Below are 68,727 nucleotides of genomic sequence, written 5' to 3'. Positions count from 1 at the left end.
GACTTATTGCGTCCAGATCCAGCCTTTGATCTATTTGCCACTCACTATGCGGCCGCCTACGAACGATATACCGGACTAAGCTAAGACCAAATCAATAAAAAAGATGCTATTACCAAGAAAAAGTTATAAACGATCTCTCCTGAAAACAATCGAAACTTTTGGCAAAAGAAATTTTTTTAAATAAATAAAACTTGCGCCCCCTCCCAGGATTAAGATCTCTTTCATAAGTTTTCGTTTTTGGTCCGTTATTTGGACATGAGAATCATTTTCTTGCCCAACAATACCAAAACACGGTCGTCGGGTAAACGATTGATCGTGACTTACAAAGATCTAATAATTAAAAAAAAAATTAATGTCGAAATGGTTTTATGAAATCATAACATAAATTATACAATACACACAGTTAGTTAACACATACGCTTACGCATAAAGTTAATACATTCTCATACAAAACATTTCGTTACATTTTTAACGTAAAATTTAAGCGGAAAATACTGACAACGTTAAATTGTTAGTAGGGTAAACACCTTCATTTTCTCAACGTGGTCACCCCAAAAAACATTTGCAGAGTTACTGTGCGTATGTGTAAGGACTGCTCCTATGGATTTCACAATTCTATTTAACAAAATATATATTTTTAAAATTTTTATTGAAAATCCAAAGAAGGAAGAACACGTTACACAAAATTTGTCAAGTCACTTATTGCGACTTGAGGGGTTTCATTTGTCATCATAATGTAAAAAAAAGAATGGAAATTTAATTTTTATATAATTCTGAGAAAAATGAGAGTTATTTACCCGAGTTGCAAATACAGAAATAGGTCGTCGGCAAGGTTTTCAACTTCGTCCATTTTTTTTTTAAGCGGATCCTTTTTGTTCTTGAACCGCAATTTCCTCTTCTGTTAATTGCTGGGCCCAGCCTTTAGTTATTTTTCCTCTTCTTCTTTTTCTCCTTCTTCCTCTTGTTCTTGTTCTTCTTCGTTTTCTTCTGTTTCGTTCTCTTCTTCCTCACTGTTTTGCTATTTCCTTTTTCTCTACCTATTACAGGATATCCTAAAGGCACGGGCTTTTGTAATGAGTGAACCATGTAACAATTTTTGTATTATGATGTGGACATGTGTTCTAAATTTTTAATTTTCCGTGTTTATTTCTATTGGTTTGCAATGTATATTATATGGAATATTATGGACATAAGTAACCGAGTTACAACTCTGAGCAAAATCTTTGTCGCTATCATCTTTTGTTTTCATTTTTCTTTTACTGAGACTTCTTTTGTGAAGTGCCGAAACCGTTTTTGAACTTATAAGTTAAAAGAGTAGCAGAAATAAATTATCACTGGTTGGTAATTTAACCATAAAATTTTTAAATTCTTTTAATGCAAATCCAACGAAGTGAAGAACACATTAGCATGTTACACAAATAAATTTATCAAATCTCTTGAGGCTTGAGGGGTTTTCATTTCTCTTCATCTGAGAAAAAGAAAAGACACGTAGCTTTTAAATGTCGAGAAAATTATGACGAACTTACCCGAGTTGCAATAGAGAAACAAATCCTTGGCAAGATCGTCGACATCGTCCTTTTTCTGATTTTTGAACATTGCTTTCTTCACCTGGAAGCGCAATATTCTTTTTTGATTAATTTGATTAAATGATTAAATTTAATACAGGCTGTAGTAAAGATTCAAGATAGGTGGTGACTTACTACGTTTGTAGAAATTCCAATCTCTTTGATATCTCTTCCAATCTCTTTGATCGTTTTACCAGTCCGAGTGAAAGGAATCGACCCATCCTGGTTGGACACTGCCGCCTGAAGTGGAGGTAGACCAGATCATATTCCTCCGTTTCGGATGCTTCCTTCTTGTTCACCTGCTCAATCCCTCGGTCTGAAAATCACAAATTAAAGCAAAAATTTATTACTGCAATCCTTATTTAATGGTGATCAGAAATCAAAGGAACATACCATAGTAGGCCACTGTAGGCTTGGCCTTCGTGAGGAAACCCAATCCACCGGAGCTGACGTTTTCTCGGCTTCCCCCAAACTCTCCAGAAACTCACTGAACTCCTGACAGAATCATACGAGAGGGAAAGTTGTTACTTACGGCCAGAGGTTTACTTCATCAATTAATGACATAAATAAAGCCGAAAATAGGAATGGCAGAAGATGGCTTACTCCTTTTTGGAAAATCCAGTCTCCTAGAAAAATATATCCATTTTACATCCAAAGAGAAAGACAGTGGAATGGATCTATCCCTGACTGCACCACCGGGAGAGAAGGTAGACCAGATCATTCCTCTCTTCTCACATTTACGTGAGTAAAAAATCTCCAAATACGCCTGTGTTGTGTTTTTCGGAAAGCAAACCAACTTCACACGACGCATCAATTGAGAAACCCGTCGTCCGGCGTGTAAAAAAACGTAGTGTGAAGCCGAAAAATCCGATTATCGACACACCAGTGAGGGTTGTTCCTTCTGGCATCAACGCAACCTCTTCCTGTAAGGAGTCCATTATTGAAATCTCATCTAAACCAGATAAGAACACTACTGCTTCTGACAAGAATGAATGTGTTGTCATCGATGCCAAATCGGAGGGGCAGTCTTTGGCCGCATCTCTACCAAGACGATTTAAAAAAGCTATAGACCCTCGAGAGAACAGAGCTATTTGTAGCGCAGTTATAAAGAACATTAAGAAAACCAACTGGTAGTGTGACGACCATATAGACTATGCCTCTTTGTTACTTCGCAAGTTGAATCCTTTAATTGGTGGCTTGTTTAATATCTACCAAGGATTTAAAAAATACCCTAAAGCCGCTTGTGAAAAATGGGTACAGCTACTTCACAATGGGAGAGAACAAGGAGGGCACTGGGTTTGTGCAGCTTTTGGTTTTATTTCTTGCCTCATGGTCAGGTGTTTCTTTACGATATTCTCTCTAGTAGTCCAAATAGTTTTGTTGTTGGGTAAGTTGCTAGCCTTATTCAGACGCAAGAAACATTTTTCAGTTTACAATTCGCAACCACTTCACAACAAATAAATAATTATGGCTGTGGTGTTTATGCAATCGCTTTCGCCACTGCTGTTATGTTTGACACTGACCCATCTAAAATTACTTTTGACTCACAAAATATGAGGCAACATCTTATAGAGTGTTTTACCCAGCAAATTTTGACATATTATCCTTCTTTAAACCTACTTTCTCCTTTCCAAGAAAAACTACCAGCCCTGATCGTTCAAGTTTACTGTTTGTGCCGTCGGCCACTAAGATTCAGATTGGGCAAAAATGCAAAAAAAAGAAGAAAAACTGACACAGTGTGAATTATGCAATGATTGTTTTCATCGTTCTTGTTTGGCTTCTTGTGAAATATTTAAAGTTAAGAATTGGCGCTGTCAAAAATGCGTTAATTATTGAATAAGTTTAATTTTTTATGGATTCTTTTTTATTATGAACAATTATTTTTGTATCTTTTCTCAATTTCTTATCGTTGTGTTTCGACCATTAAACACAATTCAGGCAAGAGTACATACAAACACTGTCATTGATTTATAGTATGGTCCACTTTTTTGGTCCAACTTTAAGTTATCAAAAACTTACATTTGGACCGAAAAACTTGTGTCGAGTCCACTCATTCAAAGTCCACTATTTAGCCGTCCGCGGTCCACGGTCCACGTCCGCATTCAATTTTCGGTTATATGATTCTATGTGATTGACTGATTGTTGGTTAGGTCTATGATCATTTTGAGTGCAAAAGCGATCAGGTCCAATGTGTTTGAACCAAATCCGTTGCACAGATGAAAATAAAAGTTCAATGGCGTCCACAATATCTACTTCGAGCGCAAGGTTTCTAGCATTATTCCCCTGAAAAGTTTTTCGACCTAATAATATAGAACCTTAAAAAATTATGGCTTATATTATGCGTAATACGTTTACTGTTTTTTTATGATAATATTTGTAAGCCCTTAAAAAATCTGAATTACTTTTTCTTGCCCTTGATAGAAGTAGCACGCCCATACCTGAAGCAATTTGAAAACTGAGATGCCATTGCTGAAGGAATGGCTGCCTCGCAATCGGAAATCATCACATTGGATTCTAGCTTAACATAATTTCTTTTCACCGTAAGACGCAAGGCGTTATATTAATAAAAAGCTGTGACTAAAAAATAAATACATAACTTATATCTAAATGTTACCTACCAACCGGGGAATTGAGGCCTGGATAAATATGGTTTATTAAAGACCGATAAAAATATTAGATTAAAACTGGAGATCTAGGATTCAAATTGAAAAAATTAACAAAGAAGACAAAAATAGGGAATAAAAATTTTCGATTTTATCTTTGCAAATTTAGATTGGTTTTAAATTTTCTCTTCGTTTTCTAATTTTTCAGCTAGCAAACAAGTTTTTCAGTCGTTTTCAATCGTTTCATCCAAAAGATAGCGGTAACAAATGACATTTGCATTTTTAAAATGTATTCAATGTTTTCTGCTGGTAATTTTGAGCAATCGGTTAAAAATAAGACACAACTATTTATTCAAATATTCCAAACGCTTGGAACCCCATGTGGTACGCTATACTGTTCCCTTATCGTTTAGATGTCGTTTCTTGTGGGTGAAGTCGGAATTCAATTTCTACTCAAATCCGACATCGGAAACACGTTGTTGATTTGTCGTTAATTTATGTGTCGTCAGAATACATAGCTGTGACATGTAACCAATATGCGTGAACGATGAGAATTTTCATTATTCATTTAGATTTTCAACAATATACGATATAGTACCAACATATCGACGATATGATTTCTGATAGTAAATGAGGAGGAATTTTCCATAAATAAGAAACCAAATGCAATGTATTTGAACAATATATACACGATGTATTATAGATAAATTGGAACTACGTTGGTGAATACAATTGAGAGATTTTCTCTTATCCAAGCTGGATAGTGTCGGAATAATGCATGCATGCATGTTTTGATTATTTAAACTAGGATTGAAAGATATTTGGTATTAATTTCGTCCTCATGTGATATCCAATGGAAATCCCTTGAAGACGAAATCAGCACCAAATATTGCTCATTCATCTTTTCCTTGAAACGATGTTCTCTTTACATGGTTAGGACGGAGATTGTATTGTCTTTAATTAGCATCCCACGGATATCAAGTTGCTGCATTACAGACGTTCTTTGACTTACACATTAAAAATAATATCTGTATATGTCTATATCTATATGTTAAATTAGAAATTAAAAATTGTGTTCTATCATGTAACAATGATGATCAGGATATTTGGTAGGTAGACAAAGGAATTTGAAATCAAATTTTTTAAACAATTCCCCAAGGAGGTGATTAATAATATTAGGAGTTCATCAAAATATGTTTAAAGTTGCCTATGGAAAACTGCATCAAAAGTTTTGGTTTTACGTTGAAATTTTGACGGAATAAAGATTTTAAAATCCTTAGGAAAAATTTAAAAGTTAGTTTTATTTACAAGACTCAATCAAGTGCGGTTGAGGATTCAAGAAAACAAAGGTTTAGTATTTTGTTCTAGTATGAGATAGACCAGATGCATGTAATAAAGTGGCATGTTATTAACAAAATTCATTTTTAGCCTATAAATATCACATTTTTCTACTTTTAAGTTGAGGTACTCAAGAATCAGGAAGTGTCGGATGATTCGGACAGATAATTTGGAAAAATAAAAAACAGCATTCGGCCAGATCGCCAAATCGTTCAATTTTTGTTTATATTTCTGAGAATTCAACCAAGAAAATATTTCAAATTGTATGCTTATAAAATAAGTGTAAAAAATAACATTTTAAATTTTTGTTAAACAATTTGTTTAAATGTGTTTAAAATGTGTTGTGCATTTAAAAAAGACAGCTGTTTGACGTCAGTTAAAAAAAAAACATTTTTTAAAAACCCCAAACTGATGTTCTTACAGACTGCATTCCATTCGGAAAAAGTGATCTCCCCCCGGTTACCTACAACCGTGAATGAAAAAAATGCTCCTGTTACGCAGTTTTGGCAGCATTTATAGGCATTCTGTTCCTTAACACTGGTGACGAACTAGCAGGAGCGTCAGAAATCAGGGCATGGACCAATAAGGGATGGAGTTATTTTTAAACAACATTACCCACCGCTTTCAAATACAATCATTTTCAAAGTTAAATCATAAAGACAATTGTTGATAGCATCTGGGTTCTTAAATCCATGAAAAATTCCAACAACGAAAACGAAATCAGCATTATCATTCCAGCTTCAAAGAGATGGTGGTGTCCGTTACCAGTCAGAAACTGAAAAAAACGCAATAATAAGGGAATTTTATCGTTTAATTTAGAATTAATTGGCCAAACTATATCAAAAATAAGCATTGCAGGCATCCAGAATGGAGATAAGAATCGATGATATTATCGATGAAAAAATAAAAACATATGTAATAATCCACACAAACGCAGAGCGAATAATGATGCCACGAAGACGGTGGTACCAGGTACCCATTACAAAATTACCTGACCCTTCGATAGAGATACTTTTGGCTTACGAAAGTATGTTAATAAACGATGACATTCTGTTTAAATTGGTAATTTCTCTTTTTAAATTTTTATTTTACATTAAAATCATAAATATAATTTTGTATTTTAGAATCGGATTATGAAAGTAGGTGTTGGCATAATATTTGGCAAACACCGTGAAAAGAACATGGCTGAAGATTCTGAGTGTAAAAGTACGTGCAGATGAGCAGCTCCGGTCAGCAAATCAGGAGCCGGCGCAGCAACTGCCGAGGATGCCTAAGCCCTAGCGAGAGACAGTGGCATGGCGGAAGGAGGCCTTCCGTGCCCTGCACTGGGCTTGGGGGTATGCTCCTGGATTTTTCTATACCCGGAGCTCGCGTTACTGTACAGTCTGCACACTGCGAGTCTTGGACAGGTAGTGGAGGAAGGCGTTTCAGACGAGGCTAGACTGGGAGAGAGCCTGTAGTGGGGGGGGATATAGTTGTTTTGTATTATAGTTGTTGCTTTTGTGAACCAGCCGTTGACATTTTTTGGAGCACCTAGGTGGGACTGGATATACGATCTCGCTACGAAGGCTGTTTCATTGATGAAGATTTTGTCTTCAGCCTTTCCGTCAAATTCAAGAGCTACGGTGGAGAATGGGGCCAGGGGATCTTGTGCCCAACATAGATACACTAAGAACAGCTTTTGGGTCGTAATCGATGAAAACACTCGCTGTGTTATTCTTGACGGTTATGCGAAGATGATTCCAACGTTTCTCTGCAGTTTTTGCTCCAGCTTCGTACTGCCCAGGGAACTGCTCGCGCAGAGTATCGAAATGCCAGTTGGGAGGGGAAATGTATTGAATGGCTCGAACATTTCTAGGTTCTGGCGGCGGAGGATTACTTAATAACCCATTGGTCATTCTCAAGTAGACCAGGTCGTAAGTTTCCTTATTAATATCAGGTTGTAGGCGGAAAGCAACACCTGCAAAGGCGCGACTAAATTCATCGGCGTAGCTGTTACGTTCGGCTGCAATGTCAACTTCGATAGTGCCTTCGTAGAAATAGGTCAATGGGATTCTAACGTAGGCGTTGGCTTGTACCACCCCATTAATAGCATAGTTCTTTTGATATTCGTCAGTGAAAGCCACTTTTAGTGCTGGGCGACCCAAGTAATCGGCCCGACTGACGTTCACGTTAGTTGAAAAGAACTGCTGCATAATAAAGACGGTCAATGGTGGCGGCCCTGATAACGGACACACCTCTCTCAGATTGTCCATCATCGCCTCATTTTGCTGGAAAATGGCATAACAAACAAGAAATAAAAACACTTCCTTCAAAAGAAATAATATATTTAAAGTCAAGTTTACCATTCCGGCTGATGCGAATGCCACGCAGCAGGAAAAATAGAGAGATAAGAGTAAAGTCATTTCTATTGGTTAATATATTTATTGAAATATTTCGTGGAAGCGGGGTTTCGATAAATTCGGCTTGTTTCTTGCCTTTTATAGCCAGGGAAGACAACTACACGACAGATGGGCAAAAGTTTGCGTCAATAACTGAAATGGGGTTTCAATAGCTATGTTTATTCAACTATTATTTGTTGGATTTCTTTCACCTAACACAGCGCACATGAATGCATGATAAGAGAACATGTGGCTCCACGTATAATCTGTGTGTATTGTGGCTAAGAAATGACGTGTAGACTCGTGTTGATTTACCACCACACATTTTATAGCAGCTGTGTTGGCATTATAAATTATTATAATGCCAATATATATTTTATAGCAACTGCTATTAACCAAACCACAAGCCAAACTAAACTGAAAACGAAACATACTTTGGAGGTAGGGTGAGCAAGAGAAACGTAAACAATTTTGCGCTGGACATTCCCAGCAAGTTGGCATCTTGAAAAGTCTTTCAAGAGAAACGGCATCACGCCCCAGAATGTCATCTATTATTCGAAGATCTAAAAGACGAGAAACAGCACATCCACCACCACGATAACGTCTTTGATGAAACGGGAATTAATAATGATTCAACGAAATGCGATTCGCTCGCTGATAACGAGCGTTTGACAGACAATCGCTAAAAAAAGAAACGCTATATCTACGAAAATAGCGACCGAACACGGAGTATTTATTCAACTCTAGTTCTTGCTACAAGCGGGGGCCAATCACTTTTGTTTTGGTCGTCGCAAGATGAGGTCGACTATATCGCATCTGGCTTTATTATTCTGATTGCAATTTTATTAATGGACCAATGCCCGTGTGAACGGATCCACGGCCATCTTCGAATCACTTCGTATTACGTAAGTGGCAAGACTACGTTTGGTTCATTAAGGTTAACAACCAGTAACGATGTGTGCTCTCAGAATCCACTTGCTAATTTGCCCAATGTGCCCATCAATAAAATTGGCATGTTGGAGTCGAAATTGATTTACATCCTCGCGAAATTCCTTAACTTCACGTAAGGAGAAAACATGAATTTTATTACTCATACGTTTCATAGATGATTCGGTTTTGTTTGCGTTGATTTTTATTCATCCTGCAGATACGAAATTTACGTTCCCACGGACGTTCATCAGTTGGGCTCACATGACGAAACGAAAGGCAACGGTTCGTGGACTGGATTGCTGGGCCAATTTCTTCGCGATGTGCGAAATTCTTTTTTTTTTTTCCTCGTCACTAACTAACGATTTCTTCTTATTCTTCAAGGAAGTGGATATGTCAATTTCATTTGGTCCTTGGTTTCACTCGAGGCATTTGGTTTCGTGATTTCCATTCAATTCTGAATCAAAATCATGTATTGACAAAACGAATTACTTAATCAGAATCAGCGTTTAATTTTCATTATACCGTGTGATTTCTGTTGAATTTCATGAGATATTGGTTTTTGCAGATTTTGACAAAAGTTGGAAGGCTATATACCCTTCCCACTTTTTCAGTTTTGGCCAAATTTTAAATTTTCCTTTCAATACATCATTTCGATTCAGAATTGAATGGAAATCACGAAAATCAAGTTTATTTTTACGTTGGTGTTATAGTTTTTGAAAAAAAAGTAAAAATCCAAAAATGAAGTTGGTGCGCTAACAGCAATTTGTTTTCGTATAATTTTGAAATGGCTAGTTTGACGACCAAATGAATTTCTTAATCAGAATCAGCGTTCAATTTTTATTATACCGTGGGATTTTTGTCGAATTTCATGAGATGTCGATTTTTGCAGATTTTGACCAAAGTCGGAAGGCTATACCCTCCCCATAAAACAATAATTCACGCTGAAGTCTAGCGTGAGAAAGTAAGCTAGGGCAAACCATTTATAGAATTGTTCCAACATCTATTCATTCTTAGTCTACCCTATTATACTTCGAAAGTTTTAATGAACTCTGTGGTTGGTCTGGATTTTCTTTTATGGATATGAGTTATTTCCTGTAATAAGCCATTTGGAAAACGTGGAAACCATTTTCGTACAACCGAATGGCACCAGTTCCTTCCAAACAGTGTACGAACATGTCCAATAAAGTTTCTTTTTTCAAATAGGTTAAAACAATTGGTTTTTTACAACAATAGGTCAACAATTGTTTCACTGTATTGAATTTCAGGCAAGTTTCTGAAAGCCTTTGAATTGCTGAAGTCTTTTCCGTTCTATTATGGTGATACTGGCGCCGTTTACCGTAAACGATGGACCAATTTGCGCATTGTTCAATCGACGCGTGTCCAAACTGGAGTATTCCAAAAACGCGACTTTCTACGAGTGCTAATGTCGCATTTCAACTGTCTAACCTGACGTAACGGAACATAACACACTTAGTTATCCACTAAGAGAAGACTTTGTGGAGAGGGATGAAAAAACTTAAGTTTTTATAGTGTTTTGGTTGCTGCTTGACTGGCAAGGCCACTTTGTCGGTCCATGGCTGCTTCTCAGATAGTGCGGCGAGCTGCTGGTGCTGCTAGAACTGCTGGTGGTACTACAACTGGTACTGGACCTGCTTCTGGTGCTCCTTAACCTGCTGCTGTATCTTCTGCTGAACAACTTCTATTTCTGAAAGCAATATAATACGCATCAGGACATGATTATCAGAAAAAATAGCTTTCCAACTCTTCTAGAAATTTCAATTAATTGAGGACGAAAAACACAAAGAAGATCGAAGATTTACCACTAGACATGTCGACAAAAATAAGAAATTTGATTTTTTCAGTTTCATATTTTCAATCAATGTCGGAATGTTTCCACTCTAGTTCCCTTCTTTTACTGTATAGTTCTACTCTAATTCCTTTCTTCTTGGAAATCAGGCGAAAACGATAAACTGGGTCCTGAGTTGTTTTAAAAAATTCCTGCTTGCCATGAAACAGAGTGAGAGGAATTTTTTGTTTCTTTCGCAGTTATTCGTTGTGTGTGTCTACCGTTTCTCATTTCCGTGTGCCAGAAATCCAAACCGATATGGACAGCATAATTGTTCCTGATACTCCAAGGAAATACAAGTTGTCGGGAAGTTTGCAAGCGCATCCAACGCTCGTTTAGAAAAAGGACGTAGCGACATTATTTTGATTTCAAGATCATTCCACGCATCTTAGTTATTGCAATAGTCATATTTGTAGTCATGATGTGTAAGCTATCATTCTATCAACATGAAGATGGTATTGTAAAGTAACTCCGAAAAGCAACACTAGATAAAGCTTTTGACAATTCTCGTCGTCTGCCTTTTTGATTGTTTTGAAATCTGAATGTTCTCGTCGACATGGTCTTTTCTTCTCGTTCAGAAAAAGTAACTTTTTTACTTGTCAAGGTGCAGTTTTTACAGAAGCCACTCAACAAGCATTTGTATAGGAAGTGAGGACTTCGTGAAAAACTATTTTCTTTTTTGCATTCTTTTGGTCCTACTTATTTTTTCCATGCTTTGCACTGGAGCTGTTTGTACGTTAGTTGCTTGCAAGAATCCCCATGCAACATTATTTTATAACTACTGCTGATTCAACTTCTCGCACGTCCTGACAGGCATTTATGAAACCAACGTCAAGACCACCAGTATCCGCAATGCAATACTGAGCAACATACATAGTTATATGGCGTTTGACCAGTGGATGCTGCTTAACTGTACGCCACTGAGAAAGGTGAACCCAACTACGCCCCCCCCCCTATCCACCCAAACTAATTAAAAAAGAAGGGAAAAAACTTGATTAACAACCTATTGGTGAATAAGGGGGAGAAATTTGCTAACTGTCGATGACACACTTACTGCATCCCAGCAGTCAATTAAGGTTCCCCTAGGTGGTTAATTTTTATTAACTAAAAATTTTAATTTGTTTCCACATCTCAACGCGCAGTCATCACAGTTGATATGCCAGTTTCCGACGTGCAAATTCGTAATAGGATCGAGCTTTTTGGTACGATCTTTTGATTGAAAACTATATCTTTGCAATTTTAGAATTTAATTTTAGAATCACTAATCAAATATGCGTTTTCAATCAGTATTCAAAAGGTGGTAGCAAGAAGAATCAGAATTTTTATATTTTTAAGTTATATAACAACGTTATTCATATTTTCAAACAGAAAAATGGATACATAAATGACGTATTTCTCTCATTACATAGCCGTAATTGATTTTAATAGAGAAATACTCCAGGCAGGAACTATTCGACAGTCAGCTTAGTGTGTGTTTGGTACTAATTGTAGAAATTTTCTTTTGTCATAATCATCTTTGCCAAAGCAAAAGCCGTATTCTAGCGTTCTGTGCTGACTGGCGTTGTTTTAGGGTTTTGGAGTTCTTTTTTCAAGAATTTCATTTATATTGAATGGATAAAAGTCAAATGATTGGACAAGATGTTTCACCAGAGCCATGAACCAGAGAGACGTCTTACTCTGTAGTGTCCAGTCCAGCAGTCGACGTTTTCCCCTCCCCCCTCCACTCGTTTGCAGTGCTCCTTTCGGTGAGCTCCTGTAACTTTGCTTTACATGGAGAGTGTGTCCCCTTGAATAGCTCCGCCCCTTACGTCAGAACTATACCACCAGGAAAAGCGAGATTTACGGAGTTAGGCAATAGAGGCACAACAGGAATTTATCTGCTAGGAATGGGAAGGGGGAAACCTCGAACACTGGACTAAACGCAACGAGTCAGATTTTAATTTGGGGCTAATTCAATTCTAGAAAAGTGAGTTTCGTTTATCGAGTAATACGATTTCATCCATCGAAGACGTTTTAACATTTCTCGTATAGTCAAATAGTTATTATTTAATTTTGCACATTTCGCCTGCATCAGTCTCGTGGCAGTAGAGACAAATTTAATTTGTCGTTGGTATACAATTATTTCAAAATCGTTCAACAATTAAATTACAAAAATCAAATAACATTTACCATTTTAACTGAAATTTGATATAACATTTAAATTTTTTTTTTTAATTTTAATTGGGCAGAGACTCGGAGGCCGAGTGTTGCCCAAGTTTATTACGTCCAAATTTAACAGTTACATATGTACAAGGGGGTAGGAAGAGACACAAATTAGCAAAAATACGATAAGATAGGGGAGCTCGGCCTGACAGCAACACTAGTGCGGACATGTGGTGGGGTTTGCTCTGACAGGGGAAGAACGGATGTGCATATAAACAGAGCGACCAGAGGGAACATTGGCGTAACGGACGGAAACTTTGGCATCGACTCTCATAGACTTCAGGTATTGGCAAAGATCCGACCGGCCTCTCCTCTTGCCCTCCCCGCCAGCGCAGAGCCGCATGTTGTGGTGCGGCCATCCGAAATGGCGAAGAAGACCCTTCGAGACATACCACCGTTTATAGGTGCAGACTCAAAGGTAGAGAGGAGGCGGGGAGTGGCATCACAGAAACAGAACGAGCCTTCCCTCTTGCTGTCCCCACCGTCACAGAGCCGCATATGTTGGTGCGGCCGCCCGAGGTGGCGGGAAACAGCCCCTCAAGACATAACACCGTTTATAGATGTAGAATTGAGGGTAGAGAGGAGGCGGGATTAAATGTAAAGACGAGTTTGCGAGAGAAGATGATGAATGATGAACGGGTGGATGAACAAGCCAAGAAGTTAAAATCCGAAGAAAACGAACACTCGGACAAACGGAGGAAAATGGAGAATGATAGGCTAAAACGGACTGAGAGAAAATAAAATTCCGCCCACGAAGTTGCCGGCAACAGCATCCCGTTGGCACAGAACCAGTCTGTGAAGGGAGCCGATCCGCAACAGTGGCGAAGACTTAGAGTTGGCCCGTTGGCGGACTGAGGTCACCAGTGACAGGAGTCAGTGGGCCCAAGCCACAACAAACCGGGCAGATAAAAAACTGGGAAGGGCAGGTGGCCTATAGGGAAAAAAAAAAAACAAAAAAAAACAAACAAACAAACATAGACGGCGCTCACCACTCGCGTTTTTTGCGGGTGAGGCGTTTGGAGCGAGAAACAAAAACGGCAAGGGCATTCCATAGAAGGTTGCACTGGGGAAAGATATGAAGAGGAGGTGGCCAGGGATGACCACTGGAAGAGACGACATCGACTAGGATAGATCTGAGAGATGAAAAGATAGGGCAGTGAAGAATGAAATGTGGAATAGTCTCGGAGGGGGCATCACATAGGCAGGAAGTGGAAGGAGAGAGGCCGAAACGGTGTAGATATGAATTAACGAAGCAGTGTCCGGTGAAGAGCTGGGTAGAAGTGGCATTAGATCTTCGTTCTAGCAGCACATTGGCAGACCGCACAGCTGGGAAGAAGGCTTTGGCACTTAAATTGTATTAACAAATTTAACGGTTTACAGGATATTGATGATATCTTTGAAGCCACATATGTTACTGTATCCACAGTTGGACGAATCTCACTGATCACTGAAATCTTATTAATGTATACTCATGATGAGTAGTGAAAACTGCCTTTAGTTAAACGAAAAGTATACTACTGTTTGCAGTACTTTTTTTGTTAAATTACAAATAAAATTAATATTTGGTGTTATAATTGCAATTATATAATTCATGGTTATGCGATGTTTTTGTAAAATTATATCCTATTTATAAAAAAATAAAGTTTTAACACGACATGTTACACACAATTTTTAAAAATTATACCATATACTTTGAGATGACAAGAAAATACAACATTCACATAGTTTATGATCATGTAGTGTGATGTTCCCAAATGTTCTATGAGAAACACAAATAATTTTTGTTTCTCAATTTTATCAAGCAACGGATTAATTTTAAAATCTAAGTATAAAACAAACAAACTATGTGGATGTTAATGCCCCGGGCAGCTCATTATCTCTGCCCTTTCAGCGATGGTCACCACCACCGTAACATGTCACGGCTATGACGTCGGCACCAGCGGCATACGTCACACCCATAACGTTACGCCGTTTGAGCACGCCGATCCAGAGAACGATCCAGCTCAACCAACTCGCCTGTCCAGCTCAACCTACATGAAAATCAAGCCATATCACATTATCCAGCCAAATAACCCTCCATTTTAGGTTTTATCTTATATGTGTTTTCTCTCTTTTCTTGTACTCCCCTCCTATTGACTAGACGTCAATACATGAGTCTACTGCTCCAAACCCGTCATGTCTAATCACTGTGAGCAGTGCCTTACATAGACATCCTATTGTATAAAATACCGCTCTTCTTTAGTGACTTCCAGGCTATCGATATCGATATTCAATGCACCACATATGTGCAGTTATGAACTGCAGCCAACATAAACATAAAAATAAAAACCAATATAGCTGTCAATACAGTTTATTGGACGTGGCAGCAGTGAGTAGCAAAGACCTCACAACCACAAACTATGAGAACTTTAATCTTATTCGTTGACGTCTACGTCGTTCGTCGTAAGTCGTTCTTTTGCCTTTAAAAAATGTCTCTAAGGCAGCTTTTTTATGGCAGTAAGTTTTTTTCCTTTTAGCGACCCCACCGTCCTCATCCGCTGCATTAGCGAAAGCAGCTAGCCCCATTTCCTTAAGAATGTGTCGTTTGTCAACTCTTGGCTGGTCTGGCTGCGACGCTAAATTATGTCTACATCAAAAAGAAAAAAAAAACGATTAAAGCAGATAGATACAAAAATTAATTTCTTTAAAATTTACCCACAACAAAGGGGGAAATAGTTTTCATATCAGTAAAAACGTATTTGTCTTTAGTTGCCTTATGGGCAACGTCCAGATCAGCAGCTGCACTTCAATTTTTAGTTGAACAAGAATTTTCCCCACGTCGACCTGTACCTACATTGATTTTTCTGCTTGCTGGATTGCTAAAACTAAAAACAGTAAGCAAACGAAAACTTTCTTTCGTTTTCACTAAGGTATAGCAATAAATACATTTCCGTTACCCTATTTGTCCTCATCTGTTGCAGGAAAAACCTCCAATATAACGTCACCATAATACACCACAACTTCTCTGGTCTTCTAGATTGGGCGTCAAACACACCCTCTTCTGCCACTTGAGTAGCTGTTTCATCTGTAGGCCTATTGATGTCATTAAAGATCTTTCTTCCGCCTCGTGTTCTGACGTAGATTCTTCAGACTTACTGTCATGTAAAGCTAATGCAGTTTTTTTACAGGGACTGAAGGGTGAACTTGATAGGGAACTGTAACTACCTTCTTCTTCTGCCTTATCAGACTCTGACTTTCCTGTTGAGAACCACACATAAAAAATATTTAAGGAATTTACTATTTCTTAATTCAAATGATTACATATCATGCCTTTTGACTTGTTGGCTTTGACTATAGTCTTGTTTGATGTTGTTGTTGTTAGGTTTCTCACAGCTGCTGCAATTAAAAAATAAACTGTATATTTCTTTAATCAAATACATTTTAAACCACCCAAATAACCGTATAAAATCACCTGCTGGTGTTTAATTGCCACCATTCTATTCCTTATTTTTACTCCGTTTCTCTTTACTACTCCGAGTTAAATTTTCTGAAATGCACAGGACAACATGACAAATTTAGTGAGGCAAAACTATAAAAAAAACCATAGTGTATATTCCTTGCGGAATTTCTGGTGCAGGTATAGGTGTAGCTTCTACTCCTTTCTTAGACTTCTTTTTAATATCTGAATGTCTGATCACGGTCTACCAGGAGAGGTAGTAAAACACTCTATCCCTGTGTTCAGCCGGAATAGTAAAGGGCGTAGCTTGGCCACTATCTGTGTGTGTTGCATAGAGTCCCCTTCCTTCTATGTATTCGGGGAAGTCAAATCCCACGCTCAGTTGCTAGCGGCAACGGTAGAATTGAAGAGTTGTGGCCAAGCTACGCCTGCGATACAAGCGCAAAGAAGGGACAAATCAAGTTCCCATGGATATTCTGCTACCATGGCGTTTGCCTACCTTTCCTGGTAGACCGTGCTCTGATGATGAAGTTGCCCGTTTCCTAATGGTTCTGTTTTTTATCAAATTTGATTCTGAAAGAGGGGCATTGTCAACCATTTCTTTTTTTGCATCAAGAATTCAATTTCGTGCAAAAATTGCGAGTGAAATTGGAAAGCTATAAACTTAAAACGTGTAAAAAAATTGCACAATAAATGTCTGCTTCTAGTAGACGTGTTGCCAAATTTAAGTTTCAAGGATATATTGTCAAATTGTCATTTATCAACTCCATTTAGAATAACGTGATGGTTAAAAAAAATGTAATATAAAATTCATGATTACTTATCATTATTTTATTATTTGAAAATGCCACGCGTACTATTTGAGTTTTTATCCCCTTACTTTCTACGTTTCTTTTGTTGGCTACAGTGTGTGAAATACTACAATATAAAATTCAAAATCAAATTGGCGTTACTAGAAAACGACGGACACTAAATTATATTTTACCACTGTAAAATTTAAATGCTTCTTTGAATATTAATATAACCTGAGCCTATGTTTTTGAAAGTATGGCCTAAGTAATTATCGTTCTTGCAAACCGATATGTGAATGCTGATATTGGGACGACTTTGTCCTATATTTAAACAAATTCTGCTTTGTTTTGCATTGGCTTACAGTAATCAGGACAAGTGTTACAAAAGTCTCGTTTACTTCCAAAATCACAGCGACATTTCAGATATTTCATGCTGTTCACCATGGTGGTGAATTCTTAGCTTTTGAAAACGTCTTGAAATATACTTGTGATGCTGAAAAGGATTTGATTTTGATAACGACCTCGTTTTACAAAGGTAAAAGGAGTTACTTCTTATGTTCGGTTTCAAACTTGCATATTGCATCTTGGAGCTCTGATGTTGTTTGAAAATTTATTTATTATAACTTGGTCATATTCAGAGATCTTTCCTGTTCAGAAATTCTCCTAACCATTTGGGCAAGTACTATGTTAGGAGATCTAATAAGCGTCTTCATTGTTCCAAGGAAAGTTTAAATTTGACAGAAGGCAGATATAGGCCAAAAGGGCCCTTGGACCTCAATGTCATCAACTAGATGAATAAGTGAATAATGTACGTCGTAAATAAGGTGATTCCCCCTTAAGTTCATTCTCTGAACTGACAAGCGAAGTATTGTAAACATGACCTTGTCAAGAACGAGTATGTTTCACAAAGGGTAGGCAAGCGAAGAATTCTTTGTGCCAAGTGCAGATATAGAAAAAGAACGTACTTTTTTCTGGATAAAATTCCTTTTAAGATGACTGGTCCGGTATAAAAAAGAATCGTACGCAATTCGTTTGCCTTAAATTTGGTATAGGGTGTTTGAAGGTTGTTTGAATACGGTGAAATTCTTCAGGGTATAAGAGTCGAATTCGATTAAGCCTTTTCTCCAGTTTCTTTCTTTCTCGTATTCCAAGTTTATGCTGGACATACTTTATGCTTCAGTTTCCCGTCCAAATTGTCAACAGCTACTTGAAAACTCCTAGTAGGATGAGTTGCATGTAATTCAGGGGAAAACAAGAGATCATGTTGATATTTAAATCTTACAACGGGCTGGATCCTATGGTGGGTTTTATGAAACTTAGTCCTGAAGGATTTGTCAGTTCACAAGAAAATATCATTAAGTTCTGTGAACGTCATAAAAGGATACGCATTATCATGCACACCTTTTTTACTGCAACTTTCACAACCATTACCTTCATGCCCCATTATATTCTTCAGAAATTGTCTAGCAGGTGCGTCACAAACAAAAGAGTTTATCTCGACCTTGTAGAAATTTTCATGGAATTCAATGCCTTCATGTTGTAGTTGGAATTATTCATCCAGAAAAGGCAAAAGGTATACAAGAATCGGAGGTTTCCCCTTTCCGGCAAAAATACTGAAAACAAAGGGCTATCCGTCATACGAATTGGTAACCCTACAGAGAATCGGTCACAAGTCGAAAGAATTCGTTTTAAAAACAAATGTCCGACCAATATTAACTTCGATAACAAGAAGTTTTTTTCAATCATGCCTTTTCTCAACTTTGACAAAATGCCCTTTCTATTTAAACTAAAATGGTGGAAAATCTTACTTTTGATTAGAGTATTAGTAGTTTTTAGGATAGTTCTTGGATCAATCGGAATGTCGTGTCCCAAAGCTTTGAGCAACTTTGCTACCTCCCAAAGGGCGCTAAGACTAAATGTTGTCTTGTATATAATAAGGCCAGTTATTTAACGATGTCCTCTTTGTTTAGAATTTGGCGAAAAGAGCAGCTATTCAAACCTTGTCATCTATAGCAGACACAAGAGTTTCGAGGGCTTCAGGGATGTCGACAACTGTCCTTTCAGAAGTGGAATTTTGAGAGATTGTTGGGTTGTCAGCAGTAAAAAGAACAAGCCCACTGAATTCATCTTCAGCGAAAGCATGGTTGAGGAAGTTTACTATTCTGTCTCTAAATGAGTGAAAAGGTTTAGTAATTTGTAATATTAACACATACACTTAGTTTTTTGTTTACCCTGTAGATGATGGCATGTCACCTTTTCTGTAGTGACTTGCAACCTGGCTTCTCCTGCGTTTTCTAATAATTTTGAAATTTCTCTGTTAACAGCATACCTTTTGGCAAATCTTGATGAGGGTGCCATAACGTAGTTCAATTACGTAATTTTGTCCATATGTGTGATATGACTGGTCTTAGCAGAACACGATTTTTAACGTCACGTCAACGTAATGATCACACGGTACAATGCACACTTTTTTTTTATTTTTGTTCCAAAATCGGGAATCTGCTATTGGTGCAAACCCGATCCCTAAATTTATGAAATCCGAAATATTACATAACAGTCTTGATTGATTGATTTATAAATTAGTTGCCGCTGGACATGGATACATAACAGTCTTGCAGTTATTGCATTTTAATAGACAACACGCAATAAGAAAACGAATGTAATTTACAAAGTAATAATGCCCCCGGTAACAATTTTGGTCTTGTCCACTGTTGTTTCCGATCCAGATTCTGTGATTAAATGTCCGTTTCGTACACCAGATCGATTCATTTTCAAATTGATTCTTCATTTTATCCAGTTTTGTCATACTAACACTGATAAACCAATGACGTTATAACATCGATCGCCGATTATTGTACCAAAACACGGTTTCAATATTTGCATTGCAAAAATGGACACGGTTTCAAGTTGGAAATGTACCGAATCGATGTGCGAAACCATTTTTTACCCAAAATCGTTGGAGAACAACAATGTCCCAATGTAAAAAAATTAGACTTTTAACCTGCATAAAGGTAACCATAGAGGTACTTGCTACAACAACAAAAAATACCTAACCGGAATACGAGAATTGTGTCGGCAATTCCTTATTCTCACAAAATTGGCAAGCAAATATCGGACAACTTTTTTCGTGTGGTTATTCAACAAAATCTTATCATCAAAATCTTATCCTGATATTGGTAATTATTTTTCATTTTCCTCAGAAAATGGTGTGTTGAAAGAATACTAGTTATTCGATATATAACAATAATATCATGTCAACATAGAGCCGCGTTGTTTGTAGAATCGGTTAATTTGTGTGGCTTGGTTTATTATTCCAATCAAGTAGCCAATCTTTTAACTAGGAAAGGGGACAGAAATAAAACAAAGCAATAAGTAAGAATAATAGATTTACAAATCTGAACTGAAACAGAAGTGTCGTTGGTATGCAGAATGGAGTAGCCACGTTCACCACAAATTTACCAGTGCAATTATTAACCTGACGACTGGCATTGTGATAGTTACGCACTGGTGTTGGGGGAAAACAGCACGACCTGGCACAACCCCGTTCCAAACACCTTAAGGTTGTATAGATGTTGACAACATTCCTCGTCCCATCTTGTTAACTAATCTTAAGATTAACCATTTTCCACAGTAAAGCCGATACTCGTTGTCTGAAATAAATTTGATTACTTACCTTTAAAAGTCCCATATGGAACATTTTGTTTCATAATATTGCAAGCTTGGTTCATTATTTCAATTAGCTGTCATTCAGTCAAAGCAAGGTAGATAAATCAGACAGAGCTGATTGGAGTCTAACCTACGATTATCTGTAAAGATGAGATATAACACTAGTATTTTTAAAATAAATTTCTTAGCTTGTTTAGTATCAACATTTCATTATTGAAATCATTAACAAAAATTTTCTATCGGTGTGATATTGGCTTGCCGAAAGATGACTAATAATTTGTATTATAGTTATATTGTTTGGTCCTATACTGTTTCAGCCTTGTCGTTTACTCCAGAATTACGAATAGAATATGAATATTGGCAGAATCTTAATCTGCCGATGTAAGATGTATATTTTAGGATGAAGCGGGATGAAGATTCCATGATTATGCCAAAGTAAATTTGTAATTGGTATTTCACTGCAGTGCTGTGAGATGTAAAAAATGGTTGAAAGTGCATTGGATATGTTATCCAATGCCGAGACTGTACTTTATGATTTTAACTGTATTTTCCTAATAACTTGAAACAATGCAAAGTTAACCTAAGTATTCCTTATTTTGTTATCCTAGGTATAAACATTTAACTGGTTGTAGATTGGGTAATCAAAACGAATCCGATTTTTTACTAGTTTTATTAAAATCGCATTGGTTTGATCGGCGCTGTGCTATGTTTTACTTGGTTTTCATCTTTTAATATTGGTTGGCCAGTTCAATATCGGAGGCGAATTGGATATCCATAGTGTTCACCAAATTCATAATTTCTCAAGGGTGTTCTTCATATTTAGTGTGTTTTCATATCTTATTCTCATTCTCATTCATGTATTGGCTTCGGCAAAATAATTTAGAAACAGATATCTTAGATTAGCTCAATATCCATTTTCATTCAGCTTTCTGCTACTGGATTGTTGAGTAAATTTTGATACTGACCCAATTCTGATGAAAATCAAAAGCAGAAATTTGAAATGTCGCGATTTGCTCAATATTAGCATCAGTTAATGGATTATAGTTTATGGACGTTCAGGCCCACAACATTTAGGCCCGCGACATTCAGGCCAGGGCCTGAAAAATCTTTTGCACAGGAGACGTTCAGGCCAGCCAGAGGGATTATAAGGCTGTCTTTACGAAGATAAGTGAACTACTTGAAAATCCCATTAAAAATTACCCAGTGATGGAAGTAGTTTGAGACTTTGATGCCTCAGTTTTGATCTCTCTTCGAAGTATTTTTCCAACGGTTGAGGTGAAAGGATGTAGTTTTCACCTCACACTGGCCATTTTTTTAAATTAAAAAAAAACTTGGACTGGGACCTGATTATCAACGAGATAAAGAAACGAGAAAAAATTGTAGGCAAATAACGAGTTTAAACTTCCTACCAGCTGAAAAAATTGAAAGGTGGTTGAAAGCTTTCGAATAGAAGTTGGACGGATGAGGGATAACTCAAGAAGAATGAAAGAAGAAGCGAGCAAAATTTACTTGAAGGCAAAGCTGTTGTCATACTGTTCTCACACTGGCCATTTTTTTAAATTAAAAAAAAACTTGGACTGGGACCTGATTATCAACGAGATAAAGAAACGAGAAAAAATTGTAGGCAAATAACGAGTTTAAACTTCCTACCAGCTGAAAAAATTGAAAGGTGGTTGAAAGCTTTCGAATAGAAGTTGGACGGATGAGGGATAACTCAAGAAGAATGAAAGAAGAAGCGAGCAAAATTTACTTGAAGGCAAAGCTGTTGTCATACTGTTCTCCCACTTTACTCCCACTCACACTGTCAGAAGAGTTGGCTGAAAAATGTAATACAGGTAATGCATGTCGGGCTTGTCTTCAAATGTTTGATCAGCGACTAAGTCTGTGTTGATTGTCACTATCACAAGTTATGAGGCACAACACTAACTTATATAAAAGACACAAATACTCACAGTTAAAATTAAGCTTGTATTTTGGATACTTGGGGGTACATTGTTGATTGATACAGTTGCACGATCACAAGGATTTGGTGGTGCAAGAATAAGAGAAAGATGTTAACTGAATTGCGCAATTGGCATTGCACCATTCAGTGCAATCTTTGTGAAAGATGAAAGCTAAGTATCAACAGAGGCGTGCCGGTAGAAAGTGCTGTCGCTGATTGCCTTTTTTTGTATCTTCACCCCCCCCTGGTTCAGTGGAGGAACCCAGTTATCCTGTTGAAACTCCTTTATTTGCCTTTCGAAACCTTCAACAATCTAAAGCAGCAGCAAAAGCAGCAAGATAAGTTTAAAGAAAGAGGAAAGACATAAGAGCATACACACAACTTTTTTTGGTCTTCCCTTCCAACAATCGCCCAAGCAGCTCTAGACAACCGCCCACACACACGAACGGCGTGAAGAGATTTTCCATTTAAGGACTGTATATTTCCAAAAGATCTTATTTCAAAAATGGAAGAGTCGAAAAATTACGATGAAAATTTTGTAATATGCCCGCCAGACTTGAGGAAGCATCGTTCCTAAACGACACGCCACCCGCTTTCAACCGTGGGATTAGTGTTTTAATTGCCCCAATCAGCATGAACTGTTCCACACATGAAGAATCACTAATTTCCTCAACAAGAAAATCTTTCCTTGATTCAACCAGAGTAGACCAGAATGCCACCATGGGACCAACCCGGATTCCAATGTTATCAAGAGGTGACAGAATTTTGAAGAAAACTGGATGATGCGAACAAGTCACATCGGGAGCTGAAGGAGCAGCAAAAAGTTCTAGAAAACCGTATATAGCCAAAGAAAAAAAATTGAAAATGAGGGTCCCATTTCCAAACTATATGGTGAAGTTTCTGATCTTAACACAGCTCTGGAGACAGAAATGAAAAGAGGAAAAAAAGATCTGCATCAAAATACATCAGCCATTTATATCACTAATAACTTGAATACTCCATAAGCAAGGCCCAATGAGGAAGGAAAAAAATTTCCTGGCTGCGATAAGTGTACGTTTGTTTCTACATATAAAGGAAATGCATACATTAATCATTAAGGATCTGTCCCTATGTTCCGTAAAATATTTGCTTGAAATGCCCAACTCAACCGAAAACCAACGCTTGAAAGTAAATTGATTGGGCTATCAGTACGATGTCCGCTTCCCTATCTCTGCATCTAGCGCTGACGGATGAGATTGGGTGAAATATCTTATGCTGACCCAAATAAGCTATAATTTTCCTAATTTCGACTGTTTCAAACAAAATTGCTTTTGTTGAAAATGTTAAAAATAGTGATCCAAGGATGAGAGCTCTTAGTTTATTCCTTTTCATAACGGGATTACATCTGTGGCACATAGGATACTCAAAGAGAACAAATAACAATACTGATGTTACCCTGATATTTAAGTCACAGATTTCACCTTAGTTCACGTTCACTTCTTAATCAATGATTCTACTATAAGTAACTCGAGTTAAGTCTAGACAAACTAGCTTCAGTTCACTCACGTTTTATTGCACACCACGCTATTTTTGCAGACGGCAATATCACATCACATGAACAGTTCGAGAGAGAGAAGAAAAGCAGAGTTGCCAAAGATACAGAATGAATGGTTGATGTTACACAAATTCCAACAGTAGAGAATGTCAGGGAAGCTCATAGCTCTGATACCGATTGGAAAGAGTCTGATAGCGTGTGAGGCAAAGGCAAAGAAGAAGGGGTTGTGTGCAAGACATGCAAAAACGTCGTCCCTATCAGGTGTTACGGACATCACAAGTAAAATTGGTATGAAATACTGAAATTGCCACAATAATGTTTCCTAAAAATGTGTTTTTTTTTACTTCAGTCCAAGTGAAAAGAAGTCGTGGAGCAAAACAAATTGCAACCCCCATCAAATTAAGGTTGTCATTTTCCTTTAATTAAACTAATTCATGAAAATAATCCAGAGGACCCGTAAACCGTACGAAAAGAATAAGAATTTTTTTTTTTTATTCTGCCTTTTTTCTGTTTTTAACCAACTTAACTGATCTTGTTGTGGTCATTCTAGTTTATTATTTTCTTTGCATTTTTACGGAATTACAACACTAGCTCTGCTAGTAAACTACTCTACTTTAAAAAAATTTGAAACTTTGCCCAATTGTAGATGACTATGTCATCTACCTTTTGTGAAAGTTTCAAGTAACCATTTACAAATTTGAATTTTTGGCAATTTTTTAAGTGCCACACCCTTTAGTATGGAAACATATAGCGGAAGCGCCAATGTTTTCAAACTTAAAATTTATTTTCGAGTAAAGAACTATTCACCATGATTTAAAAAAAACCATTGGGGAAGCTTGTTATTCTCTCTACAAGAAGATTTTTTTAGTTTTTCTTTGCAATAACTCAAACGTGAGTTATTGCGAAAAACACTTTGTCCCGTAAGCCGCCGTGTGAAAAGCGCGGAAACACTCGTCGTGTTTCCAAACTTAGTTTTGGTACTGTAATTATATAGAAATGAAGAGCTAGTCCCCTTCTACGAATATCCAAAGCCGTTTTGTTATTTGTGGCTTTATTGCCCATATATTAACTGCTAAAATTAAAAAAAAAAATAAAACCCTCCATTTTCTGACATTCTCTGGCTTCATCCTCTTAGCCACCCAGCGGCAGACGTTGAAAACGCGTGATCAAATCTCTTTTAGGACGATTATATTATGGTTTTTAATCAATTTTATTAGCTTTAACAAGCAATCCACCACTCAAGTGCACCAAATCCATGGACCCCACTTTTTTTTCCCATTCCGCTATGGGACCTAAAAATCTGAAATAATTCAGGCATATCCAGTTTTTTACTCCGGATTCACCTGTGTTTGCAGAATTTAAATATTCCCTGCCGTTTGGGAGATATTTAATGTTAAAGTTTGGGTTTTTTCAAATTTTAACAATTTTGGGGGGTCTTTGGTATCGCTTTATGGGTAAATGCTAACCTTTAAAAAAAAACAAATTCTCCCAAAAGTTTGCTCGTCCATCCCTCAATACGAATCCAAAAGGAATTTACATTCTAGACTAGATTGGCCGAGTTATTCCCAATCTAGTAAAGTGTAATTTTTACAAGTTTCCCACCAAGCCTAGTCGCCATTTTTTATCACTCTCCCTCGCGTTCCTGGTGGATGACAGCCGAAGCATACGAGTTCTCTGCACCTCGGGCTTCATATTGCCGGCCACTAGACTATATGAAAGGGCCTACAGTATGTCCCCCGGTCTAAAGTGAAGGCCAGGAAAGCGTAGCTTGGGCTGTCATCCGCCAGGAACGCGAGGGAGAGTGATAAAAAATGGCGACTAGGCTGGGTGGGAAACTTGTAAAAATTACACTTTACTAGATTAGGAATAACTCGGCCAATCTAATCTAGAATGTAAATTCCTTTTGGATTCGTATTGAGGGATGGACGAGCAAACTTTTGGGAGAATTTGTTTTTTTTTAAAGGTTAGCATTCACCCATAAAGCGATACCAAAGACCCCCCAAAATTGTTAAAATTTGAAAAACCAAAACTTTAACATTAAATATCTCCCGAACGGCAGGGAATATTTAAATTCTGCAAACACAGGTGAATCCGGAGTAAAAAACTGGATATGCCTGAATTATTTCAGATTTTTAGGTTCCATAGCGGAATGGGAAAAAAAAAGTGGGGTCCATGGATTTGGTGCACTTGAGTGGTGGATTGCTTGTTAATAGTTTTTTTTTTAAATTAAGCTATAGCTTAAAATACAAACGGTTGGATTACCAGTTTATTTCTGGGAAGGGGTGATGTGGGATGTGGGATGTGTAAACGACATATGCTGTGGAGGTTATCTTTTCCTCTAGCAATCTCTGAACATGCATATGCAAATTATCTAGGGTTTCTGACACGTTCTTCCATTTTGGAACATCTTCTTCCATTAGGAACTCCACTGTGATACCAGAAGAGCTCCTTTACTCGGCTCTTTTGATTCATTTTGTAGACAGAGATGGAGTTCTTCGATAAAATGAGCACATCGCAAAAGGCGCAGTACGTATTTCACATAAGAAATTTCAGTTAAGGATGATTTTGTCTTGGGAAATAAAATTTAGTTAAGTGACCAAAGCAAAAAGAAGATTGATTTAGTTGAAAACCTTACTTTTCTGTAGAGTAGGCTATATTTAGAATGGAATCTTCGAGAATGTCATGCGAAATAACCATGTCCGGGACGACTGGGATATAGTCATGGAATCGATTGAGGGAAGACCATTATTGGTGGAATCGTTTTCAGAGATTTTGATTTGTTTTTCTATGTTGTATTGACTTTTAACCTTTGTTAACCATTTCCTTATTTCTTCATTTTTCAATTGCTTGGCCACTCTGGGCCATCTGAGGGATTTAAAGTATTATAAAGTGTATCAAATTCCACTTCTAATTTTTGCTTTGATTTAGATTAGTTTGTCATCAACGAGGGAAGGGAGAAATATTCACCATTACATAGAAATTTGCGGAAACTTGAAACTGTCGTTACATTCATATAGAATGAATTTCTCGGAGTTTACTTTTCTAAGTAATCGAAGGTTTAGTACTCTTTAACACAACCGAAAGCAGAATATGCCCCCCCCCCAGCAAACAACTCACCCTTTATTGAATGCTTTCGTCCAAACAGAATGAAAAACGAGGGTAACCAAAAAATACCCTTTTGCAATTTTCTGTAATGCATAATCATTAAAAAGAATTTCTGAAAAAATAGTAAAATATAAAAAAAAACAATCCATTTTTTGATAAATCAACTTTTCGCAAGTTATCTTACTACAGTGCGCTACATTGCTACTACCTTAACTGAACATAAATGTCAAATTCGCTCAATTAGTTTCATCTTGACGGGCAATTTTCATTTAAAGCGAGGAAGGGGGAGGCAGTAATTACTAAATGTTTACCTTTTGTTTGAATTTCAGTTTCTACAGCCAGTTTAAATTGTTTTCAATAACTTGATTGAAGAATTTACAAGTCTGGGACAAATTGCAAACATTCGTGAGTTTCAAAACTGGCAATGCTAGAATGTGTTTTTAAAAGCACTTCTTCGCACACCATTTGAAAACTCATTTTGCTGTTATGAATCGCTTATTAAAATGGAAGCGTATGATCAATGCCTAGACTCAAAGTGAACTGAGTTTACTTTTCTGTATGTTGAGTGATTATGAAATCATTGATGATACGTTGTAATTACAACGTATCATCAACGATTTCAAGAAGGTTAACTGAATTCCTGCGGTGGGTTAAGGTGTTTTGTCTAGGTTAAAATCGTTTTGGTAATAATTTTTCAACGTCGCGATTTCGATTGTTTGCACGTATTTCTTGTGGTTGTTAATAAATTTTCACAAGTCCTATCCAATTTTGTGCAGTGTTCCAATCAGAATAGCTAAAATTGAATACTGTTATCTGTCGAATAAAGTTACCTTAAAAAATTTTGTTATCTTCTTTTGGTTCGTTTATGACCTTCTATTAACCTCCAATATTTTCTTTTCAAATCATGCTAAAAAACTTTAATATTTAGAATAATTTATTTTTATTTTGAAATGGGGATCTTTTTCTAATTTAATTTGTTGCATAAAATACATGATAATATATTTTTCCCTAATTGAGCTTTCTTGGTTTCACCAGAGCAATAGATGCCTGGTCGGTTCTCGGCTGTATTGGCTTCCCTATCCCGGTTTCAGGGTAAACGTGGTCCGATTTGGAAACTGGAATGAGCGCTCTAGTGAGTGTGTCAGCTACTACGCTCAGCTACTTTTGAGAGCCTAGATGGCTCTGTTTCCAGTTTCTACTTCACAATTCTGACAAGCTCCGCCCTAAAATGTCTGAAAATCGGGGATACGTTTACCCTAAAACCGGGATAGGGAAGCCAACACAGCCGAGAACCGACCAGGCATCTATTGCTCTGGTTTCACACTTTTTGTTACGTATACGAAATTTTATTTCCATAAGAAACCATAAGAAAAAAACAAATCGAGCAACACTGTTGTGAGGGCTTTATTCAAACGGAAAAGTGGATCACATAAAACTAGTTTTTATGCACATGAACTTTAAAGTAAAATTAAGTAGAAATTCCCGGGGCACAAGGAAGGGCTATGTAAAATTTTGGTGTAAAATAAAAAAAATCCATATGAATTACATATACCCGAAAATATGTGTGTGTGAAGCACGTAAACAGTAAGGAAGCGGGAACACGAATGATCACCTTCCAGTGGCGGATGACCTGACCCCTACTGGCAAGCAGGGCACGCGCATCGCTTCAGGAGGATTATAGGAGGAGGGGGTTATACGAGAGTTCAGTCTTTACCCTGTAGTCTATGATATAATGAATCACAAATTCTTCGTTAAAGTTTACTCTACGACTTTTTAACTACCCCAAACCGCACATCATATTTTTAGCTAAATATACGAAAAAGCAGTGAAATTATTTAAGTGTAATGTTAATAGTATCCTAAAATTCTTCACTAAATACCTTAAGTTTTTAAAGGTAATAACGTCAATGTTATCATGATATATTTACAATTTATCACTCTATTTTGTCTTTTTGAAATTGGCTAGCTAGGGGAATTCCCTTATTGTCCAACTTATGGTGACTTATTACAAAAATAATATAGTCAAGGGGTTGCTTTCGGGTTCGTATTTGTTTTCCCCTGGTACGTCGGGAAAACAAAAAAAGCTTTAGACCAACAAGGGAAATTTGGCAAAAATCGTGAAATTTAGAGAAAAATGGGAGGAAGTTTGAAAAATCGGGGAAAATGAGAAAAATCGGGGGATGTGGGAAATTACGAGAAAAATGGGGAAAATCGTGAAAATTTGGGAAAAATGAGAAAAGTATGGAAAAAATACATAAATTATATTGCACTGACCAGGTACATTTTGGAGTGTTTTTAGTGCAATAGCCAAAATGGACTTTAGTGCACTGGCGGAACTGATCAAAAAAATATTTCCCATTATTCCCATGGTTCACTTAGACTGAAAGAGTCGGCGACTCACAATAAGCTGCAGCAGCCATGAACCGTGCAATATCTTCTAAATATCGTATCTTAGTCATTTGGTTTCATCTATGATTTAATAATGGGTTTACACATTTTATATTTATTCAGCAAATTATTATGGCTTATTATAGTGTTATTAGGCCTATTGTATGCGATACATGGATTAGAACTTAATAAGCTGGATAATTCAATGAATCGATTTATTTGAACAATTAATAGCGGCCAATGTTGTAACTGTATTAAATGATTGTTGCCTGTTGGCATGGGTGTCAAATCAGAAGGAAGTAAAGCGTACTCAAATTACGCTCGAAACGCCTAAGTGAACATAGAGTCAACCTGTTCAACATTGGGTCGACAAACAGTCGGTAAGTAGCGCGTTGTACGGATGTCTTCTTTCTTGCCGAGCATAAAAGTCAACACTTTATGCTTTGCCTCTTGTTCCAGCTCTTCGCCTAATTTTGGGTTCGTAACACAGTGAAATCCAATCTGTACAGAAAAAAACAAAATAGATAGCAGATTTATTTTTCATTCATTCTGTTGTATAATATTTAAACTCATACTATAGTGGGCTTGGAAGGGCCGTAGCAGGATGCTCGGCATTCTTTCACGATGCTAGTTGAAAAACATCTGGCTTCATCGGAACTACGTACTACCACAAGTGTTCGCCGAATTATGCAACTATCAGTAGGTGGGGAGCTTGGAGGCGAAGGATAAATGGGGGGTTCCTTTGAGTCTCGATCATGTTTGTTGTGGCAGGTATTTTGCTCCTCACTAGGAAGAAGTTGACGATATGTACAATTGTAATAATAATTTGAATATTTTATTAAGTCAATGGTAGTCTCCCTACCGTAGCTGGCCGCGGACTTTGTCGGGTAGACCCAAGCACGTCCTTCCTTGGTGGCCATCGTTCAGTTGGTAAGAAGCGGCCATCAAGGTTCCTGATGAGAGTGTGCAACGCTGAGGATCACGCAACTCGGAAACGATTTCTCCATCCATGTTACCACAAAGGCCGATCATCTTTCCTTGGAATGATCTGGGTGCCTAAAAAAAAACAGAACGCAAGTCCTTATGCATCCAGCATCAGCACAAAAGGGAAATATTATAGAAACACAGACCTTGACAGTGACGCTGCTGGAGGCGTCGGAGACTATGTGAATGTCATGGCTGTGTGAAGAAAGCTTGAATGCAGCTGGCCCGATCTGATGTATGGGAAAGGGGATATTAAATAGACTCCGATATACAGATCAAACAAAAGACAAAACCACCAACTAGATCATTACGGTTCTAACAGCTAAACTCTTTGGCAAAAATTGTTTCTGCATAATATGGAAGCAAGTATAATGTATTACAATCAACAATTCCGGCACTTAGTGACGTTAGGTTTTATACTATATTTTACGCATCAGACCTTATACACTCCAATGGACGGTCGTGAGCTTGACTGATAAGCCTGCTCTGCATGATGAACCTCGAGTGGTTGATCCTCGGTGACGACCACGTCCATGTCATTGTATCGAATTTTTAGGCTGGCTGCGGACACTTCCAATTTATCTCTTCCAACCAACAGGGTAACGGTCTATATAATAAATGAATTTAAGAAATGAATTATTAGCAGGTGGCGGATAAACAATTAAATTAGACAGTAAGAAAATCTAGCCATCACCCACTTTGTTCTCGCCATCTTGACGCATCAGCACGGCCAGCGTCTCGATGCCTGGAACCGTCAACACGACATGCTCACAGTCGTTGATGTGCGCATTGTATTGCACTTTGTCGAACGTCGTAATGCTATTCCTTTCCAAGCGACAAATCGCTATATTATGTTTAACAAATAGCAATTAAATTTGGTTAATATTTTTCGGTAAATGTTAAAGCGACAAAGAAATAATTCGAAAATGGCCTACGAGCAAATCCATCGCTGATGGTGTTGTCGATCAATCTCTCGATGAAAGAACTCTTGGCGCTGATTGGGAAAACCACATTGGCCGTGTCGGAAAGCGGAAGTTCACGGAACAAAGTGTTGGACTGCGGCTTGAAAAACATCAAATCAACGGCCGACAAGGACGGTTGAACTTTGGCGGAGATTCGCAGCTGCTTGTTGGCGTTATTGACTCCGACTCGATTTTCCGACAGGTGCGGATAGAATTTGCTTTTCAGCCAGCCTTCCATGCCCAGCGTGGCGTTCAACAGTATGGGTAACATCTTCACGAACGAGACGGAAAAATGAAACCGTCAGGAACTGCTTTTCGATAGCAAAATTAGGAGAACTATTATCGGATGAATGAAATTATACGTGGCCGTATTTGACGGTGGCGTCGTACTCGTCCAGCACGGTGGCAAGCTCCTTGACAGCCAGACATTGCTCATGGCTGAATTCTCCACGAGATTCGTGCATGATGCAATCTCGATTCTCTGGCGAATCTTCCACGTATCGCCCAAACGTTTCGCTGCGTCTCATGCCAACCTAATCATTTTAAACCTGAATAGTTACATGGATGCGCTAAATGGAGATAGTGCAACTATACGTACATCAACAACGATCTGATGGTCAGAACAAGAGTCTCCAAAACCAATGTTGGCGTTCCAAGAAGCTTCCATTGCTGTCTCAATCAAAGTACGTCGGTCCAGGGAAGGTAGTCGCGGATAGTTTCCGCCTCCTTCAATGCATAACTATCAGAATGAAAAAAATAGCCGGCAATTTTAAGCATATGTTTTGTTTTTAAAAAAATATTTAAACTAAGAATTCCTACGGTAAACGGATCCGACACTTCTTGATTGATGGGTAATTCCAGCTGAGCATTAACGGCCAGTTTGGTGCCTTCCGTTCCGTATGCTCCAGCAAAAGAGGCACCATAAATCTTAGGCGGTGAACCCATTTTTTCCATGATGAACTTGGCGTCCACGTGAATGGCCGATCCTTTTGGTACAGGGCCCAGAACCTTCGCCAAGAACAAAACATGAAATAAAATTTTTTTAATTCAATCAGCTTGATAATCCTCTAGTTAAAATAGGAAATAGACACCTAGAGTTAATATTATTAGATCTATTACAAGATAATACCTTGTTAAGTTTCTTCTTGATTTGAGGTTCCATATTGTTTGACAGGTACTGAATGCGATTGGCCGGTTCTTTGATGGCGGCAGGTGATTTCGAACCTGTGCTGTACACTTGAGTTCCTCTATCCAACTTATCTGCTGCATCTGCAAAATAATTGCATTCAAAATTTTAGAATTCTCTCTCTGGTTCGCTTGAATTGTTATCACTAATTGAGATTTTTTTACCGAGATTCAAGGAGAAGACAATTTTGGTGGTTTCGGAGGCAATTGGATCCAGAGTAACGCGGTAAGACTGAAGGTGGAGTGAAACAGGAAGGAGAGCAAAGTTCGCGTCCATGAGGATTTTGGAAAGTGGTTCTTGCCAAATGGATCGATGATTGGCCGAAGCTGGAAGTTCACTCCTGCTTGTCCAATCCAATTTCAATCCGGTCTTGCCCCCGACTGGATATTGATGCTGAAATTGAATTGTCAATGATACAACACTTTATTGTAATTGTAAAAACGGTAGTTAATTAACATTGGATTTGGCTACCGTCTGAGGAGTCACTCCAAATGCATGAACATCTTTTGATTCACCGGGACTAGGATTAATTGGCAGGTCCGTGCCGAGAGCCTGTAGAGCCGTGAACGGCCGGACCCGGTAGTGATAAAGGGTGGTAAGCCCAGCCGGACCCGATGAAGCCGGCTTCCAGGCCGTCATCAATTTCCAGTTGTCTAGTTCGACACCAAGAGTTAACCGGCCAGGTAGACTAAGGGTCACGTGAGTGTCAACGCCCGAAACTGGTATCGCTTTAGTGAATTCCACGTTGACACTCATGCTGGCCATCAATTTGACGACTATTCTACGAATGACAATCAGCAATATGTTATTTTTAAAATCGTTTAAAAACGGACTGAAATATTTTTAAATACGTTGGCTTGACGTCAAGTTCAAGACCCAGATTCTTGATAGAGGCGGAACTAGCCCATTTCTTCAAATCCATAAAATCGCTGAAGCCTCCGTTGGTGATTTGCATATCACCTATGATAAATTGGGCTCGAATGAAATGAACGCAACTAACTGAGAAACAGAATGTGTGATACCTTTGAAAGATGTCAAAACTTGAGTCTGAGTGCGTGTACTAATCATGAAGCCAAGCGTGCTTGGCACCAGAACTTCAGCGTGAGTCAAAGGCATCCACTTGCGACGGGAAAATTCGCGCTTGACAGAGACGCTACTGGAAGCCAAAAGACCTGTGTCGGTCAATTTTCAAAATTTATTTTGTAAACAGCTTGGCAAGAGTTTTAAGTTAATACTTTGTATTAAGTCGGTAATGCCTGCCTCGTCGAAGGAAGTGAAATGATGAACAGCTTTCATCAAACTCAGATGCAAGAAGGCGTCCGCCGATCCGGCGTCCTGTGCTGGAATGGGACTTTTGGCGTTGAGCTGTTTCTTCACTCGGCGCAGGTCTGGATGCAGGTCGAATTCGCGGAAGCGGCCGCTATTTCTTGATTGAGAACTGTCACCGTTCTCCGAGGACGGGTTGAATTTGGCCACAATTCGGTCCCAGGCACTTCTCCAGTTTTCTCCGTACGCTTCAAACTAAAGGAGATTTAAATTTAATAATTATTTGCTGGTTTGTATTTTTTGTTCTTGATCGTTTACCTCGAAAATGTCAAAGTGGTATGGCCCCAGAACCCAACTGAGCCGACTGTACAAACTTTTGGGGAAGATGGACTCTTCAGAATTAAACATTTCGCTGTGGAACTCGGCGCCGGCGTTGCGTTCTGCCACCAACTGAGACCGTTTCAAATTGTATGAATATTTCAAACCTAAGGGAACGCGTTTGGCTAACGGCAACACGATTTGTGCCTTCTCCGATCTAATCAATTGGCCAGAGAAATTTGATGAACTATGAGTTATACCCAATATTATAAGATTAACTTACAATTCTTTTAAGTTCTCGACCGGTTCAATGTTGCTAGCCAAGCTGGAAAGAGTCGTGTACACGAAGGAGGCTACCTGAAATCAGTACATATTTTTTTAAATAATAAAAAAAGGTAAAATATCACACTAGTTAAACCAAAATTAAGTATACTGTTATAAAGGTGTACCGTCCTAAGATACCTGAGCGCTATGTTCGAACCAAGTGGAAACGGCGATCCTCTGCCACCTATACGCCGGAGGATTGGCTAAAATGAGCAGCGTGAAAGCTGCCATACGAACCTGTGAGAAACATATTGAAATTAATTTAGTTATTGTATGGTTTTCCATTTCCACAAATCTATAACTTACTTCACTACTCTCGTTTGGATTCTGGAAAGTAGTTGACAGGACTTGGATGACCTTTGTGTTGGAATCGTGAGCAATTTTGTGCAGACTGATTACAGCTTTGGTCCTGATGAGTGGAGAGTAATCACCCTAATATCGGACGATGAAGATAAAATCAGGCAATTTGACCAGACAGACATATTTAAAATTAACTGTGAATACCTTAGCCTTAATAATGGGAAGAACGACGGAGAGAATGGATTCGTGGCCGATTTCTCCGAGGGCCGTCAGTGCAACCATTTTGTCTTCGATTGAGCCCCCTCCGTTGATTTCTTTGTAGAGGAGCGGGACCAGTCGGCTGGTAATGAAAGCGTCGTTGGGTTGGCAAAAGTCGCCGTAGAGTCCAGCCGGAAAACGAGTTCGAGCTTCGCTGACGTTAACACAGGCCACGTGCGCCAGTTGGGAAACGGACATCATCGCCGAGTGATAGATGGGCCGTTCCAATCCTGAAAAAGCGCTGGTGGCTTTCAGCATAGTCTATAAATGAGTGAACAAAAAAGGTGAACGTTGCATGTAAACTGCGTTGAAATAACAAATCGGTTTTGCGATTGGAATCGGGTCAACAAATTCAGGATTGTGTTACAAAAAGTTCGTTAAGAAGCTCGGCTGTCGGCGTGCGCACGTACAACGGGAAACCGGAAATGGCTTGCAAACTCTCTGACTTGGTAAGTCGTCGGCTCAGAATGGCTTCTTTCAAGAAGGTCACTGTTGGATTGCTGCCAGCTGCAATCACTGCATCCAGCAAGATGCTCCTGTTTTGAAATTGGAATGTTCCATTTAATGATTCAAACCCGAATTTTACTTTCTCGTCACCTCTCAAGAGTCGAGCGATGGCCAATTTCTCCAACGAGTGAACTGATTTTCTGGTAGTCCAAGTGTCGGACGAGATGTGAAATGGCTGAAATCGTATCGACAGCTGCTTCCTCTTGGCTAACTTCCATTTGATCGACAGCCTTGGCCAAAAGGCGATCCACCTCTTCCAGAAGGTTGTCGACGCCCTGGTGGAGTTGGTCGGGATCGCGCAGGAGAGGCATCCGCATCAGTCCGTCCGAAAGCCAACTGCTGCTGCTGGCGTTCGTTCCCGGGAAAGAATAGACCAGCGATCCGATGGCCAGTCCACTGTCCAAATCCTTGGGCGGCCAGGCCGAAGAAGACGAAGCGTGGCGGACGGCCTGCAGCGTCAACTTCATCAGCGAAAGAGACCTGAGCTGCTCCGTGTCGTAGGCGTACGGACTGGTCCGCACTTCTCCTTGATGCGTCATCTTCAATAACGTGAAGGATTCCAAGCTGCCGCAGGCGATGTAACGATTGACGGAAGAGCGCTTTGTGTTTGAAATCCAATCGAAAAGATAAATCATTTGTAAAATTATTTGAATAATTCAATGAAATTCACTTCGTATATTACCGAACGAGCTGTTCCGCAAGCGGCCACGCCCGATTTGCATTGCCATCCGGAAGGAGCGATGATGGTGTAGACGGGCTTGTTGAGCCGACACTTGCTGTAGTCCTTGGTCTTGACCACTTGGAAGAAAGTCCCTTCGACGCAAAGCTTGGGCATGGGGTTGAGTTTGCTGTCGGAGCGAATGAGGGCATCCGATAACGGGGCGATCTCGTAGAGGGTTTCGCACTCGCCAGTCACACCGCTCTGCGTATCGTCCAAGATAAGGAGATTTTCAAAATGTACATACATAAATACGGCGTAGTGACCCTATTACCTCAAAGACTTTGAAGACAGAGTTGACGTCGTCATAAGAGTCTTCCGTTGGCAGGCCAAAGTTGCGCGACGCTGACTCGACACTTCGGCTGCCAGAGACGTGCAGCTGCAACTTGGACGCCACGGCTTTCTTCATGTTGATGGACCAAAATGGCTCGTCCGCACTCACCACCAGCGATTCAAACTGAATTTCAAAAATAGCGCCAATTGTGATTGATATCACCCAAATGTAAATTGATGATTTTTTTTTGAAATACCAAGCCCTCGCGGTGACGAATGACGAAGGGTTTCTCTAGAAAATATTTGCCTTCGACGACGACCTGGGTGCCGAGTTGGCTGGACTCGAGTTCGCTCCAGCTCTCGCCGACGTCCGTGTGGAAATTCCAGGCGGTGACGTCCACCAGCTAATTTTATTTCAAACTCCATTTAGAAAGACAAAAAGAGAACCATACGGTGACATGATGATATGATATGACTCCGAACTTTACCTTGACGACGATGGACCCAGCGTCGCGGCACTGGACCGTCAGCTGGGAGTCGAATTTGACACCGGCCGCCTGCGGACCCAGCTCAGGAATGTCGCTGACCGAGATGGCGTGCATCCGGTAGACGTACTCACTGCCAGCCGCCCATGGTGCTTTTTTAATTTTTCCAATTTTAAAAAGCAGAAAAAGCTATACTATATACTAACGTGGTAAATGTGAAGGACGGAACTTACTGTATCGGGCAGACGACACCGAAGCTGTCGGGCAAAAGTTGGCAGGTGGTGGTGGTGGTGGCGGGAAAATGAAAAAGTAAGATGAGATTTATATCCGTCGCGAGTAGTGGGAATGAGCACCAAAACACGGAACAAAAACAACAACAACAACACTATGAAACACACTTACCAAGACACAAGACCAGCCCTACAAGGACGGCCAACCGCGTTTTCATGCCCATCCTAGTGAAATTCGAATCCATTGGCTCATCCACGTATTTATAGACGGGCGACTGCGCTGGCGAGCGCAGGGAAAACACGACTGCTGGATGGGCTCGAATGGAGAGAGTGTCAACTGGCTTCCTGATGGGTTGATTATCACGTCCGTCCCGCCCGAGCCGCAAGGGACGACGGCAACATGTGCGGTAACAGCGAAAAGCAATACCCGTTTTCCGTTTGACCCAAGGGAGCCTTGGACTTTGGTGGCTGGACCATTTCACTCTCTCCGACCAGTCACGTCAATTCAGCAATCGCAGGCGGGACCGATTCTTTATCTCCTCATGACTCAGCTGCTTGCCATTTTCTTTTCCGACGTGGTTCGAGTATTTCGCGTCATAATAATCGCTCGCTTCCACTCATATCGACACAATCATCAGCAAAAACGTGGTTCGGTGGCAGCGCCAAACGATTTTATTCTATTTTTTTTTTTCGTCTTGAATTTTTATTGAAATTTAATTTGAAAGCAGTTTCACAGACAGAAGGAAGATGACAAGTTCAACGATCGGCTCCAGTCAATCAGCAAAATATTGCGTTGGGTTTGTTCTTTTAGAAAGAAAAAGAAGAAGAAGAAAAACAACAACATCATTCATTCGACAAAATGAAAAACAATATCATGAGGGAACTTTGGCACTGGCACGACACGATCCAACATTATACTGCGACTCTTCTTTGAATTTTGTAGCACAAATTGGAAGGGAGGTGACAGAGAGGAAAAGCATAAATTGATTAGAAAATGATGAAAGCCGCCAGCAATAAGGGGGGTGGAAACGAGCAGAGTCGACATAAAATTCAATTTTACTGAAACGGCTCGTTTTTTTTCCCCCAACTCAATAAATCATATTTAAATATCTATATAAAGCTGATATAATGGTCCTCGTCGTCCAAACGCGTCCAAACTGTTGTGCTCACGAATGTGTTACTCCTTTGCGAGCAACCAGCATATTCAAAACGGGATATTTCTTGATGTAGTCGACAGCCTTCTTGTGAGTGCACATGGTCAAATCGTACCCATTACACTTTAAAAGAAGATAAAGAAAAAAACAAATTATTAAAATCAGGCCAAACCAAGTCCACTCTCGAAGGAAGACGTGAAGAATTATATTAAAGACATCTTTCTGGCGAGACGTGCCAAGTGCGAACGTGACGGGTCAAAAAAGTTTCTTATCTGACATCCGGATTTTAGTGATAATCAATATTTCCAAAAGCAAAAAAACTGGCACAATTGAGGTAATTACCAAAATACAAGATCTGGACTTAATAATTAGATGCAAACATTTCACTAAGCTAGTTCAATTCAATTTTAATATTTCTTAATTCACTGAAATGACCGTAAATGTTTTAAAAAGAAACAACTCAACCAAATACAATACCTGCAGAATCTTGTCATTCATCCGCAGACCAGCTTTTGCTGCTATAAATTTATTAAAAATATATTAATTTTTAGATTTTTCACAGTAACAAATTGTTGCACTCTCTTACCTGGGCTATTTTCTTGTACTTCAGTGACATAAATTCCCTAAAGAAAATAGACAATAAAAATACGGTAAAATCTTTACAACCAGTGTTACTGCTTAAGTAACTAACATTATCGGAATAGTTTTGAGGACTTTTTCTGAAGTCCTGGTCGATTCCTCCTCCTATTTTAAAGCCACACCTATGCACTTCTCTTCCTTCATGATCTAGGACAGATTCTTTGTGTAAAGTTATGGGAATCTGGAACAAATAACACATTTAGACATTTTAGATACACAATATTGCTATTTAGGTGAGTCATTCGAGGTCAAAATCAAACGTCAATAATTCAATGGGACACTCACGCTGAGACATTCCATTGCAGTTCCTGCTTGGTGAAAAAAAGTCGACATTTTGATCTAAATTCAAATATTCTACAGTTAGCTACGCACTAAAAAATGTGTCAAAAAGACAAACTAATTGTTTTTCTTTTTCTTTGTGCAGTTAAAAAGAGACAGCTGTCAAACGGAAAACTGAAAACAGTGGTTAACCGGCGAAGTTGCCAAATTTCAGAAAAATTGACAGGTCATTGTCATCGTTTATTTCTAATCATGGACACATCTACATAAAATCTTTTTTTGATAATAAGTTCTTTGAAATGACATGATGAGAATCACGTTGTTGGGAATTGCATCCAAAAAACGAAGCGACTCTCAATCCACAAGTGAATGTCGTCGTGATCCGTGATTGATTGATGGAAAAAAGCTTCAAAACTCAAGATAAAAAAAGAACAGAAAAAAAAACAAACAAAAAATTATGCATGAACTCGCTCTTTTCTTTTGAAATGTTCTTCCGTCAGGAGAAGTCAAAGAATCTGTCGAAGGAATATATAGAAATGGAAGACTACACTCAGACACTCAGATTATTGTGATATGTCAACACACACAAGAGACAGGAACGCTCTACGTTAACTCCATTGATAATACTCGACATGGCATATATAATATAGACACAGCGCTACGTTTATGTACGTTGATGCCTAATAGGAGAGGAGGAAAGATCCGATACGGAACGTCAAAGGAATAGTATATGATATGAGTATAGTTTCATTGGGAAAAAACCAAAAAAATGAAATAAATAGTTATTATTATTACTACTGCTGAACTAATATAGGAAAATAGGATCTACACAATGCAACGGAGATTTTTTTTTTTCTTCTTTGGATGAACGTCGGGTGTGTGTGTGTGTGAGTATATGTAAATGATGTATAGTGATGTTGATTTGATTTGACATTCTGTCGGTCACTGTGGCGAGCTGACTAATCCAAGCTGCTCAGATATTACTAAAATTTAAATTCAAGCGGTTTCGACAGAGTAAAGAGATTCGTCGGGTGGCGGAAGGATCGGAAGGGGAGGTGGGGGCGATGCGGGAGGACTAGGACTCTTGGGGCTGCCGTTGGACATCATCCGGCAGCCGGAAGCTGCCAACAAGCTGCACACTTCGTCGACTAAGCTGCCGCTCCCGCTGCCGAGATCCAGCGGATTCGAAAACGAAGTGCTGTTGTTGATGGCCGGCCGGCCGTGCGGCGGAACCGGAGGCGGACCGCTCGACACAGGACCCGGTGTCAGCGTCATTGGCGTCGACATGGGAGAGGCCGAGCATCCGGATTTCGGAGGCAGAGGAGGAGCCGGAGGCGGTCGGTGGTGTCGCAGCGTTCCGGCTTCGATGGCTTCCGGCGACATCATGAGATTGGACGGGATCATTGAGCCTTTCTTTGGCACTCGCTTGGGATGGATGGGGGGCGGAGATGACGCATCGCATCCGCCGGCGAACGATTCGTCGAACGAGGATTTCGAGGATCTCGGGGGTAGAGGCGGTGCAGTTTGGCGCGGAGGAGTCCGGCTCGGAGTCGAATCCACCGTGTCGTGCACGTTGGGCGAGGACAGAGTGTGCCGGGATTGCTGGGCGAGGCTCGTCTGCGAGATTTTACTGCTCAACGGCGTTCGGGTGATTGTCATCGAATTGATGGGATTGTTGGAACTCAAAGATTCGCGGTCCGTCCCGAATCCGGAATCCCGCAAAGAGGCCGGACTGAAGAAGATGTACTCGTTGGCCCAGCGGGGAGATTTGGCCCGGCTGACGTTGGTGACGGTCGACCTGGGCGTCGTCGAAGTTGAATAGATCGGCTGGAGTGGAACCGATCCAGCTGCACTGGCCGCTTGTAATTTTTCCAGGATTTCCGACGGTTTACAGTAAAGGTCCTCCTCGTCTTCACTGCCCACTTCGCCCACCGTTAGATGGCCGTACAAGCTGCTGCTGGAACTCGAGGAGCGATTGCTGGGCGGGCCGCCGGCCGTCAACGACCGCTGGGCTTTCATGCGGTCCGACACCATCGGCAGTGACGTGTTGAGCAATGGATTGCTGCTGTTCACCTTGGCCGGGCTGTACTCGATTCCGGCGTCGCTATCGGCCCGTCGGTGATGATGGGCTACAGCCGACGGCCCATGACTATTGGCGTAGCGAGCTCCAGTGTCCGGCGAAGGGAATCCCCACTCTTTTAGCCGCTGTTTCATCTGGGTCAGACACTCGACCAGCCTCTTGTGAAGCGGCTGGACTTCCGGTGGGGCCAATTTGCCGTGAAGGGCCAATCCAGCCTCCAGAATGCGCACCTGTTCGACGATGCACTGGCGCAGTTGGAGGACGTGTTCCAGGTGTCCAGGATGGCTGGCCAGGAAATCGGAATTGAAGAAAGCCTCCTGGTATTTAGCGATTCCGCCCATGACGCAGGCGTCGATGACGCCCTGGAGTCGCATGCTGAACGGATTGATGTTCCGGCGAGGTTCGGCGGCGTGCAACGAGGCCAGCTGCTGCAATTCGCGATTGACCGACAAGACCGTCTCGCAAGCGTACTGGACCGGAGCGATTTCTTCGACGTGGCGGTCGACCACTTGGAACCAGCGCAAAATTCCCGGCAATCTGAAAATTTAAAATTCCCGCCATTTTATTTTTTCAAATAATGAATTGATTGAAATGAGTTGACTTACGGATGCTCGGTGACGAGCCAAGTGCGTTCGATCCAGAGGCTTTTGAATTCGTTGTCTCGATCAACAGGTCCTTTGTGGATGGGCCGATCCAGCTGAAAGCGGCGGACGTCGTTGACGCGGTAATAGCTCCGAATCTTTTCGTGGAAACCAACGAGTCCGGCGTCGAACACCGGATGGTCCTCCGCCACGGGTTTGACGTTGCAGATCTGGATGTGCTGGCCCTCCGAGGTCAGGATGACGTCGCCCGGCGGAGTGTTTTTGGTCAGAATGTGGGCGGTGGGGAACTCGGTCTGGAGCCGTTGGGTAAATGCGCCGATCCGCTCGTACTCGAGCCCCCGGTAGACGAAGAGGCGATTGCGCAGGAAGAGCGGGAATCCCTGGCCGTAGAAGCCGACGCGAAAGTACTCGGGTTCGGGCCGCAACTGCGTCAGGATGTGGTCGTAAAAAGCGGCCTGCATCCGCAATATGTGCGACAGTTTGCCGTAGTCGTAGAGTCGAGTCTCGTAAAAGTCGGCCAGCTCCTTACACAGCGGGATCCCCTTTTCCCAGCACTTGCCGCGGTCGAAATACGCAATGCTCTTCATGTAAATTTGCCTGCGGAATAAATTGTAAAATGATTAAAGTTTAGCCCATTAATAGTAGTAGTCAGATTTGTTACTCTTTGCGTTGCCACTCCATTTGCGACGAGTGATGGCCGTCGGCTGGCAAATTTTGGCTGGACCAACTCATTTGGTTGGCGTGCAATTGTAATGTTAGAGCTGCTTCGGTGTAGTTGTCGGCCGATAAGTGGAGATCGTGCAATTTGTAGATGTAGCGCAGGTACATGTCACGGCGGTCCACCTCGTCTTTGTAGAAATTCTGAATCAAAATACAAAAATTTTTTAATTGAATTGAAGAATAATTCCGACTCGTGACAAATTTATGAACTTTTTGTACTATACCAGCAAATTGAAGGTGCAGCTCATTCGTTTGTCACGATTCTCTTCGCCTTCCATGACGTTGCGGTAGTCCAGCAGCCGCTCCAAGAGTCGCGTAATGGAACCTATGAAAGCCTTGCCGTGTTTCTGCCACGTCACGTCGCACGATTTCACCTTCTCCAACAATCTGCAACCGGAATTTGAATAAAACCAATTAGTCATTTCACGATTCGCGATCGAGAAGATATAGTCGGAGAGTTTATCTGATTGGGCCCAACAATACTTACATTGAGCTCAACATTTCCCTTTCATTTTGTGTTTAAGAAGCGTTAAAGAGAAAGATCAATTTTAAGTCAATCGCAGAAAACATTGATTGGAAATTGCCACTAATCAAAAAAGGAAATGAAAACACTTACATGGTGTTGAAGAGTTCCTTGTAATTGTCGTCTCCTTTATTCTCGCCCACCAGGACGTCCAACTTGTCAATCAGTTCCGATTCAACCTGACAGAATTTTTACAATATTTGAATTTCATTGAACTTTAGAGGGTTCATTTAATAAATATTTACCTGTTTGAAGTTTCCCCTGTGTCGATGTTCGCAGTCGAGCATGTCGAAAAAGATGGGCAGCGTGGCCCGGCGCAGAGTTGGTTCTGGAACTAGTGTCACTTGCAGAAACGGCCCGACCATCGTCGGTATGAAATGAATCTTGTAATCACCGATGGCATTCCACATAGTCTAAGAATTTAGAGAGAAAATAGTTTGAAATTATTCGGATGTTAAAAATTTGAATTTGTATTAAAATTCCACCAGAATTTGGAAGCCCATTTGAACCCGCATATCGCCTCCCTGGGCGCGGACCATCTTCAGTCGCTGACTGGCGGTGCGCTTTTCCAGCTGCAAACTGGGTTGCGTCAAAAAAGAGACGGCCAGATCAAAGTAATTGCTCCACAGCTGGAAAATAATTTCATTGGTTAAATCATCACAAATTAAATAAAGTTTTGACAAGGATTGCTTAGTATACCTGACTGTCGAACCAGCCGGAGTCGAGGAAATAGGCCACAAGCGGTTGGGTCATTTGATCCAGAGATGCCAGCATGACCCGGTTGACAACGCAGTGCATGGTGGACCACTCGGACGGGAAGACGTGCTCGCCTTGGCGGGCCAGCGCCTTCAGCACGGCGAACAGTTGCAGCAGGAAATCCTTGAGCGGTTTGCGTTCCGACAATTCCGACCAGAGTCGGTCGTAGTGGCCCTGATCCAGCAGTTCCAGTACGCTCAGCAAGCAGGCCACCAGAGGGCCCTGTTTCAATTCATCCGCCAAAATAAGAATCATTTTTGTTACGATCCAATTGTTACGACATTCAAATGCCATTTCTTACCACATTGGAATCGGTTTTCTGGGCCGATTGGACGGCCTGGATGAGGACGCCCAGCGTCGCTAAGGTGATGGTCTCGACGTCGCGATACCAAATGTTGTCCACCGTCGTGTCGTCCATCATGCTCATCTTGCGGTAGAAATTCATCATGTGGCCCAGGGTTTCCGTGCACAGGGACATGACCAGCGGCTGCGACAGGTGGAGCCGAAGCTGGCGGCAGATGGTGGCCAGCAGAATGGCCCGAGCGGCCGACGATTCCGTGAACAGCGGACCACGGACGGTGGTCAAGACGAGCTGCATCCGGGCCGTGGCGATCAGCGGATGCGGCTCTTTGGGCAGACTGTCGATCAACGACGCCAAGAGTTTGGAGGATTCCGCTTGGCTCAGGATTTGGCTCAGCTGTTCCACCACCGTGTAAATATTGCGCAGCAGCACAACCTGGAAAAATAAAATGGACGAGCCGGATATCAATAGAAATCGCTGGATAAAATATAAATATTCCGGCGTATTGTATGTTACCTGAGTGCTGACGAGGACGTCGCTGTTGAGCGAGGCGACCTTGTTGAAAGTGGCGAAAAGTGACTGGACATATTGGCGGAAATCGTCGTCCTCCTGGTTTTCCAGGATGGCCCTGGCGTAGAGCCGCCGCGACTGGATCACCAGTTTGAAGAGAATTTCAAAGGCCCGGAAGCATTGCTGGATCGGCTCGAACTTACAATCGCTGCTCGAGTGAACCCGGTCGGTGCACTGCTGGACGCAACTCAGGAGTCCCCTATTGAATTTAATTCATTTTATAAAATAAAAACGAACAATTCAATCAATTCAAAATAATCGCCAATTACTTGTAAGCCAAAGCCGCTGAGAAATGGTCGGTAATGTAGGCGTCGACCACCGATTTAAAGTGCTGGAATTTACTGTCATCCAGCAGACTCAGAATATTGACCTATAAAATTAACCAATAATCATAAAATTCATCACGAGCCAAATTTGTCTTGATTATGTGGCGTGAAATCTATTCATTTTGATTTGACATACCAGGACTTCAAAGACCAGGCCAGAATGGGGCGTGGCGTTGCCTTCCGTATCGGAGAACATGACGAAAAGCGAGTCGAGCACGTCCTGGAGAAACTTGACTAGCTCCTCCCCTCTGAGACGCATGACCAGGTTGAGTGTGTCCGTGATCCGTTCCGGATGAGATTTCCACTTGAGCAACGACAACAAATTGGCTGTGGAGAATAAAGAAAAAATCGATTAGTTTGTCTTGGTACAAATACATCCGGTGAATATAATTGAAAACCATTTTGAGTGAGTTTGGTGGAGCACAGGTAAAAAGCCACCGTGACCGACTCGCGACTGTTTCGATGGAACGAGGCGCAGGACGGTGACGACGAGCCGATGGAAGAAGTCGACTGAACGGCCAGGGCCGACTGGATCTGTTTCGTCGAGTAGGGCAACTGGAGATAGGAGACGGAGGGATCCTTGAAACGGGTCTGATCCTCCACTTTGTAGACCAGCAGTTGGTGCTGGCCGTCGGGCAAAACCGTTCCGTCACGGTCCATCAACGGGATGAAGGAGAAACCGATGAGCCGCTTCTCCGTTTTATCTTTGGCTAATCAAAATTGAATTGAATGACATTTATTTTATATTTTTACTGGACCATCTAAATGGCCTAGCGCTAAAAACTTACTGCTGCAGTGCCGGTACTCTAGTCGCAAATGGGCGCCGTAATACTTTTCGATGGGCAATGAAACTTTGATCATCTCGTACCACACTGGGCTGTTCATGTGGTAGAGGACGACAGATTGGTGTTGCGTCACACCGTCAACATTGGAGGCTCCGTACAAACAATTCTATGAAATACACACACAAACAAAAAATAAAAGAGATTGAATCATTTTTAGAAAAATTCAATTCAATTTCAGTAGTTGTTCCCATTGTTCCCGATCAACAACAATGTGATGAATTGTAAGACGGCCAGAAAAGAAATATGTAAAGATAGCGCGCGCAGAGTCTGACGATAATAATAATCAAGGCCATCAAAGGGCACTGGGCTCGACACTCTCAAAACTTATCCACCAGACTCGACCGGTTGGTGGTGGGGATTATTACACGTCCAAGTTATTCATGCGTGTGGCAGCAGCCCCGACGAGAGAAGGAAAGAAAAGAAAAAACACATTGGCTGATTATCATCGGTGGGGGGAAAAAAAAGCCGGTTTCCCTACTTAATTATCATACGGGTTGCGTGGGAAAAACAAAAATGTTAAAATATAAAATAAGCGGCGTGTCGCCTATAGCGCGTCGCCATTAAAAATCTGGTGGCGTCTAGAACTCTCTCGGTTCGTGCCATTTCGTGTTTTCTACCTGTTAATATCGTTTTGTCACAACATCATCACACCACCCACATTTTGTATTTTATTTTAAAATTTTTTTTACCTGGATGGGTCGGCCGAATTCGTCCAGGACCAGGACGGTCACCTCGACGTTTTTACTCGACGATTTGCCACCGCGCTCGAAATCGCCGCGTTCGATTACAAAGTACAAATCGTTCCTGGATAAAACCGGAAGTGAATTGTTTGGTTAAGACGAAGAAATCCCCCGAAGGTAATTAGCGTATAGAGAAAATACCTGACGTCACCGGGCATGATAACATCGGGAAAGCCCAGCTTTTGAGTCAGTGGGACGTTCTTCAGAAGGTGAATGTATTCGTGACGCAAGGCGGCCAATTCGCCACGCAACAGCCTCAGCGAAACCACCACACCTTGAAAATAAAAAGAGAAATGAATGAATGGAAGCCGGAAGTGGGCCAATTACATAATGGGATGGAAATTTCTTACCTTGAGAAATCTGTCCGGAGAGGAGACTGAATTTACTGGTGGATTTCTTGGCCACCAATTCGTGCTGCCAGAGTCCGTAGTCTTTCTCGTCGCTCTGGTACAATTTCAGAGGAAATTCTCTTTCTTCCTCTTCTTCCAGGGTGCCTAATCCGCCGGCGTCGGCCAGCAACTCGGCCAAAGGCAAGACGGCGACGGCGTGCGGGCGCCGGTACGTCTGACTGAGCGGCTTCTTGGACGACTCGGTGTAGAGTAGCCGGCCAAGTCGGATGACTTGGACGACCAAATAAAGATCCTTTTTCAAATCGGCGTTTCCCAGTTCCTAAAAAATAAAATAAAAATAAAAAATAAAATCTTTTTTCAGATATCGAATATGCAAATTTCGGGCGGATGAAATAGGTGCGGTCGTACCGTGAAGAGCGTAGCGCTGTGATTGGCTTTGCCGATGTAGCTGGAGAAACCCTCTTTGAGAACTTTGACTAGAAACTTTTCACTATATAAATACAAAGAACAAGTTTTTGGTTTTGGTTTTTGTGTGTTCCAGACGAAAGAGATAAATTTCAAATCGTCAACGAGAGACGGGCGAAAAATAAAATAAAATAAAGGTGGACGGTATTTGTTTGTTTTCACCTCACGTAACGCGAATGCTGCATGTCGTAGAGGGCGAAGTTCACCTCGGCGTCTTCGCCCAGCGAGCATCCAAAGTGACGCATCGACAGGTACAAGTGATGGGTCGCTGGACGCACTTCCGGATTCTTGCCACCTCTGGCCGGCAGAGTGGCGTTCCACTAAGTGCACAGACACACCAAAAAATCACCAATAACATTTCGAATTGAAAGTTGAATAATAATTTAAATTTAAACAAAATTTCGTTGAAATGAACCTACCGTGGTGTTGCGGTTTTTTTCGGCGCTGGCCACATGCTGATTAATTGAGAAGCGTGATTAGAATGTCATTGCATTTGATTTGGCCAGTATTTTTTTTTTTTTTAATTAAATGGACTTACGACGTTGTAGAGTTGATACACTCCGAGAGTGTCCGGCCCGACGATACGGTCATCGATTCTCGGCACTAAATCCAACCCAAGTTTCCTAAAAAAGAAGAGAATTTCCAATAATACATTTAGAATAGTGTGTGATAGGAGTTACACCGGCGGACAGGTTATCGGTTGTCGCCTGGGATTGGCACACGGAATATTGAACGAAAAAAAAGGACGACAACCAAAAAAAAACAGAAAAACCAAAACGAGACGATGTGACTTTATGGCATTGGAGACAAACTTTTTTCCTTTTTCTTTACAGATTTTTACAATTTAACAAGCGCAGTATGGGGGCCCCTGAAGCCGTAAAGTGTCGGCCATGTTGCCCACGACCCTGCCTTTAAATCCGGTATTATACCCCGTTTCAATTTAAGATGCGCTAGACATTAAATAACGAAAAAAAGAATTCTCTGTTCCATGTTTTTCTTCTTTTCTTCTGCTTTTAAAAAAAGAAAAAAAAAAAACCGGTCGAACTTGTGTATCCCCAGACGATAAAAAATATACAGACACACACACACACTATGGCGGAATGGATATAGAAAAAGGAGACCCAATGGCCAAATAGGGTCGTCGTCATCGACCACTATTTTTTCTTTTTACACGTTCGCCAAGACCGGTTTGAAATTATTTTATGGAAAAAACATATGCTAAAAATTTCGAGAGATTCCCCTTTTGGAACGAGTGATAAAGAGAGTTGCAGGGACCACTCAAATTAAGGTTGAAAAAAAAATATAATCTGAAAGAATTGAATAATAAAAAAAAAATGTTTCTTTTGAGGGGAAAAATAAAAATCTAGAAGCTGTAAAACGGTGTCTAGTGTATCGTATAGAACTACCGTTTGCAGTAGCCGCCATTGCCATTGCTGTCAACTTTTCAAAAGAATAAAAAAAGAGGCTCTCCGCATTCCGTGACATACGACCCGAAAAACTAAAAATCGCCGCCATTTTTATTCAAAAAAAGATTTTTTTTATTTTTTTAAAAATTTTGGTGACGAGATGCTATCGGATGTTTCTTCGGTCGTCATCCGACACTTGCGTAACAGCGTGACAAAATGGAAGACGGGGGAGAATATTCGATATTTTTCTTTTAAAGAATTCACCGACCATGAGATCTCGGTGCCGATATCTTTCACACACAGACACACACACACAAAAAGATGGCGGCTGCGTCTCCATGCGCAACTCATAAACTGGAATTCATTTTTTTTTTCTTTTATTATTTCGAAATTTTTCGTTTGCCCGTTGGGTGGGGGGTAGAAAACCAACGGTAACCACGTCGACTAATCAAAAATTCTATTGCGATATCGACTCAACGATTTGGCGGAAATTTAAATCAACCGCCGAGAATAATGTGAGCCAACCGCCCAACATCTTGCGGCGCGGTGAAAGAAATTGTGAAATTTCCGGTCTTACTCGTTGGCATCCATCAAAAGCTAAAAGGGCCAAGGCTTCCGCTTTTATTCCTACCGAGAGAAATGACGTCAGAACCCAAACTCGACCGGGTTTTTCTTCCACGATTGCCTCACATTATCCTGTCGAAATGATCTGATAGAAAATCCGATCGGAATCAACTTTGGAATTCAGTCGAGTCGTAGACACTGTAAGGCGATCATCATGTCGGTCGTCGGATTGCTGGCCGGAATCGGGGCCTTCTTCAAAGTGCGCCACTTGGCCGACAAGGCCGTCATCGACAACCCCATCTTCCGTCTCCACTATCGCCTGACCAGCGCCCTCTTCTTCGCCTTTTGCGTCCTGACGACGGCCTTCGCCTTTTTCGGCAAACCCATCGACTGCATCATCGACCCCGGATTCTCCAGGCCGGACATGTTCACCACCTACTGCTGGATCCAGAGCACCTTCACTTTGATCGGAACCAAAAACCAGCAGAGAGTCGGACAGGATTTCGCCCATCCAGGTGTCGGGCCGCAGTCTTCCGACCACGAGATGCGCCATCACAGTTACTACCAGTGGGTCCCGTGGATGCTGTTCCTCCAGGGAGCCTTCTTCTACCTGCCGCACTGGATCTGGAAGAGTTACGAAGGCGGGAGATTCAAAAATCTGACGGACGGCAGCCGGGGTCACAGCGTCGGAGCCGAAAGTGAACGCAAAACCCACTGCTCCGCACTGTTCCGCTACCTGGCGGAAACCATCCGCAGCCACCGCAATCTCGTCTACGTTTACGCTTTCTGCGAAGTGTTGAATTTCGTCAACGTGGTGGGCAACATTTACTTTGTCAATCGGTTCTTCAATGGCGCATTTATCGACTACGGGTCGCGGGTGTTGAGTTTGTCCAACGAAGACCAGGAGAACCGCACCGACGCCATGATCGAGATCTTCCCGCGGATGACCAAGTGCAGCCTCCACTACTACGGCTCTTCTGGAACCATCCAGCTGTCCGACGCCCTCTGCATCCTGCCGTTGAACATCGTCAACGAGAAGATTTACATTTTCCTCTGGTTCTGGTTCATCATTTTGGCCGTCATTTCCGGGCTGGCCGTCGCCTACCGGCTGGCCGTTTTCCTCTCGCCGTCGCTCCGCCTCTTTCTCATCCGCCGCTTGGCGTCGCCGTCGTTGGTAAATTTTTGAAAATATTGAAATTAACTCGATTATCGATTAATTGAATTGGAATTTTGATTTAGGACTCGTCCAAAATGGTGGTTTCGCGCGTACCCTTTGGCGATTTCTTTGTCCTGCACATGCTGGGCAAAAATCTGGAGGGTTTCTTGTTCAACAACTTGATCGACGAAATGGCCGTCCACCTGAGCAACACCCACCCGGACGAGACGAGCCGACCCAACCGATTCACGCGCCAAAATTCGAAATTGTCCGAAATGGTGTCCAACGCCGGAAGGAGAGCCAGCGAATCGGCCGGCAAAACCAATTATTTGCCATTGGATGAATATCCCACCAAAGTCGTCAATTAAGTCATCATTCACAAAATTATTCCTTCCTTTTTAATTTTAATTTTTTTTAAATGTTATTCGTTGTTTTATTCTTTAAAAAAATACATATACGTTTTGTTTTTTCGGCAGCCATTGATATGATCATTTTTTGGGGGTTTGTTTGAATTAGCAAACCCCTTCTCTTAAAGCCCTGGGGTTGTGCCACGTCGGCGGGGGTGAGGTAATCAAAAGGTGTGGCACCATTTTGTCGCTTTTAAGCCATTTCCAGTGGGAGTGCTCAAGTGTCAACTACTCGGAATCGTACCAGGTAAAAAAGAAACCAGACGGATAAAACAAACCGCAAATTGACAGTCTGACAGATTGGGACCGGTTTTCTCACTTGTATCAAATTCTATTTCTATTTTTGTTGTTTTCTTGGGCAGCAGGTGATTGTTGCAATGTCGGTGCTGGGCTTGTTGAGCAATTTCGCCACTCATTTCAAAGTGAAACATTTGAAAGAGAAGCCGGTGGTAGACAACGCCGTTTTCCGGCTTCACTATCGTTTCACGGCCGTCTTCTTCCTGGCCGCCAGCGTTCTCATCACGGCCGTCAATTTCTTCGGCAAGCCCATCGTCTGCACGGCGGACAAGTTCCCCAGGCCGGACATGCTCGACACGTACTGCTGGATCCAGCAGACGTTCACCTATCCGATAGCGGCCAATAACCAATCGCATCCGGGCGTGGGGCCGGATTGGAAGACGATCGACAAGCGGACCCACAGCTACTACCAGTGGGTCCCGTTCGTCCTCTTTTTCCAGGGACTCTTGTTTTACTTTCCCCACTGGATGTGGAAGAATCAGGAAGGCGGTCTGATCGGGCGGCTGACGGAAGGCGGACGGCGCGGATGCCATTTGCAGAGCGGAAAAAATGAGCCTGGGAGACGTCCTCTCCTGTCTGATTATCTCAACCAGACGATGGGAACTCGCGGCTATCTAGGCGTGGCTCACGTCACCTGTGAGCTGTTGAACCTGGTCAACGCCATGGGCAACATCTACCTGATCGATTTGTTCCTGGGCGGATGCTTCTTCGATTACGGCTGGCAAGTTTTGACGTTTACGGAGAAAGACCAGCTGATTCGACACGACCCGATGATCCGAATCTTCCCACGGGTCACCAAATGCAAATTCGACCGGTACGGGCCGTCGGGGACCCAGGAAATTCACGACGCCCTCTGCATCCTGCCACTCAACGTCCTCAACGAGAAGATTTACATCTTCGCCTGGTTCTGGCTCGTCTTCCTCTCGATGGCTTCCGTTTCGGCCCTGATCTACCGGTCCCTGGTCGTCATTTCCACCCGGGTCCGCTTGGCCGTTTTCAAGCGGATCGGGACGACCACCTGCGACCCGGAGTCTTTGGCCATCCTCAGCCGGCGTCTACCTTATTCCGATTGTTATTTGCTCTTGATGCTGGGCAAGAACCTTGACGGAGTGGCGTTTCGTGATTTGCTGGACGATCTGGCCCATCACCTCGATCACTCCCATCTCGACTGTTAAAAATGTGTTTGTTTGTTTGTTGTTGTTTAGTCTTCCTTTAATAATAGACGGCGGGACCCACTACTGTTCAGTTATTATGCAAGTTGTTATTTGGTTGTTGTTGTTTGGGTTGAAAGAGAAATCCGGTAGCCGGTCGGTCCCATTAAAGATCGGGGCGCCTATACAAAGAGTGAGAGGCTCGTTATCGTTGTATATTGGAGATATATAGACAATTTTTGGGTTGAAGGAGGGTATACCCTAGGCCAGCAGCAGCCGGGCGATTGAGATTTCAAGCTCAATAAAAAGAGGCCATTGAGGAGGGCTGGTGGCTGCTGCCGCGGGATGAATAATGAGGGGCAACTTCTTCTTCTTCTTTCTCGGCCCTTTTGGGTTATATCTAGCAGCTAGCGCTTGCAGCCCCCACATGGGTTAAAAATGAGATCTTAGACAACTCGATTTTCTCTTGCACATCTCACCCCTCCCTCCCATATGTACGCCCTTTTTATTTTTCGTTTTATTTTTTGTTCATTCCAAAAAATAAAATAAAAATAAAAACCTTTTTTTGAAAAAAGTAAAAAAAAAAGTTTGAAAAACAACAACCGGCAAAAGCTTTAGGATAATCCATCAGTCATGACCTCACAAGGGGGGCAGCGGCAACTTCACAAAACCCCCTCTAACCACAAACGAAAATATTTAGAAAATATGATGAACACAGTTTTGTAAAAAAAGAAATAAATAAAAGTTGGAAGATATTCTCTCGTGTGTGTGCTGCTGGGGGATTTATTTGTTAATACTTTTTTTCTTCCAGAAACAAATGAAAGAAAATGGCGAATGTTGCCATGTTTACTCGAGCCGTTGTGTGTTAAGACACACAGACACACACAGACAAAAAACTAACAAATATTTTCGCTTTATTTCTATTTTGGAAGTCCTTTGTGTGTTGCAAGTTGAGAGGGGAAGAAAGAAAGAATTACTTTTCTTCTTTTTTTGTTTTCCTGGAACCTGTTTTGGACTCGGTGGTTGCTGTGCCTGGCTGGCTGGCTGGCCAGTATATAACTAGAGGCTGGCTGTAGGGACTGGCTCTCACTACGAGTCGAGAGCTCCTAGCAACCACAGGTGTGTCTCTCTCTCGCGTGTTGTTTCTCTCAGAATTCAGTGAATCAACCAAATATATCATTCGTCAACTAGTGTTTTTACCCCACAAAAAAACCAAGTGCGTTAACCCAGTGTGGACTGTGTTGTAAACGACCGACATTTTCGGATCAAAAATCTCTTTTTGCTGCCAAATTTTTAGGTAAAAACAAAAGTTAAAAACTACTACTACCCCCCACCAAAAATAGTTTTGGAACACATGAGAAATTGGTCGTAAAAGACCACACCTGGTATATTATATACACACATACACGTCTCTTTTGTAAAAGTCGTATCTTTCACGGCAGGTGATCCTCTTGGTGTGGCCTCCCCCCAGTCGTTACGTTAACCAAACTGGCCATAACTCGCAACGAGGGTTTTTTTTTTTTCATTTTCTTTTCTTCTATGGGCGCGTAACCGAATGTGATCAAGTCATTCATCCTTTTCTCTCTCAAGTCAAGTGCACAACAATTTCCCAGAAAGAAAAATGGCCACCCAGTTGTTTTTGTTTTTGTCTCTTTCGTAGTCGAAACGTTTTCAGTCCCCAGTGTGTGTGTGTGTGTGTGTGTAAGAGCAAGCAATTGATCCACGACTACTGAGGTAGCCAGGCCCAGGCCGAGAAATTCCTCGGGGCTATTGGGAGAATAACATTTTTTTGTTTTTCCAAAGGGGAGAGATGTAAGAAAAAGAATCGAAGAAGTCGAAGGGAAATCGAGCGATAGGCAAACCCCCAAAAATGGGCCCGAGACATTCCAAATGGGACATACAAGACACACACAAAATGAAAAAAAAGAAAGAAAAAAGATGCCGTGCAAATGAACCTGGTCCCAAAACAAGTCGCTGCACGATGCCGATCACGTTCGACTTGGACCTTTGACGTGGACGCAGTGATTCAAAATGTCTCCCCAGGGGGGGATACCAACATCTTCTCTCCTTTTCTCTCTCTAGCTCTCCCCCTCTTGTGTCAACTTAAACAGGGGATGAAAGTGGTCGACTCACGCTCTCATCCTCCACACACACACACACAAGAAGTTAGGCAACGTAAAAAAACTTTTAGACAGGTATGCAGCAGCAGCGAGCCTCGACTTAGCCTGCAGCCACATTACACAAAAGGCGAACCGGCTAGGCCGCATTCTTGGCCTTCCAGTCACAGTGCACTTGTGAACCCGAAAAATAAAATAAAAAGAATTATTGTTTTGTTGTTGTTGTTGCACATGTGTTGAAACTAAAATGTTGTCTTTTTAAAATTTAAAATTTTCAGGCTGGAATCGAGTCAACAGAGTTAACCGCCTGCCCGTCATGTCGCTAATTGGGTTACTGGGCAGCTTTGCCGGGTTCGTGCGAGTGCGGTACCTGCACGACAAGGCCGACATTGACAACGCCATTTTCCGGCTGCACTACCGTTTCACCAGCGCCTTTTTCTTCGCCGCTTGCGTCATCATCACGGCCTTTGACCTGATTGGCAGTCCCATCGATTGCATCACGGACGACGCTGTGTCACGGCCGGAAGTCATCAACACCTACTGCTGGATCCAGCACACCTTCACCCTGCCCGGCTCGTCCAAACTGCCCAGCGGCAAAGTGGTCGACTATCCGCAAGCCTTCCAGGGCGTCGGGCCGGCCTACGAGGGCCAGGGCGAGCGTCGCATCCACAGCTACTACCAGTGGGTCCCGTTCGTCCTCTTCTTCCAGGGCATCCTCTTCTACCTGCCGCACTGGATCTGGAAGAACCAGGAGGACGGACAGGTGCGCAGCATGACGGACGGTAGTCGCGGACTACTGATGGGCTGCCTGCCCGAGGACCGCAAAGTCCGCTGCTCGGCCCTGTCCAGCTACCTGCAGGACACGCTGCACACCCACGGCCGTTTGGCTCTCGTCTACGTGGCCTGCGAGGTCCTCAATCTCGTCAACGTGGTGGGCAACATTTTCTTCATCGACAAGTTCCTCAACGGCGCCTTCCTGGACTACGGCACACGCGTCATCCAGTACTCGAGTATGGATCAGGAGGACCGTGACGACGTCCTCATCGAAGTCTTTCCGCGCATGACCAAGTGCACCTTCCATCGCTACGGCCCTTCCGGCTCGATCCAGACCCACGACGCCCTCTGCGTCCTGGCCTGGAACATTTTCAACGAAAAGATTTACATTTTCCTCTGGTTTTGGCTGATTATCCTCTCGGTTTTATCGGCCCTGGCGCTGGCCTATCGGCTGGTCATTGTCGCTTCGCCCATCGCCCGGCTGTTTGTCATCCAGCGCGTGGCTTCACCGTCGGCGGCTTCAGCCGAAACAGTCATCCGACGCCTGCCGTTCGGCGATTACTTCCTCGTCCACATGCTGGGCAAGAATCTCGAGGGCTTCCTCTTCAACGGTCTCATCGACGACCTGGCTCTGCGCTTCAACACGGGAAACAGTTCCGGCAAACCCAATTCCGGCGGCCTAGAGTCGGCGCCCATTCTCAGCCCAAGATACGGAATCCCCGGTGACCGATGATTTTTTAAAAATGGAAACCAACACCCAGACGCATTGAAAAAAAAAAAATATCGCACTAAAATTCCGTAATTAATTGTTTTATTTTCTTTGGTTAAAAAAAAAATTTTTTTTTTGGGTCTAGTTGTGTCCGTTTGCCTCTCAAAATTTGTTTGTGAAAGATGAAATTTTTTTTTTGATTATTATTTTGGGTTTTTATTTACATGATCCAGCCAGATTCACTGTGATGTGCGCCACCGAGTTGTGTCAAAAATTTGTGTGTAGTTTTTCTTTTCTCTTTTCTGCCCATCTCTTTCTCTTTTTTATTATTTTGTATCTCCAATTTAATTTTGATACTTGAAAAACAAAAAAAACAAAAAACAAAAAATTTACTTTTTTTGACTTGATATGCTTTTTTTCCCTCCAAGTGTAATTGAGTGAGCCAGTGCCACACAAGAGAGAAAGACCTCATTATAAAAAAAAACAAAATTTCTTCCTTTTTTTTTTCTTTTCCGAATTTGTTACCCAACGACGAAGAATTGTTTCTCAAAAATAAAAAGTGCCGGATGTAAATAACGAGATGATCAGAAATTGAAAAAATGAAAAATAATAAAAAATGGTTTAAAAAAAAATAAATATCTTCATTTTACATTTTTGTTTTTCTTTATAACGCCAAAGGAATGGATAACAATTATAATATTCCTTTTTTATTTTAAATTTTATTTTTACGTGTCTGTGAGCTCACACCGATCGCCTTTTGGAAAGTGCCACCAGCATGTCTGCGTGTGTCTTGATATGGTCAACTCTCGGGGTAGTGTAGCCTCAGGATGACCTTTATTTCTCAGTGTCTACCCTGGAAAATGCCCAGTTTTGTTTCTGTTTGTTCCGTTAAGGGGGGAAAAAACATTTCGGGGGGGTTGAAAAATTTTTAAAAATAAAAAGGAGACCGGTTTTATTTTTCTAAAAAAACCCAGCCAAGCCAAAAAACATCAAATGTAAAAAAGGAATTTTCCTTTTTTATTTTCCGGGGTTATATTCTGACATTCAAACAAATGATCAGAGTTTTGATGGCACATTTTACAAGTGAAGGCGCAGCCAGACAACCGTGGCTGGATCACTTAACCAAACATCATCAGAATGTGTGGGTACCAGTACCACAAACGCATTTTCACCTTTTTCAAAATAAAAAATAGAAAAACTGGGCAAATGCCACACGGACGGGATGGACCAAAGAAAAAAGCGGTCCCTTAACTGGTTTGGATTAAACGAACTAACGCCCCCTGAGGACACCTCTTCTTTGGTTGGTAAGAAAAAAAGAACATGCGTGAAAATAACAAAAAAATTTGACGTACTTGTTGCCAGAGTCGATGTGAGAGGTGATGCGCATCCGCAAATCGCGCAGATGATCCAAGGTGAAGGTGCCGGTCATGAGCTGAAGACGCCAGTCCATCAGGTCTAAAATGGCCGATCGGAGCATCGTGCATTGCTCTCGCTGACGTCTCTGCATATCAAACCCGTCAAATAACATGGCCGTTAGCTTATAGACAGCGATACTCTCTCACACACACACACACACGAGATCATTATGCAAATCGGAAAAGAACCATGGGAGCGCCCCTACACATACACAAGAGCCCCAGATGGAAAAAGAAAAAGAGAGAGAGAGAGGCTGTTTCTATAGACTTGTTGGCCGTTTCCCACGCCCTCGCCCCGGACCGGCGTGTGTTTTCTCCACCTCCCTTTCAATGGCCCATCTCGAACAACATCCCGAGAAAAGAAAGAAGAAGAAAGAATCGGTAAATATGCATCCACGTCGAGATGAACGCCGATATCAAACGTAAAAGAATTATTTATAATAACGAGCGTCGTTCATCTTCCCAAAGGAATTTTTCTTCCTTCTTCTCACACGGACTGCAAAGGCTCCCCCCTTCGGCTTTCCCGGACGGGATCGATCAATGCGGAATCAATCAATGACCAAAGAGAAGAAGAAGAAAAAACATTTTGTTTTTTGTTTTATTTTTTGATCAGACGAGATTCCATCCATCACAACTGGTAATCTCGAAAACCTTTTTTTCTTTTCTTTTTGAACGGTCGGATTGAGCGGCAATTGAAAATGGTACACGACGCTGTTGTTATAGTATCGATAGAAGGAGACTACGAGGAAACTTACAAGTTTCCGGAAGCCCCGCCAAGTGATTTCACCCCCATTGAATCAATCAAACAACAACAGCAACAACTAATCCATCAAAGAGGATCAGGGCGTGGCGGTTTTTTGTGTTACATAGTAAGTATTGTGCACTGTACAATGTCTACGACGCCTATAACGAAACGGGAAAACGTCCGACTTATTCACAAACGACATCCATCTTTCACAAATATTTGTTGGTTCTTTTTAAAATAAGCAACAACGTCCGGATGTTGCGCCAGAACAAAAGAAACACCCCCTGCGGAAAATGTAATGTAATAGAAGAAAATAAAAAAAGGTAGAACTTATTTTTTATTCTTATTTGGGGAAAAAAAGATTGTTGGGAGGGAAGAAGATGACGTTGCACATGTCGTCCAAACACAAGAGAAAAAGAGAGAGGAAATTGAGGGGCCTATAGCGTTATGATATAGTCCAAGTCCTTGACCCTAGTGGGCGGTGGCGGCGGCATTGCCAAGAGACGCTGTCTGATGGTTACCTGTGTGACTCAGGGCAGCCAGTCAGCCAGCGAGGGGAAAGTGGAAAAAAAAAGCGTGAGAAACATCCCCCCTCCATCTCTCTCTCTCTCTCCTCCAGTTCTATTTTCTATTTGGCTTGAGGTCTCGAAAAAACTAAACTAAAATAAAAAAAACTCTAAAAGTTGTTGTGAAACAAATACGACAAAGACTACAGGTTTTGTTCCTTTTCTTTTCTGGGGGTAAATCAACTCGTGATCGATAACGTCCGCACCAGCAGAAGCTGATGGTCCGGCTAGCTCTTCCACCTCAAACTGGTCAGCAGCCAACCCAGCGCAGCCCAGAGGAGGAGGAGGAAGATGGCCAACGGGGGCTGATTGTGTGTCGGTAGCTCTCCTGCTGTGAAACATCAGTCCGAAAGAAGGTTGTGTGTGTGTGTCGGTGCAACTTTTTTTAAAAGGTATATATACACACACACACACACCTGGGATGGCCTTTCAGCCTTTGGCTTCTTGATTTTTTCTCTCCCCTCAACAGAAGAAGAAGAAGAAGAAGAAAAAAACAATTTTCAGGTATTTTGGGAAAATAATGGGGAGACCCGTGCGCGAGCCGCTGACTTTTCTTCTTCTTCTTCTTCTTCTTCTTGAACAGTGGCCTTCACGCACGCAAACAACCACCGGAGAGAGATATACGATCTGCTACCAGCACTCGACTCTGTCGCCTTGGTAACGCGAGAGGTGATCCCATACGTTCAAAATGACCCAACATTTCGAGTGTGTGACACGCGCTGACTGCCAGGTACATGAAGAAGCTAAGAAACCGGCGAAACAATTTCTATTTTTTCGGGGGGTTCTTCTTATAAAGAACAAAAATAACAGTCGAGGCACATCCAAACGGTCACAAGGGCACACACAACAGCCCGATGACCCGATTTGGTCATTCCTCTGGTCGATCGTTTTCTTTTCTTTTTCTTTCCGACTTTGAGTCGCAAGAGCAGCAGCAGCAGCTCATTGGCTCTGCCATCAAAAGAAGAAGAAGAAGATTCCAATCGTCGTCTTTTCTTTTGAAAGTTAAACCCGTCGCCTCGTTAAGAATAAGAGGGGAGAGAGAGAGAAAGAGAAAAAAGAGCCGAGTCTTGTGGCATGACAAGCACCTCGGAGAACGGGCGCGGATTCGATCTGCGTGTCACGCCGAGGTTCTTCTTCTTCTTTTTTTGTCTTGTAGATTTTTATTTTTATTTTTATGCTTTTTTAAAAACCCCGTCACGGAGAGAAGGAGAAAAAAAAAAAGGGGCAATAGACAACGCCTCCTACCATCGGAACCGGCTTTTTAATTCCATTTAGTTTATTTTTCTTTTTTTTTATTTTTCCCGGGGAAGAGAGAAGCCGATGGCTCTCATTAGGATGGAACAGCAAAACGAGATGATTATCGCCAAAAAACTTATATGGTCAACTCCTGGGTTGACTATACTCCCCCCACCAAAGGAAAAGATCTTAGAGAAAGAAAAGAAAACGAACGAACCGAAAAGTTCAGAGTTTGGCATCCGCGTGTAACGGAACTATAGCGATGGCACAATAAGCGATTGCCCGTATCGCACCGGGCGGGCCCTTTTTTTTTCTTCTTTCCTCTTGTCTGAAAGAGACAGATTTTTTTGTGGTCTCTCTCTCTTATTCTTATTTTAAAAATATTTTTTGACTGATGCATTTCCAACTCTGGAGAATCCCCCAGAAACTAAAAAGAAAAAAGAACAGAAGAGAGAGAAGAATTGGAATGTCATTTTCTCCCCTAAAGCAGGCGGCTTTTTTGTTTAACATTTTCGACTGTTTCTAGTCTCTGTGCTCGCGTATGTGTTTCAGAAAGAAACCAAAAAATGTTTCCGATTCTTTTGTTTTGTTTTTTTTCTTCGACCGAGTGTGTGTAACTTTCTGGCGCTGTGTTTAAATGTCCCTGGCTGATTTGTTTAAAAAATATAACTTTTTGATTCGAAGAAGAAAATGGGGGATCGGGCGACACACTTGAAAACATTCCAGAACAACTCGAGAGAGAGAGAGAGAAGAGTATCTTTATTTTATTTTTTTTTTGCTCCGGGCCGTTAAAGCTTTCGCTCCGATATCTGCCACCGTTGACACAAGTCATTTGTCTCATCCGGTCCGGGTTCAAGCCATCAGGTGGCTTCACTTTGTCTCCTTCGGCTCTGTCTACTTCGCCCTCTCTTTCTTCTCTCTCTCGCTCTTGTCTGGAACGGTTACACAACCCGGCAGCCATCGTCGTCGTCTATCCAGAGACATTTCAACATTTTTTTGTTTTTTTTTGTAAAAGAACATGGCCCTTAATAAATATCAACCTTAACTTTGGTGAAATTTAAAAAAGAAAATATTTGCTTTTCTAAACGCAACTAAAACAGGTGCGCCGAATGTTACACATTGCGTCACTCGACTATGTGAGAACGGCGGAAGTATTGAAATCTTGCGCGTGTTTTCCTACATTTCAGCAGGTTTTCTTTCTATTGACAATTCGTATTTTCCAGTGAAAATAGGCGAAGCGATGGCCATCTAACGGTAAGAAAAGAAACTGAATTCAACTCACCACGAAGGATCGGTTCCAAATGACGCCCCATTCTCGCAACACGTTAGTGGCTTCCTCGACAACTGGATCGTCGTAATGCCAACACCTGAGCCGTCGGCGGAACAATTTACAAAAGGAAAAAGGGGGAAGAAACATAAAAAAAAAAAACGAAATCAATCGAGTGAAGCCAAAAAAATCGATTTTCAAATATTAAATTTAAAAGTTAGTAATCAAACTAGTGAGTGAGAAAGGAAAAGCCATATTAGCAGTGGGCGTTGCTTTGGACTCGATAACAGCTGCATACCTTTCTTGGTCGGATGTAGGTCGCACTTGAACGTACGAACATGGGAAAATTCCCTGTAGAAAAAACAACAACAACACGTAAACCGAAGGTTAAAATGGGGGAAAAAAAATAATCGATAATGAAGCTAAAGTGTGTGAAATATCGTTAATACCTTCAGGCCGGGAGTGCGCAGATTCACGCCCAGGTACCAATCTAAAAATGGAAGGGAAGAAGAAAGATTAAAACGACGAGTTTTCAACAGGAAATGCTCTTATCAAGAAATCAATGAACTCTCTCAGATATGAGAAAATCTCCTTTTTTTTTATATCGCAGCTGTTATCTGGGTGATGCAGCAACACAACACATGTCGAAGAAGTCTTCATGACCGACATTCCCACAAGCACTTAGGAGGTGGGGTGGGGAGGGAGAGTTTATCTTTTTTCCGTAGTATTTACGGTGCTCATTCTTCCATCCTTTCTATAAACACTAGAAAACCATGTGGGCGCACACACACAAAGGCTGCCGGCGAAAAAATCCGAGAGAATTTTGAGATTCTTACCTTCGCATATCTGCGTGATTTCCACCAGGTCGCCCAGCTGCAAGGTCAGGCCGTGAGGAACAGACGATCCCTCTAATTGGCTAATAGCTGTCGAAAAACAAGAAATAGAGAAAAATACAAAATCATGACATTTTTCATTCATAAAAACAAGTTCAAGAGTTTATTTTCTTCTTCTTTTCGTTCTTTGAGGGATGAAACGACTCCCTTTGTTATCGTTGTCCCTCCCAACAGGAAGTTCCCTCTTTCTCTCTCCCCCTCTTCTTCATGAATGGAAGGGCTCGTTACACGAGTACGAGAGACGTGACCAACGGCTGGGGCAAGTCTTTAGATATACAGCAGCCAGCAATTGACGGGCCGCCATCGTCAAACGCCCCAAACTACAACTAAAACCTAACAAGTTTGGAAACCTTCCTTCCTTATTGCTTTCCATTATTTAACGGGCGACATTTATCTGATTCCCGCTGGCGGAAAAAAAAAGAGCCAGAAATCGATTGCGCGAATATTGATCCGTGCCCGATCGGCGTAAGACGAAGAAGAAAACTGGCTGTCATCCATTCTTTCTTTTACTCCTGTTTCTTTCGCTTGACTGGGCTGTAAAAGGGAGCTGAGGAAGACATGGAAATGTTGTTGGGCGGAATGGATCGGGAGCCAAATGCTGATGATAAGACACACGTTACCTCTTCAACGCTTTCCTGCGCCTATACCCATTTCAAACCTTTCGAAAACACCCTGTCAAGTATACCATAGCGACAGCACAGGATTATTAAGCGGATAAAAGCACGAGGGGGGGGGGGGGGGGAGAGAGAATGCTGGAGGATTACAACGTTAGGGGAAATCGAAAGGGAGGGAAAAGTTTGGAGATTGTGCGTCAGTGGCGTCCTCCAAGCTTCCGTGCGTGTAATATGCTTTGGGGTCAACAGCACTGGCTGGCAGAAACTTTCCAATCAAACTTTCAACTTTTGCTGCCGCCCTCATTTTCTCCAACGCAGGAGAAAGGATGTTGCACTGGAAACCAGGAGGCAATGTTGTGACAGGGTTTCAGGTTTCTGATGGATGTTGGAATGGAAAGAGAAATGAAGGGCAGTGCCACACAGTAGCCAAACTAGTCTTCGTGGAATGAAGTTATCACATTGACATCTTGCTCAGCTAACCAGTTGAGAAATGGCCTTTCACAGGATAAAATATAGCATTTCTCACGCTCACCATGACTTGTTACAACAATTGTAAGGAACAACGTGCATGAATAATAAGTGCTAGACTACATATTATCTTACCCACTCCGATGGTTTTGTCAGGCACGTAATTCCACATATTGGGACATTACCTGGCACCAAATAGATATAAAGCTCTATGGTAAATTGGAACACGCACAATTACAGAGAGAGTACCAGTAACATTATTGTTTTTAGGAGACTGTCACCAACACTAAAGCGACTAATACACAACACCAACAGAAGAATAAACACAAAAAACAGCTGCTAGCTGGCTGGGTTCATTTACGAAGCCTCTACTCACTGCTGAACGGCTTTCATTTTTTTTTCTGGCAACCTCGGCAGCATAGATAAAGAAGACTGGTTTCGCATGTGCTATCCTTGTTTTGCTTGTCCTGGCCCTAGCGGATAAACTGCTGTACTGCACCGTGGCTACCAAGGGTGTTACAGACGAAGATTGTTTTCCTTCTGTCTTGGTAAAATTCTTTGCTGGCGTTTAACAAGCGATCCGCCACTCAAAGAGACCGTTTTGGGGGTTTTTGATTTAGCGGAAATCGTCGCTGGGGGTTCTAAAAATAAACAAATAGATGGTTTTTGTGCAAAATTTTTCTCTAAGTCGATTGCTAAAAACCGCAATCGCCTAGCTTTTGTAGTTTGGGAGATATTTAAAAAAAACTGAGAGGTGTAGGTGTAGGCTGACGTTATGAGGGAGACCACCCCAACAGACCCTAAAGGCAAAGAGGGGAAATTTTGCTTTCGTGAGCGCTAGGTGGCTTACGGGATAAAGGCCGGCATGGCCAAAAAACGAAGAAATTTTTGGAAATTTTTTTCAAAATTTCAATCATTAATATCTCGGCTTCTAAGCCGAATATTTTAAAAACATTAAAATGGTTTGAAGAGACGTGCTATCTCATCATTTTAAACCAATCGGATTATTTTTAGGTGCAGCAGTTGACGAGAAAACTGCTGCACAAAAAACGAAAAAAAGTCCAAATTTCGGCTACCCCCTCTCAGTTTTTTTTTTAATATCTCCCAAACTACAAAAGCTAGGCGATTGCGGTTTTTAGCAATCGACTTAGCGAAAAATTTTGCACAAAACCCATCTATTTGTTTATTTTTAAAACCCCCAGCGACGATTTCCGCTAAATCAAAAACCCCCAAAACGGTCTCTTTGAGTGGCGGATCGCTTGTTAAAAGTCTCAGGTAATTTTTTCATAAAAATTGTTATTATCAAGTCATATTGTATTTTATTTTGACGTTTGCCAATTGCAAAAGCAGAGAAATCGATTGAATCATTGCAATTGAATAGAAGTAAGAAGAGTGTAAAGAACAAAACGTACACTAGAGGGCAGGACAAGCAAGACAGAATCGGAAAAATCGGAGGAAGGGTAGCAAGAATGCTGGCGACAGTTGCTCATGTAAATTCTTTTATGGAGAGAATCAACCAGTGGTCTTTATCTGTGCTCGGCAGACTAATAGATAATTGTGTAATAGCAGGGGTATGTAGAGATATAGATGGCTGCCAATAAATAATTAAATAAATAATAAAAGCCAATAAATAGTATAAGGGAATTCGACGGGAAACTACTTTTTTGCTAGCGACATTTGTATGGACATGATACGGCGATACGATGGCCCCTTTGAATCAACATCATCTAGGCTGTTGCGGCATGTAGACATTCAAAAGGACCGATAAGTAAAATTGCCGGAGCCCCTTCTTATGGGAAATTATAAAAACTAAATTAAAATTCCGAAAATTTTTAAATTCATTTTTTTTTTAATTATGATTTCTGAAAATTTTTAATTTATAGCTTTTATCAGCTCTCGATGAAATTATATGTGCCAAAATTTTTACTTAAAGATATTCTTAAATCTTAATCCATTATTTCGATTTCCTCGGATTGGTGAAAAAATAAAAATCTCGGGTGCGATTTACACAAGATCGAACAGTTCTTTTGCATCGAAATACCCCAATTTAATTAAGCCTAGTAAAATTTTTCGTCTTATGTTTGAAATTCAAATTTATTAAATTTATTTTGTTGAAAACCGGTGGGTGGCGAATCGGCGATGATAATACATTTAAATTTGGCAGTGTTCCAAAATTCAAATTATTTGAAACATCACAGAAAAGCGTCTTGTTTTTTTAATACAGACAAATGATAACTGGCAATGCTGTATATTACGTCTGCAAACTTCAACACTTCCCAGTTGAATTTTGCGAATGGTCGAGTAAAAAGAGCTCAAAGATCTTTATATAGAATGCCTTTTTGACTTTTTGTATGTCTCATATACATTGAGATAATCGATGCCCACAGTAAAAATTTCGCCTTTGTTCGTACGAAGAAACAGAAGAGCCCAAACACACTGAATAACAAGTTTTTTTCATTAAGTAAATCTTGTGTTTAAAAATGAAGCACTTTGTTGGGCCTATTAAGTTCAGTTTTTAAGTAGGCCCCCTACTTCACGGGATAGCAAAATGTACCCATTTTTCCTTTAAAAGGCAACTTTTATCTAGATGCCCTTTTCAAAAAAGAAATTCTACTATCTCTGTTTAAACAGTACGTTTTTTCATGTTTCGACTAAGAATGTATGAAGATTAAAATTTCTAAGTGAAATAAATGAAGGGTAATAAACTTTTAATCCAGGTTTTTTAAACTTTCATTTAAATGAATTTGGAAGAATTCTTCAAAATTGCTTGGTTTTTGAAAATCCAAATATGAATTCAGAAACATTCTATTCGATACGCATGTTCCTGTAATTCACGCCGAACGATTGTTTCACGCTGTCACACATAATGCTATACAGGCTCGCGCCAACAATAATAAAAAAATGCTTTTTACTCAAATTTTGACGCTGAATCCATGCATGATTCAAAAACTATTTATTTTCTACCTATGTACTTGTAATTATAAAAATAATAACGTCTGTTTTAACAATACGTACACAGTTATCCTTGAAAGTGTCTTTTGCAGGCAAATTAATCTATATGTTTTGATTTTAAATTGTTGGAAGGCTAGCATTAGGGGGGGGGGATTTGAATGATTATACATAGTTGATGCCTTATTTTCGGCTATTTGTGTATAAAAGAAATTTTTCATTTTCTTGAAAGTTCTAGAATAAGTATGGGGTAAGGTTTTCGTATATCGCTCATATTTTTTTGGTAACACTAGACCTATTCTCCACAACTCGAAAAATCCGTTTTTGAACGACCAGGAATAGGATCTTTATCCATCCACTGGTGAAGACTATGTCAACTTAGTGTCAAATACAGCGAAAAAAAATTAGCTACGAGCTGCTGGAATTACTTTAGCGGCGAAGAGTTCCTTTGCAAACTCGAAATAGGCTATATTCCGTGCCTCTCGTTTTGTGGTCGCCATATGGAATCCGAAAGCAATAGTTTGTCCATGGGGGGCATACCGTAAGTAATACTTGTAACACCCCGGTTTTCCCACCCCTAGGGCGTGCTCTACTTTCGTCCGCGCGTTATGCACAGTAAAATTCCCCCATGACTCAGCATTTAAGCTGACGACGTATGTGTTGAAGTTCTCCCCTCTGTGACCGTCTAGGGTCACTACACCCATATCAATAAGGTGGTTAAGAAAAATTGTTGCGCATACCCTCTTGTTCTCTTTTGAATACTTTGCCATTTTTCGACAAAAATAACAAACAATTTGTTTGGCTAAGTAAAATACTTCATGTTTCTGTCTATTTCAATCTATCGGGGGGGGGGGGAAGGGTTACTCCAGCCGTCAGAAAGGGGTAGGATACACCCAGCCGTAGAGAGGGCACCGGCACCTGGGTGCCGCACCCCCAACCGTCAGCCGTCACAGCGCCTCTAGCGGCCTGAGGTTCTGGAAAGGGTCCGTACAACACCCAGCCGTCAGAAAGGTGTAGGGTAGCTATTACGAATCAGGAAGACAACATTTTCTACATCAATTTCAATTTGTACTCGCACAGCAAACTTGACACATTTCGAGACACATTTAATATTATGTAGCAAGCTAACGTTATTTGTGAAGGAATCAAAAGCAAAAAAAAACGGAAAATAAACTTTAAAATAAAATGAAACATTCAGTAATACACCAATAGCCTACTTACTTACAAAACCTTAAACCTACTTTGGCACAACAGGCCTACTGTTGAGAGCACGAAGCCTAGCGCTTTGACGTAGCGTAGGAGTATCTTGAAGAGCAGGTTCGTCGTTATCTAAAAACAATATACAAAAAGTGTATCAATACATTTGTCGCCTCTAAGTATGTAGGCTAAGTTGATCAATAGAATTTATTAGCCATGAGAAGTATTTCATATTTGCCATTGGTTTAAATCCTCCATGATAAATCTTGTCTGATACACTTCTTAAATGATGTCAAAGCAATCCGAATGAGACTCTGCTTACTCAAAAATGTCTTAAGAAATCCAAAATGAGTACTGAGAAACCAATTAAAAAAAAGCAACTTAGATAGGATGCACTTCTGGAAGGGAACTTGTAAAGGCATTGACAAACACTTCACAAATTTTTACATCATCATCAATTGACCTAGATGAACTATCATCGTCATTATAAGTTAAAGTATCAGACAAAACGTTGAAGACAATTACCAGCTATTTTCTGTATTGCGTGATAAAACAATTTGTGTACCAATAATTGAATTAATCGTAGTAGTATCCACTGAAGTAAACAAAACCTTGAAGACCTTCTTCGTCTCAACAAAAGGGGAAAAACATTGTGAGAGGAACAAAAAAAAATTTATCAGTTACATTTTTGCGTAAATTATTTACTTCACCTAAAATTAACTTCAGCTAAAAATAATTTGGCTTGAATTTTTTAATCCACCCGAAGAAAAAGAAGAATTTAATTCATGCGCCAAGATGCGCCTTCAATCTGCCATTCTTCGTTTTCAAATTGTTCATATTAGCAACCCAATTGCAATTAATTAAATTGTTACACTCATTCTCAATAAATATGAAATTGCAATAATACTT

The 68,727-nt window shown here is 41.1% G+C and overlaps 7 protein-coding genes and 1 long non-coding RNA gene across 11 annotated transcripts; 4 read left to right on the top strand and 4 right to left on the bottom strand.

Moving 5' to 3' along the window:
* Window positions 1-7,104: 7,104 nt before the first annotated feature.
* On the bottom strand, window positions 7,105-7,964 carry LOC124320957. The gene is made up of 2 exons (XM_046783870.1): window positions 7,852-7,964; window positions 7,105-7,776 (listed from the first exon to the last, which is right to left on the bottom strand). Exons 1-2 carry the CDS (start codon window positions 7,909-7,911, stop codon window positions 7,120-7,122), a joined length of 717 nt encoding a protein of 238 aa, XP_046639826.1. The 5' UTR covers window positions 7,912-7,964; the 3' UTR covers window positions 7,105-7,119.
* Window positions 7,965-8,662: 698 nt separating this feature from the next.
* On the top strand, window positions 8,663-9,452 carry LOC124339259. Its single transcript, XM_046792867.1, has 4 exons — window positions 8,663-8,792; window positions 8,856-8,950; window positions 9,035-9,137; window positions 9,199-9,452. Exons 1-4 carry the CDS (start codon window positions 8,736-8,738, stop codon window positions 9,256-9,258), a joined length of 315 nt encoding a protein of 104 aa, XP_046648823.1. The 5' UTR covers window positions 8,663-8,735; the 3' UTR covers window positions 9,259-9,452.
* A 20,475-nt stretch (window positions 9,453-29,927) lies between these two features.
* Window positions 29,928-37,901, bottom strand: LOC124342174 (vitellogenin-3-like). 3 transcript variants are annotated; one of them, XM_046795171.1, is made up of 29 exons: window positions 37,710-37,901; window positions 37,541-37,564; window positions 37,311-37,474; window positions 37,080-37,226; window positions 36,824-37,006; window positions 36,514-36,753; window positions 35,922-36,430; window positions 35,692-35,860; window positions 35,271-35,585; window positions 35,073-35,198; window positions 34,905-35,003; window positions 34,726-34,799; window positions 34,443-34,659; window positions 34,094-34,379; window positions 33,881-34,030; window positions 33,710-33,818; window positions 33,330-33,639; window positions 33,023-33,251; window positions 32,802-32,941; window positions 32,492-32,680; window positions 32,271-32,411; window positions 32,035-32,205; window positions 31,646-31,943; window positions 31,409-31,554; window positions 31,150-31,317; window positions 30,857-30,940; window positions 30,589-30,782; window positions 30,302-30,512; window positions 29,928-30,227 (listed from the first exon to the last, which is right to left on the bottom strand). In XM_046795171.1, the coding sequence occupies exons 1-29, from the start codon at window positions 37,780-37,782 to the stop codon at window positions 30,057-30,059; spliced, it is 5,337 nt and encodes a 1,778-aa protein (XP_046651127.1). In that variant the 5' UTR covers window positions 37,783-37,901; the 3' UTR covers window positions 29,928-30,056. The 3 variants fall into 3 exon arrangements, with proteins under 3 accessions (XP_046651127.1, XP_046651188.1, XP_046651251.1); XM_046795232.1 differs by having other exon boundaries at window positions 37,311-37,459; XM_046795295.1 differs by having other exon boundaries at window positions 37,080-37,242; window positions 37,311-37,459; window positions 37,710-37,900.
* A 285-nt stretch (window positions 37,902-38,186) lies between these two features.
* LOC124342557 (tax1-binding protein 3 homolog) lies at window positions 38,187-39,755 on the bottom strand. Its single transcript, XM_046795590.1, has 5 exons — window positions 39,616-39,755; window positions 39,383-39,511; window positions 39,278-39,314; window positions 39,169-39,209; window positions 38,187-38,814 (listed from the first exon to the last, which is right to left on the bottom strand). The coding sequence occupies exons 1-5, from the start codon at window positions 39,661-39,663 to the stop codon at window positions 38,704-38,706; spliced, it is 366 nt and encodes a 121-aa protein (XP_046651546.1). The 5' UTR covers window positions 39,664-39,755; the 3' UTR covers window positions 38,187-38,703.
* On the top strand, window positions 38,808-39,768 carry LOC124342624. Its single transcript, XR_006918918.1, has 2 exons — window positions 38,808-39,025; window positions 39,564-39,768. It is a non-coding gene; the product is annotated as an uncharacterized LOC124342624 (long non-coding RNA).
* A 68-nt stretch (window positions 39,769-39,836) lies between these two features.
* LOC124342044 (dedicator of cytokinesis protein 3-like) lies at window positions 39,837-64,160 on the bottom strand. Of its 2 annotated transcripts, XM_046795042.1 has the most exons (28): window positions 63,808-64,160; window positions 62,534-62,620; window positions 62,147-62,187; window positions 61,996-62,048; window positions 61,713-61,797; window positions 57,821-57,969; window positions 48,426-48,510; window positions 48,307-48,342; window positions 48,050-48,207; window positions 47,831-47,912; window positions 47,423-47,741; window positions 47,214-47,346; window positions 47,022-47,136; window positions 46,276-46,438; window positions 45,886-46,197; window positions 45,624-45,814; window positions 45,431-45,531; window positions 45,108-45,360; window positions 44,592-45,026; window positions 44,234-44,512; window positions 44,020-44,163; window positions 43,780-43,947; window positions 43,628-43,713; window positions 43,499-43,516; window positions 43,236-43,398; window positions 42,953-43,152; window positions 42,295-42,888; window positions 39,837-42,226 (listed from the first exon to the last, which is right to left on the bottom strand). In XM_046795042.1, exons 1-28 carry the CDS (start codon window positions 63,842-63,844, stop codon window positions 40,606-40,608), a joined length of 6,108 nt encoding a protein of 2,035 aa, XP_046650998.1. In that variant the 5' UTR covers window positions 63,845-64,160; the 3' UTR covers window positions 39,837-40,605. The 2 variants fall into 2 exon arrangements, with proteins under 2 accessions (XP_046650998.1, XP_046651044.1); XM_046795088.1 differs by lacking the exon at window positions 43,499-43,516 and having other exon boundaries at window positions 63,808-64,145.
* On the top strand, window positions 50,028-51,488 carry LOC124342387 (innexin inx3-like). The gene is made up of 2 exons (XM_046795400.1): window positions 50,028-51,031; window positions 51,097-51,488. The coding sequence occupies exons 1-2, from the start codon at window positions 50,072-50,074 to the stop codon at window positions 51,379-51,381; spliced, it is 1,245 nt and encodes a 414-aa protein (XP_046651356.1). The 5' UTR covers window positions 50,028-50,071; the 3' UTR covers window positions 51,382-51,488.
* On the top strand, window positions 53,933-56,501 carry LOC124342473 (innexin inx3-like). Its single transcript, XM_046795473.1, has 2 exons — window positions 53,933-54,165; window positions 55,264-56,501. Exon 2 carries the CDS (start codon window positions 55,302-55,304, stop codon window positions 56,490-56,492), a length of 1,191 nt encoding a protein of 396 aa, XP_046651429.1. The 5' UTR covers window positions 53,933-54,165; window positions 55,264-55,301; the 3' UTR covers window positions 56,493-56,501.
* Window positions 64,161-68,727: the final 4,567 nt, after the last annotated feature.

The sequence above is a fragment of the Daphnia pulicaria genome, chromosome 1 (genome assembly GCF_021234035.1).
Source record: "Daphnia pulicaria isolate SC F1-1A chromosome 1, SC_F0-13Bv2, whole genome shotgun sequence".
Lineage (NCBI taxonomy): Eukaryota > Metazoa > Arthropoda > Branchiopoda > Diplostraca > Daphniidae > Daphnia > Daphnia pulicaria.
The sequence above is the reverse complement of the archived record's forward strand: the minus strand, read 5'-3'. Positions and strand labels throughout refer to the sequence as shown.

What these genes read in the sequence shown, in the direction of transcription:
- LOC124342473 (XM_046795473.1), top strand. Translation starts at nt 55,302, where the DNA reads ATGTCGCTAATTGGGTTACTGGGCAGCTTTGCCGGGTTCGTGCGAGTG.
- LOC124342387 (XM_046795400.1), top strand. Translation starts at nt 50,072, where the DNA reads ATGTCGGTCGTCGGATTGCTGGCCGGAATCGGGGCCTTCTTCAAAGTG. An exon ending in GCTTGGCGTCGCCGTCGTTG is followed by an intron (nt 51,032 to 51,096) that starts GTAAATTTTTGA and finishes ATTTTGATTTAG; the next exon opens with GACTCGTCCAAAATGGTGGT.
- LOC124320957 (XM_046783870.1), bottom strand. Translation starts at nt 7,911, where the DNA reads ATGACTTTACTCTTATCTCTCTATTTTTCCTGCTGCGTGGCATTCGCA. An exon ending in CATTCGCATCAGCCGGAATG is followed by an intron (nt 7,777 to 7,851) that starts GTAAACTTGACT and finishes GCCATTTTCCAG; the next exon opens with CAAAATGAGGCGATGATGGA.
- LOC124342044 (XM_046795042.1), bottom strand. Translation starts at nt 63,844, where the DNA reads ATGTGGAATTACGTGCCTGACAAAACCATCGGAGTGG. An exon ending in ATCATGCCCGGTGACGTCAG is followed by an intron (nt 47,137 to 47,213) that starts GTATTTTCTCTA and finishes GGTTTTATCCAG; the next exon opens with GAACGATTTGTACTTTGTAA. An exon ending in CCGGCTGGTTCGACAGTCAG is followed by an intron (nt 44,164 to 44,233) that starts GTATACTAAGCA and finishes ATTATTTTCCAG; the next exon opens with CTGTGGAGCAATTACTTTGA.
- LOC124342174 (XM_046795171.1), bottom strand. Translation starts at nt 37,782, where the DNA reads ATGGATTCGAATTTCACTAGGATGGGCATGAAAACGCGGTTGGCCGTC. An exon ending in GAACTTGACGTCAAGCCAAC is followed by an intron (nt 33,640 to 33,709) that starts GTATTTAAAAAT and finishes TGTCATTCGTAG; the next exon opens with AATAGTCGTCAAATTGATGG. An exon ending in TTGGAGTGACTCCTCAGACG is followed by an intron (nt 33,252 to 33,329) that starts GTAGCCAAATCC and finishes ATTCAATTTCAG; the next exon opens with CATCAATATCCAGTCGGGGG.
- LOC124339259 (XM_046792867.1), top strand. Translation starts at nt 8,736, where the DNA reads ATGGACCAATGCCCGTGTGAACGGATCCACGGCCATCTTCGAATCACT. An exon ending in TTCGAATCACTTCGTATTAC is followed by an intron (nt 8,793 to 8,855) that starts GTAAGTGGCAAG and finishes GTGTGCTCTCAG; the next exon opens with AATCCACTTGCTAATTTGCC. An exon ending in GCGAAATTCCTTAACTTCAC is followed by an intron (nt 8,951 to 9,034) that starts GTAAGGAGAAAA and finishes TTCATCCTGCAG; the next exon opens with ATACGAAATTTACGTTCCCA.
- LOC124342557 (XM_046795590.1), bottom strand. Translation starts at nt 39,663, where the DNA reads ATGTCGACTTTTTTTCACCAAGCAGGAACTGCAATGGAATGTCTCAGC. An exon ending in CTGCAATGGAATGTCTCAGC is followed by an intron (nt 39,512 to 39,615) that starts GTGAGTGTCCCA and finishes TATTTGTTCCAG; the next exon opens with ATTCCCATAACTTTACACAA. An exon ending in CTCAAAACTATTCCGATAAT is followed by an intron (nt 39,315 to 39,382) that starts GTTAGTTACTTA and finishes TATTTTCTTTAG; the next exon opens with GGAATTTATGTCACTGAAGT.